Genomic DNA, 66,242 nt, shown 5'->3' with positions numbered 1-66,242 from the left:
AAAATAAAAACGTTTTTAAATAATACAGTTGAAAAACAAGAGTTTTATTGTGTTTTTTTAGCTCGGCTGTTTTTCGGAGAAAACCGAAGTATTGTCATAGCCAGCTTGTCATCTCCGCTGTGCTAAAACCATGACATTTTCCTCGATCATCAAAGTGCTTTCCACCTACAACCTTGAAACTTCATATGTCAGTACAGCTAACGCGGCACAAAACATAATCCGCGGCTACGCCACGGCCAGATTATATGACGCGGCGGCCCGAATCATGTGTTCACGCGGCGTATCGTCGTGGCACTCGGCATCGATCCGGGCAACGACGCCGAGTCTGTGTGTAACCTCGCGTACTTTCGCGGAGTAAATCCGCCGCATACGTACGCGGCGGATTGAGTGAAATTAAGATAATCCACCTACATGCCATACATGATGTGTAGTGTAAATTAATTACGCGCAACTGTTAATGTTTCGTTCGACTGTCATTTTTTAATTTGAAATCCGAAACACACTTCCGAATTTAAATGCTACGCGCATCTTTGACAAATTCTAGCGTCAAATAAACAGTGCTAAAATATCCTTTGTTTCATAAAAAGCGCGCGAAAATTATGCAGACCTGTAGAACGTCGTTGGAAAGTTTGGGTGTATTTTGTGTTGTATAAATACATGAACATCACGTCAGGCGTAATCGCGTGTTCAGTGGAAAAAAACCGCCCCGATTAGACATTATTTCATCATCTCTTTAAATAGTACACAAATGCCAAAATGTATTTGATACTAAAGGAAATTCGAGATGTTTGTGTATCGTAAATATTCACCAGCATTTGCTTTAAAACTGGAATATATTACGGATTTCGGGTAAATAGTAGCGATATTAACTGTATAATATGAACAAATTAAACGTGTTTATATACGCATATTCAACAATAGTTTTAATAAGCTGATAATTATCAAAACAACAAATGCGTCGTCACCGGTCTTGATTATTGATGTGCTTCAAAACTGCTAATTTTCTCAGCTAAATTTAATAGCAAAATCAACATGCAATTAATTTTAAATCCCACCATATCTGGAGCCTTGACCACTTTATGTGCGAAAACATAATTACGTGACCTTGTTTATGTGTGAAATACATACACTACGGGCGGGAAACAAAAACTTAATTGGCCAGACACATTAACTATGCTTACATGTATATGCTAATACAATCCGCGCACATAAATTTATTATGATTTTAATTATTATTATAATTGTTCTTTCAAAATTTGTTAACTACATGTAACTGATAATTTTAAAAAGATTTTTTATTTCATGTGGCTCATTCGACTTGGCATCATGTCGCGGATAGCGGCATGCCTCGGCGGACAATGCGAAGTTTCGCGGCGAAATGCGATTGCCGCCGCATACTGACGCGGCTTCAACCGACTGACGCGGCATCGACTCGTTCGCCTTGCCGCCGAGGATCGCGAAATACATTTGTCCGCTTTGGGCTGTACTGTAGATGCACCTTGATGAGTTCTACACGCCACACCCATTTTGGGGTTCACTGTGTAACCTCAAAAAAAGAAAGAAAGCGAGTGCGGAACCCGTTATGCGTGCTCTTGTTAGTTTATTTTGTTTTAGTTTTATTTCACTTTATCAATGGTGTTAAATATTTGTTATGTTTTGTATAGTACACTTACACTTGAATTCCAGTTATAATAAAAAAATACATAGCTATATACATAATCATTTCCAAAGTGCCTTTTATAAACTTATATGATGCTTTCATTTGCAGAACATAAGACATTAGAAAATATCTATTCCAATATAATAGGTACACCTTATATTCTAACTGCGCACTATAGTAACATAGATATTAATGTCACCCTCATCATCAGATCATGATTTGAGTTCTGAGAAAACTGGGAATAATGCCCGTGTGTAAAGTGTTGTACCAGATTAGCCTGTGCAGTCCGCTCAGGCTTATCAGGAATGACACTGTCGCTTTTATGACATTTTTCGTTAAAATGAAGTCTCTTTTTAGCAAAAATCCAATTTAGGCGGCGGAAAGTGTCTCCGTGATTAGCCTGTGCAGACTGCACAGGCTAATCTGGGACAAACCTTCTACACACATGCATTAAGCCCAGTTTTCTCAGAACAATGCTCATATTATATGTGTCTTCACATGTCATATTAAATATTTAACATAAGTTTGGTCAGCACGATTGGAATGCGTAGTAATTTGTAAGTACTTCATTAAGACGCAGATTTCTTATAAATAGCAAAGGCAGCTAATTCCAGTAAAAATAAGTGCACAGTGTTTGTGCTGGAATTGCGCTGGCTTATGGAAATGACATTTATTCTTAAATGTCGATGTAAAACTATATAACTTGTTGTGAATATATCAGGAAGGGGAATAAAAAGGAAAAGCAATAATTACATGATATTAAACATGTTAGTGCTCATAATATATAAGACAACGATCGTTAATGTAAGAACACAGCTATGCAGTATACTTTCTCCAGCTAATATAGAGGGACACTCTGTATTACGTTGGAGGAACGAGTGTTACACTCGGTCCTCCAACGCAATACAGAATGTAATACTGCTATACACACCCATTACTTCTAATGCTTGCAGTCTGGTCAGGAGCTACCCTGTCTGCTTTAAAACCCTTTCCACTCAGAGGCAAAGTGAAAATGGCTATGTGCAAACAGCATAAAACCAGAACAGCCTGCGAGTAATTCACAGTCTATTAAGGTTTAATGCTGTTTGCTGCTCATCAGTATCTGAGGGTTGGAAAAGAAGCCTTTAAAACTTGAATCTAGTATGGAAGGTCTTCAATTTAATATAACTTTCTAAGGGACTATAAACACTACATACGTATCTTTGTGGTAAAGGGTTAGTCATTCAAGGTTTCTGGTCTAGTACTAAGCTTTTTTGAAACATCATATTAGACCCATTTTTAGCTCGGCTGTTTTCGGAGAACAAACCTAAGGTATTGTCATAGCCAGATTGTCGTCCGCCGTCTGCCGTCCACTGTTTGCGTCGTGCTAAAACCATAACATAGTCTCTAAATCAAAGTGCTTCCACATACAACTTTGAAACTTCATGTGTAGATGCACCTTAATGAGTTTTACACGCCACACCCATTTGTGGTCACTAGGTCAAATGTCAAGGTCACTTCTGACCAGCTTTCATCTATTCAAAACTGCTCACACAGCCGAGTGTTGGCACCCGCTATGCGGTGCTCTTGTTGGGGTTTTAGTATTTTTATTGTGTTAGATTTGCCAAGATATTTTCTTTTCATAATTTTAGAATAAGTAGTGCTTATGTGGAATTTTATACATACATTGCAATGTATTGTAGGTGATGGACATCAGTTTTAAGAAATTCTACTGAAGTGCCATGAAAATAATGGTTGAATTTAAGCACCTTTCACCACAATTATTTATCTATTCATCAAAGATTTAGAGCTTTTCTTATGCTTCATTTGTTGGCCTTTGCAGAAGCATTTCAGTATGCTATGGTTAAGGTTTGTGTGAAACAACTCCATATCTGTAACTACTGCAAAACTTGTATGTATTGAAAATGCACACATTTATTCGGATCATGTGTTAGGTCACAGACCAAAGTACATAACTCTGCATGCAGTTACACCTCTTTTGTACTTAGAAATTGCTTTCAACAATCTATATCTTTATGTTTAAAAAAATATTCATGTCATACTTAACAATATCTTCGTGATCTTATTTAACCTTTTGCCACTTACATATGTTTTTTGATGCATTTGTAGTCCTTCAGAAATTTACATTTAATTCAAGGCCTTTCTTACAAGATTCAAGTTTTTAAGGGTTCTTTCCAAACCTAAGATACTGATGAGCAGCAAACAGCATAAAACCAGAACAACTGCGAGTGACTCGCAGGTTGTTCTGGTTTTATGCTGTTTGCACATAGACATTGTCACTTTGCTTCTAAGTGGGAAAGGGTTGAGGTGAAACCTCAGAGCTGCTAACTGCGACCAGTATTTTTAGTTGAGTCTGGCTCAGGGAAAATGGGGCTTAATTTATGTGCGTTACGTGTCGTCTCAGATTAGCCTGCGCAGTCCAGACAGGCTAATCGGGAAAAATATTTTCCGCTTTTATCGAATTTTTCATTTATCTGTCGTCTCTTCTTAGCAAACGTTCAGTTTAAGTGGAAAGTGTTATCCCCTTATTAGTCTGTGCAATAATTTTGATTTTGATAAGAATTAAGTCAGATATTTTTTTTTATAAAAAAAAACCACTAAAAAGATTGTTATAAAATGTGATATAAGCACCATATTATTTTTTCTTCATACAAAGAAGTGTTTTTAACATGGTAAATTGTAAAAAATGCGTTTTAAATGCAAGTATATAGTTACATATGAGAATGTTGTTCTTTTACTCTGATTAATATTGGCAAATGTTTAATGATTATATGATATAATAATGGTTGTCCATGTATACACAAAAAATCTGACTTTCATTTTTATCAAAAGTCAATATCATTGTTTAATTTCTAATTCACTTGCGATCTTGAATATAAGTTATGTCTCAAAATATTTTGCCTACATTTATGAATTTAAAAACATTTTTTATGACAATGTTTTGAATGTTTGATATATATAGAGGATATTTGTTGGAATCGGTGGATTATCGATTTTAATTCACGAGTGATAATAGAAAATGATATTTTCACAAATGGCGCAGCCATGAGTGAAAATATATATTTTCTATGATCACGAGTGAATTAAAATCGATATTCAACCGAATCCAACAAATTTTCTTTTTATTTATGATTTTTTCACGGTTTATATACATCGTTAAAGAGTTTAACTAAAGAATTTCGCTCGGATAATGACGTCATTTCGTCACAAAAATGACGTCATTTCACAGTAAACAGTGAAAATTATCGATAATTTTCACTGATAATTTCTACTGTTTGTAACAGTGAAATTATCAGTTTTAATTCACTGATATTTCTCTATAACCACTGGAAAGCATACATAAAAGATAATACATACTTTTTGTGTGTTACAATTTTCTTGAGCTTAAATGGTATTTGTGTGCACATTTTTGTATAGATCCCCAAGTTTATTAACTAGAATTAATAACATAAAATTATTGTGCCATTTTCATTTAATTTGAAGGAAAATTACAAAGTTTATGAAGTTTACAATCTCCTACTTATAAAGCTACACGATTGTTTTTTTTCTTCTTCATAAAGTAATGGAAACTGGAATTGGGAAAAACTACTTATTATCCAATTTTTTTTAAAATCAATTTCATATGCAGCTCTATGACTTGAACCAAAGTTAATATGAAATTGACAACTTGACAACATTAGGTAATCAATTTCAAAGTATTTGTTAGCAAAGATCAAATTCACAAATATCTTAATCTGAATACTTCACAGCGTGAATTTCCTCAATTTCAGGATTTTGTGCGGTAATTTTTCCCATTGGGTTGGTACAGGTACTTTCCCAATTGGATAAAAAAATTGCTGTATACTGATTGCCTTTTCTTTGTGTCAGATTTATATCAGACTCTTTAGGAAACTCAACACCCAGCCCGGTTGTGTTCCCCATGGTCTGGCATATAGCAAAAGCCTGATTGAAAACCTTGCTGTGCATGGCTTACACAATTATATTCTTTACAATGGCCGCCATTCCATGTGGTTGTATCTATTACAGCGAGGCGGACATGGCCACAGATCAATGGCAGCAGACTTACGGGCGTCACTCAGGCAACGAGATCTATCACATACAGCTTGGTCGCAGCATGTTCTTCTCCCCCTACGAGGGCAAATCTTTCACCGAGGCCTCCGCTGATGCACATCAGAGGTGAGACACGATGGTGTTACTAGGACTCTGGATGCTTTGAGGCTTGTTCACTGAAAACCATGCTCAATATATTTGTTAAAGTGTCATCCAAGATTAGATTGTGCACTACGCAAAGGCTAATCAGGGACGACACTTTCAGCTTTTATGGTATTTTACTTTTAAATGAAATCTAGTTTAGACAGAAAGTTTCATCCCAGTTAAGTCTGTACAAACCCACTTTCTACACATGCATTAACCCTTTCCTGCTTAGAAGCAAAGTGAAAATGGCTATAAGCAAACAGCATAAACCAGGAAAGCCTTGCAGGTAACTTGCAGCCTTTTCAGGTTTTATACTGTTTGCTGCTCATCAGTATATAAGGTTTGGAATGAAGCCTTAAGAACTTGAATCTAGTAAGAAAGGTCTTAAATGTTACTTTCTAAGGGACTACAAATGCGTGAAAATATGTATTTAAGTGGCAAAGGGTTAAGCCCTGTTGTCCTTTATTCCTGTCAGGTTTGGTATCTCGCTGGTGGCAGTGTTGGACAGCACTGTCGATGACCCCCACCTACAACTCAACCCCGGCCCCAGCCATATCCTCAAGGCCTCGGATTTCTGTTTCTACATGAGCATAACCAAGGAGGAATACTCCAAGATACAGCCTGACGCGTTGAAACATGATGAGTCCAAGACAGCTGTACGGACAAAAAATATGGGTAAGTGAAGGTTACTGGTTAAATGTGAATTACGGGACTTGACTTGTTTAGCATAAGCTACAAAATGACTGCAAGAGTTATGGAACTTGATTTGTTTAATGTGAATTTTGAGACTGTACTTATTTAACATGAACTACAAAATGACTGTAAGAGTTATGGAACTTGATTTGTTTATTCCGAATTATAAGACTTAAAAAAGAACTTTTTTAACATGAACTACAAAATGACTGAAAGAGTAATGGAACTTGACTTGTTAATCATGAGCTATGGGACTTAACATGTTTAGTGTCATGAGTTACAGGACTTGACTGTATGATTGTTAGTTATGGGACTTGCATTGTTTAACCCTTTACGGCTTAAATACTCATTTTTACCTGTCTTTAATCCCTAAGAAAATGTATAAAATTAAAAAACCTTTCTAATAGGATTAAATTTGTAGAGCTTCATTTCCAACCCTAAGATACTGATGAGAAAAAACAGCATAAATCCTGAACAGCCTGCGAGTTAGTCCCATAAAGCCATTTTCACTGTGATTATGAGTGGGAGAGAGATATCATGAGTTATTGGACTTGACTGCATTATTTTAAGTTATGGGACTTTTTTTATCATGAGTTAAGGGACTTGACTGGTTTGTTTTGAGTCCTGGGCCTTTAGTGGTTGATCCTGAGTTACATGACTTGACTGATTGATATTCAGTTTCACTGGTTGGCAATAATTTAGCTGTCTTGACTAGCTGCTCTAGTGATCAGGGGCTAAAATTTGACTTGCTGATGTTGAGTAATGGTAGAGGAATTGCTGATCATGAGTTATGGGCCATTACTATTTATCCTGAGTTGTTGGACTTGACTGATTGTTGTTGATATTAAGGGGACTGATGTCTGAAGTGTTTGTGCTTCAATTTTGTTTGGGGTAAGAATGTTTGTAATCACATGCTACCACCTAGTGTTTACTAGTTGATTGTGAGTGTTTGTACTTTATTGGTGCATTGAACATATTTAAAATGTATTTGAAAGAGCAATAATTAATACTATAAATAGTCAATAAACGGGACAGAACAAAATACATTGATATAGGCAATTTAACCTGTGAGCATCATAGTTGTTTGAATTTTGTAGTTTTCTCGACAGGTTTAAGGCAATTTAAAAAAGGTAAGTAACTGGGCTTGATTATTTTGATTCTTATCAATAATCAAGAATAAATCCATACAAAACGAAGGTTTCTAACTGTTACATTTGTAAGTTCACTCATGTTAAGTTCACTTAACCAGTTTAGTATAAGCAGAATGCCTGTTGACAGAAACATAATCTGTGTAATGCTTTTTTGCTTTATTAAATCCAGTAAAATGATCATTACACAGCCCTCTTTACTGAGTCAACTATCATAATATTCTGTATAAAATGTATTACACAACCCAATTGACTGAAACATACTTTTGTACCAGTTAACTATCAAAATATTAATGTAACAATAATGTCACAATCAACTTGACCTATATACATACTTTTGGGTCAGTCAACAATCATAATATTCTGTATAACAATCATTACACTACCCAGTCAACTATCCTTATATTCTCTATAACAATCACTATGCTACCCAGTCAACAATCATTATATTTTGTATGACAATCATTACACTACCCTGTAAACTATCATAATATTCCGTATAACAATCATTAGGCTACCAAGTCAACTGCCATAATATTCTGAATAACAATCATTACACTACCCAGTCAACAGTCATTATATTTTGTATAACAATCATTACACTACCCAGTCAACAGTCATTATATTTTGTATAACAATCATTACACTACCCTGTCAACTATCCTTATATTCTCTATAACAATCATTACACAACCAAGTCAATCGCCATAATATGCCGTATAATAATCATTATAAGGCTACCAAGTCAATGGCCATAATAATAATAATAATAATAATAATAATAATAATAATAATAATAAAATCTTTATTTAAAGAAGATAGACTTGTTAAGAAATACATCAGATGAAATTACATAATATGCAATTTATATAATGCATTTCTTATTTTCAACAAGGTCTTCTAACATAATATTATTTACAACAAATACATAATATTTCATCTTTAGCTATAAGAACAAAACATAAATAATCATATGCATGTACACTTACAATGATATATATCATAATTGAAAACAAATGACAGACATAAAACTACAATTACCATTTATTCAAGAACAGTATTTAAACATCAAACTTAGGTTATTTACTATACAAAAACATGAAGGATGTTCAGTTTATTTCATAAAGTGTGGTAGAAAGATAAGCTTTTAATTTTTTCTTAAATGTCATTAAATTGTTTGTTTGACGTATAGATTGCGGTAATGAACTCCAAATTTTTGTGCTTGGAAATTCAAACGATCGTTTGAAATAGTTTGTTTTGGGTATTCGCATAAGCTTTAAATCCCCCTTTTCGCAAGATCGCAAGTTAAAGTGATTATTTTGTGAAGGTGTCAAAAGGTCAGGTATGTTTGTTGGGGTTTGATTGTGAAATGCTTTAAATACAATAACTGACGTAAAATAGTGATTACGCTGTTCGAAATTCCAACCATTTTAGATCTTTAAATAGGATTTTTGGGTTGTACTTTTTATTTAAAATATGTGCACCACAACGCTTTTGTAGTTTGACTATTCTATTAATTTCCATTTTGGCTGCTGAACTCCAGGTAATGCATGCGCAGTCGGATATAGGCGAGACATAACCATTATAGAAGAGTTTACGCATTTCAAGGGTTAAATATGGTTTTATTTTTTGCAGAAGAAAAATTTGAGACAACATTTTTGAACAAACGCTGTTAATGTGTAGTTTCCAGGATAGAGTATTGTCACTATAAAGGCCAAAAAGTTTTTGACAATTTACTGTTTTGATCACCGTATCTGAAATTTTAAGTTTTAGATTTGTTAATTTTTTAGCTTTCCGTTTTGACCCTAATACCATACAAGTAGTTTTTAGTGGATTAATAATCATGTTATTAGTTTTGCACCATTCATTTACAATGGAAAGATTTGTTTGTAGCTTATTTTGAACTGTTTGAATATTTGTTCCCGCAGTGTGCAATGTTGTATCATCAGCATACATTGCAGAAATACATGTAAGATTTAGTGAAAGATCATTAACGTAAATAAGAAATAGAAGAGGTCCCAAAAAAGATCCTTGGGGAACACCAGCAATGACAAGTAGAGGAAGCCTTTTCTGCTTTGATATACATGTACTGAAATCGATTTCGGAGATATGAAGAAAATAGGTTGCATGACCTATCATTAAAATGATAAAGTTTTAATTTGTATAAAAGAACCCTATGGTCCACAAGATCAAATGCTTTTTTTAAATCCAAGAAAATTGTACCTACCAGATTTCCATTATCAATTTGTTTAAGCATATATTAATCAATGCTGTTTGACAAGAATGATATTTGCGAAAACCTGACTGAGTTTTGTTTAATAGACTTGTAAATTCTAGATAAATATGCAATTGTTTAGCTATATGCTTTTCAAATATTTTAGATATAGTAGGTAAAAGTGATATTGGTCTATAATTATTAGGATCTTCTACCGATCCCCCCTTGTATAATGTATAACGTTTGCAATTTTAAGCATGTCTGGAAAGGTTCTATGTGATATACAGTTATTTATAAGAGCAGTGATTGGTTGTATTATGAATTTTTTGCAAAGTTTAATAATGCTGAGCCCTATACCATCAGCCCCGGCAGATTTGTTTGAATGTAATTGATGAATTTAAGTCATAACTTCTAATGAAGTAATAAACTGAACAGAGAAATGCTTAGAATCTAGCTTAGCAGCTAAATATGTTTTTAGTGAGATGAAATCGTGTTCAGTAAATTCAGTCTTTTTAATAAGATTCGAGATGTCAACAAAGTGGTCATTAAGTGCATTAGCTACATTTGTTTTACCAGATATTATCTGATCATCCTTCTTTATTACGTTTGGCAAAATGGAGGATTCTTTGTTTTTATTTGAGGCTAATTTAATAGTTTTCCAGAGCGATTAAGCACTTGTTTTGTTTTGTCCCGCATTTGAATAATATTATTTTTTAGCCTTTTTGATTGCACTGTTACACTTATTACGCCACAACTTATATTGTGGCCAGTTAGATTCACGTTTATATTTATCCCTTAAAGACCTGGCTTGTTTCACGTTTTCGTTGTACAACCAGGTTGTTGTAATCTTTTTATGCTCCCCCAAAATTTATTTTGGGGAGAGCATATAGTCCCCGCTTCGTCTCTCTGTGTGCCCGTCCGTCTGTCCGTGCTTAATTTTTGTCCGGGCTATTTCTCAGCAACTAATGACCGGAATTCAATGAAACTTTATGGGAAGCTTCACTACCAAGAGGAGATGTGCATATTATCAGCGAGTTCTGGTCGATTAATTTTTCACAGAATTGTGGCCCTTTGAAATTTTCTATTAACTGTACATATAGTGCAATTCATGTCCGGGCTATTTCTCAGCAACTAATGACCGTAATTCAATGAAACTTTATGGGAAGCTTCACTACCAAGAGGAGATGTGCATATTATCAGAGGGTTCTGGTCGGATGATTTTTTACAGAGTTATAACCCTTTGAAATTTTCCATTAACTGTACATATAGTGCAATTCTTGTCCGGGCTATTTCTCAGCAACTAATGACCGGAATTCAATGAAACTTTATGGGAAGCTTCACTACCAAGAGGAGATGTGCATATTATCAGCTGGTTCTGGTCGGATCATTTTTCACATAGTTATGGCCCTTTGAAATTTTCTATAAAAAATTCTTGTCCCCCCAACTACTGTGCCCTCAAGACGTTAGCTTTTATCTGAATATATAGTGCAATATTGTGACAAAAAAAATTTTTTGGGAGCATCACCCGTCTCCGACGCTTTCTTGTTTATATTTGATAGGGGCATTATTATTAAGGACTGAGTTTAATATGTTATAAAATACTTCAAATGCCTCATTAGCATCCTCAATTGATTCAACTATATCAAAATAAGCATTTGCTAAGTCATTTTGAAAATTTATTTCATTAATTTTGTTAAAACATCTGTACTTAATAATTTTATGATCGTCTGTGTTAACAATTTTACCTTTGACACTCAATGTGAAAACTACTGGGAAATGGTCACTTATGCCTATTTTTGGTATGATTACCTTAGTAATGTTGTCATAATTTGAATACAAATGGTCTAATATTGATGATGAACGTTCAGTAACTCTTGTTGGAAAACACACATGTTGTTTTAAATTAAAATCAGTGATAAATTTTTCCCCATTTCTTATTGTTAAATACGTTTTGGCTTAAACATTGAAAATTTAAATCCCCGTTTGAATACAAATTACAATCTTCCATGTCTGCTTTATTTAATTGTAATTCAAATGAGTCAATCCAAGATTGAGGGCTTTTTGGTGGGCGATCATAAACAACGTTAATTAGATATGGTTTGTACTTTAAATTGTTGATTTGTAGCCAAATAGATTCAATATCGTCACTTTCTATATCTTGTCTACGTACAAAAGAGATGGTATCTTTAATAAAAAATTAGATTATACGGCCTCCAGCAGAAATAGCCCTATCACGTCTTACAATGCTGTAACCGGAAATGGATATTGTAATAATCTCCGTTTTATCATTTAAAAATGTTTCACAAAAGCCTACTATATATAAAGAACTATTTTCGTGTAAGTTAACACGAATTTCATCAATTTTAGGTAATAAATGTTGGATATTCAAATGCATAATATGCAAACCTTTATATGTAAATGGAATATAATAATCATTATTTATGTTACATTTAGAAGTAGAATTTATGTCAGATTCCATAAGAACGTTACTATCCAGGGATGATAAATCAAGTGTCTAAAGTATTTATTGTGCTACATGTAACATTATTCAATCTTAAGCAATGTTGTTTATGTTGATTTTCATTAGCAATAATTGAAATACACTAACATTTGTGCGAGTCACATTGGCTACATACCGACTAAAGAATGTCAAATTTATTTTTGCTATATAACGATGTAGTACGTCTGTCATCAGTAACCTATTGTCTTTTGGGTAGTCTGCAGTCACGCATAACATGACTTTGATGACCACAGTTCGTGCAGTGTCGACCGTTTTCATGATTGACGTATCAACGAATGTACCGAAAGTCACGATTTTTATTCTGACAATCATGATGCTCGCTCCGGGTGTCCAGGTGTGCGTTCCTTAGATCATGATGCCTGATGAAGTCATGATGCCCTTTCCGGAAGTCATGATAACTGTTCGGGAAGTCATGATGCTTGTTCCTAAAGCCATGAAGCCCGTACTGGAATTTCGGTACAGCTCTCCGGTATTGACGATGCCTGTTTTTGAAGCCTCCGTTAGAAGTACGCCTCTGCTGATTTGGATGATGTTGACGATGTTGTTGTTGTTGCTGCTGCATTCTTTTCTTAGTAATATGCAATACTTCGTTGATTGCTGCCACAAGTGAACTTGATCCATAACTATTTGGGTGAATTCCATCAGGTCTGAATAGCCAATTTGCCAATTGTCCATTTCCGTACACAAAACAATTATAACAATATCAGTTTCACCGGAAGTTCACTCCATACATCTTCTAGTATGGAGTTGAAATCGCATACATCAACATCACATCGAGGACTTATTTTACAAATAAATATCTCACAATTTGTTTGCTCTTGAATTCTTTGCACTGTCTTGAAGATTACATCTTTGATTAGTGAAATCGACTGGCCATTGGAGACATCATTTACACCAGCAAATATTATTATTTTCGATATTTCTGAGATATTCATTTTACTCAGCTTCTAACAGATATCTAGCATTGTCTTCCCTGGCAAACTGCATATGTCCACAGATTCGCATAATCCTCGCTTATTGATGCCTCTCAATTGAATCTCCAATCAGTAATGTCTTCGATATTTGTGGCGTAATGTTCGATATATGCTCCTCTTTATTGGTTTCTTCTTCAAAATGCACTGTATTATCTTGTATGTCGGAGATCGCTTGTGGGCAAGGCTCAAGTGTCACTTGTAAGGTTTCTCGTATCGTGTCATTTTGTACGGGATCATCGGACATCCGTCTACATGTTGCTTCTACAGAGCTATTCATATCACCTTTGGAAGGAACACTTGATAGGGAGTTTGCTTAAAGTATATCTCGGTGTGATTGTAATTTTTTCTGTACAGATATATTTAATTGGTCGTGTGTTTGCTTCAGGTCTTGAACATTTTCCTGAAAGCAATCGTATTTTTCGTCCGTAGCTCGGGAATTTGTTGTACTTTTTACTTTTATACTATGGAGAATGTCTTTCATCTCATTTAATCCGCGATTGGTGTTTAAGATGTGCTCACACACATCTTTGCGCACATCACTTACTGACTTTTGAATTGTTTGAATCAAACAAAAAAGTGCTTCAAAATCCTATTCAATCCCTGTGCTCTCCGTTTGAGTACTTGCGACAATGTTCATGCATTGAACTTTTTACACCGATTCAAAGTTTTCAAGTTGCTTGGTATTTACCATGAAATTGGAATCATTTATTTCCGGTCTCAAACCATATACATCTTTTTCTGCAGTTTGTCTATTCGTTAACACCAGCATGCATTCCTGAAGAATTTTTTTTGCATTCACTTCATCGATGGTCAAGTTGTCTGGTATTAATTTATTTGTAGTGAGTTGTAGGATTTCTGATAAGTCACTTTCCGCAAACTGATTCACCATTTTTCCATTTTGAACATGAACATTTTGTGTGATATAAGTTAATTGTATACACACCATTTCTTCCGGATGATAGCCTGTATTTAGTTTCCACTAAACTACCAATATTATCATACACTTGTGTTTTTTGACATTAAAATTTCAAAATTTCAGACTGGTAAAACTCATCAGCACAGCTTTTGAAAAGTTCATACATACCAGTACTAAATTCGATTTTCAGCCCCCCACCAGTCACCTTGACAATCGTGTGGTCCCGTGTGGTCGCATAGAGTTTCTTTTTCATTGCCTTTTCACTATTTAACTCGTAGTCTCTTGTTTCCATCGGTCCACTTGTTGTTTGAAGTCCGGAGTTTTTTGTAGCGATCAACTCGAAATTCTGTATCCGTTTTGCCATGTTCAATTGGTATCAAAATGACCGCTGTCAAAAAATCTATTATTTACATTAAATTTCACATTTATATCATTGTTATTTTCTGTAAAATCTTAGATAAAGTGCATAATTTAACGGAGCTTTTTAAAACTTGTTATGCCGGAAGTAACGTCATGAATATATTCTGTATAATAATCATTACACTTCCCAGTCAACAATCATAATATTCTGTATAACAATAATTACACTACCCAGCCAACTGTCATAATATTATGTTTAACATTCATTACACTACCCAGTCAATTGCAATAATATTCTGTATAACAATCATTACACTACCCAATCAACTGGCATAATATTATGTATAACAATCATTACCTTACCTAGTCAAAATATCATAATATTCTAAGCCTTTTCCCCAGGTGTTTTCAGCACAGCGGGCCTGTTGTGACTCAGTGCTTGTTTTTACAATCATGTCTTTTTGTTTGTTATTTAACATTATAATTAATGACTTTAATGAAATAAATTGAGTAAAAACAAATGAAAAATTAATAAAAATATCTTTTAATAGCACTAAACTAATGTTGATTTAAATTTAAAACATGAAGCAAATAACAAGAATCTACATGAAATGACCCCCACCACCACCTTCATCGGCATCAATTCCCTTCCATGCTGCCTTTCCGCTGTGCCTGCCCAAAATCCTGGGGTTATGCCTGATATTCTGTATAACAATCATTACAATACCCAGTCAACTATTATTATATTCTGTATAACAATCATCACAATAACAAGTCAACAATAATCATATTCTGTATAACAATCATTACACTACCCAGTAAACAAGCATAATATTCTCTATAACAATCATTACACTGCATACCCAGTCAACTTTCATAATACTCTGTTAAACAATCATTACACACACACCCCTTGACTGAAACATACTTTTAGATCAGTCAGCTATCATACTATTCTGTATAACAATCATAACATATCCAGTCAACAAGAATACTATTCTCTGTAACAATCATTACATTACTCACTTAAATGATACATTCTTGTGGGTCAGTCATCCATCATAATATAATCACGTTCTGGGAATATGAGTTTTAAGTGTCATCCCAGTTTTTACCGTGCACAATCCATATAGGGACAACACTTTCTGCCTAAAATGGTTGTTTGTTAAGAAAATTCTTTAAGAGAAGAAAGTGTCATAACTGATAAGCCTATGCAGACTGCACAGGCTAATCTGGGACGACACTTTTTGCACATTCATTTAACCCGGTTTTTAAGGAGCACATGTTTTATGTATTGAGCATGTGTTCCCATGGTTACAGAGCGTATGGCGGCTGAGCTACAGCGGATGTTGGACTCTGAAGACGAGGAGGAGGATTACGGGGAGGAGGAGAGTGTCTTCAACACCATCACACTGCAGCAGGGGTATGGGATCAAAGTGCATTTAAACCTGTTACTTTATTAAGTAATAGCTTAATTTCATCGAGATAACTTATCACAAAACTTTATTCTGTTGCTATTTACATTAATACAAATACATTACTGATTGGCAGTACAAGACTCCATTAATGGTCCTGGAACTATAAGAAAGAATAGACTTTCTGCCTCTCTTTTTACACACGATTTCTGTTTGTTATCCATATCAAAATGTTTGTTTACTTGCGAAAAATCATTGACAGGTTAACAAATCTACAATGTGTTATAAATAATACTTGTTCAAAACTATAAATATGCTATGGCCGCATGTTAAGAACAATGGGCCATAACTTACATAAGTTCATGAAGAGAATCCATGAATATGCAATATGACAATATGGAAGCTATGCTTACATTTTTAGCTCACCTGTCACAAAGTGACATGGTGAGCTTATGTGACCATGTGTTGTCCGGCGTCCGTATGCGTGTGCGTGTGTGCGTCCGTCAACAATTTGTTTGTGTAGACAGTAGAAGGTCACAGTTTTCATCCAATCTTTATGAAATTTGGTCAGAATGTTTATCTTGATGAAATCTGAGTTGGGATTGTATTTGGATCATCTGGGGTCAAAAACTAGGTCACTAGGTCAAAAACTAGGTCACATAATAGGTCAAATAAGAGAAAAACCTTGTGTAGACAATAGAGGTCGCAGTTTTCATCCAATCTTTTTATGAAATTTGGTCAGAATGTTTATCTTGATGAAATCTGGGTTGGGATTGTATTTGGGTCATCTGGGGGTCAAAAACTAGGTCACTAGGTAAAAAACTAGGTCAAATAATAGAAAAACCTTGTGTAGACAGTAGAGGTCACAGTTTTCATCCAATCTTTATGAAATTTGGTCAGAATGTTTATCTTGATGAAATCTGGGTTGGGATTGTATTTGGGTCATCTGGGGTCAAAAACTAGGTAACTAGGTCAAAAACTAGGTCAAATAATAGAAAAACCTTGTGTAGACAATAGAGGTTGCAGTTTTCATCCAATCTTTATGAAAGTTGGTCAGAATGTTTATCTTGATGAAATCTGGGTTGGGATTGTATTTGGGCCATCTGGGGGTCAAAAACTTGGTCACTAGGTCAAATAATAATAGAAAAACCGTCAACAATTTGTTTGTGTAGACAGTAGAGGTCACAGTTTTCATCCAATCTTTATGAAAGTTGGTCAGAATGTTTATCTTGATAAAATCTGGGTTGGGATTGTATTTGGGTCATCTGGGGTAAAACACTAGGTCACTAGGTCAAAAACTCGGTCACTAGGTCAAATATTAGAAAAACCTTGTATAGATAATAGAGGTCACAGTTTTCATTAAATCTTTATGAAATTTGGTCAGAATGTTTATCTTGATGAAATCTGGGTTTGGATTGTATTTGGGTCATCTGGGGTCAAAAACTAGGTCACTAGGTCAAATAATAGAATAACCTTGTGTAGACAATAGAGGTCACAGTTTTTATCCAATCTTTATAAAATTTGATCAGAATGTTTATCTTGATGAAATCTTGGTTGGGATTGTATTTTGGGCACCAGGGGTCAAAAACTAGGTCACTAGGTCAAATAATAGAAAAACCTTGTGTAGACAATAGAGGTCACAGTTTTCATCTAATCTTTATGAAATTTGGTCAGAATGTTTATCTTGATGAAATCTGGGTTGGGATTGTATTTGGTTAGTCAGGTGAGCGATTCAGGGCCATCATGGCCCTCTTGTTTAAGTTTTTTTTTTGTTACAGGTTACTAGACGGGTAACTGCAATAGGTTAATTGTTAAATGTTTTAGTAACCTGTTCCATTCCTAGTTTTTACTGTTTCTTCCTTAAGAAACATTGCTACCCGTGCAGTTTGAACTTAAGTTTTGTACTGTTTTCCTAATAAACTTCTTCCCAATTACAGGGAGGATGAAGAGACCGTCCAGTGATGGATGTAGTTGGAAATCATATACCATAATATTTCCCTATAAATGCAAACTCAATGTGTTGTTCAATCATCGAGCCTATGTTATTAGAACGTATATGACAAATTTAGTTATAATTTTGGAAGATAAAACCAGGGCACAATCACCATGTTTAGTTTATTTAAGTTGGTCTAATTTAAGTTGTAGTGTTTTTCTTTTTGATTTACTTTCAGTCTTGCTAAAGATCTTTATTTGCTTTAGGAATTTATTGATCATAAATGTCTCTGTTTTGCTAGCAAAGAATTCTGTTTTAACTTTCATCTGTTGAAAGATCTTCAAGACCATAGGGCCCTGGCCGGGGATAAGTTCCTATGTTGTTAAAATTAGTTAATTGTACCATATAGTCATAAATAACCAACTTCGTATATGTGATTATCAAAATGAGATCTATTAATGTAAGATTTATCTTCGCTGTGTCTACTATTGGCTTATTTGGAATGCATACACAATTTACTCGTCATAACTGAACCCTGCCATGCAAAAATGGGGCTTATGTCAGACTTGCATTAGACCAGCCAGTGTATGCACTTCGACTGGACCGGCTATAAAGTCAGGCAAGGTTTCTTGGTGTGATTTGTGGATATGATAGCTCAAGACCAGTCAGTGCATCTGTGCAGGCTGGTCGTGAGCTACCCTGACGGCATATGGCAGAGTACCCATTTTCCCATGATGCTGGGCAACTAATTTGGTCACTTCATTATTTTTAGCTATAAACTTCGTGTTTTTTTCTAGCTATGACCTTGCCAATCGTGTGAAGCGTGCCACATACTCGACGGGAGAGAAGCCCATGTCTCCACAGGAAATGCAACAAAAAGCTGCCCTCAACAGCTTCAACAGCACCCGATCTAGGTAGGGTAGTTTGTGTTGTTGTTATCTGGAGGGAGAAGTGTTTGTTGTTGAGATTGGGATAGGGAAGTGTGTATTGTTGAGATCTGGGTAGGGAAGTGTGTACTGTTGAGATCTGGGTAGGGAAGTGTGTATTGTTGAGATCTGGGAAGGGAAGTGTGTTTTTTTGAGATCTTGAAAGGGAAGTGTGTATTGTTGAGATCTGGGAAGGGAAGTGTGTATTGTTGAGATCTGGGTAGGGAAGTGTGTATTGTTGAGATCTGGGTAGGGAAGTGTGTATTGTTGAGATCTGGTTAGGGAAGTGTGTATTGTTGTGATCTGGGTAGGGAAGTGTGTATTGTTGAGATCTGGGTAGGGAAGTGTGTGTTGCTGAGATCTGGGTAGGGAAGTGTGTTGTTGAGATCTGGGTATGGAAGTGTGTTGTTGAGATCTGGGTAGGGAAGAACATGTTGTTGAGATCTGGGTAAGGATGTGTGTATTGTTGAGATCTGGGTAGGGAAGTGTTTATTGTTGAGAACTGGGTAGGGAAGTGTGTATTGTTGAGATCTGGGTAGGGAAATGTGTTGTTGAGATCTGGGTATGGAAGTGTGTTGTTGAGATCTGGGTATGGAAGTGTGTATTGTTGAGATCTTGGTAGGGAAGTGTGTATTGTTGAGATCTGGGTATGGAATTGTGTATTGTTGAGATCTGGGTAGGGAAGTGTATTGTTGAGATCTGGGTAGGGAAGTGTGTTGTTGAGATCTGGGTATGGAAGTGTGTATTGTTGAGATCTCGGTTTGGAAGTGTGTATTGTTGAGATCTGGGTATGGAAGTGTGTATTGTTGAGATCAGGGTAGGGATGTGTGTATTGTTGAAATCTGGGTAGGGAAGTATGTATTGTTGAGATCTGGGAAGGGAAGTGTGTGTTGTTAAGATCTGGGTAGGGAAGTGTGTTGTTGAGATCTGGGTAGAGAAGTGTGTGCTGTTGGATCTGGGTATGGAAGTGTGTATTTTTGAGATCTTGGTAGGGATGTGTGTATTGTTGAGGTCTGGGTAGTTAAGTGTGTATTGTTGAGATCTGGGTAGGGAAGTGTGTATTGTTGTGATCTGGGTAGGGAAGTGTGTATTGTTGAGATCTGGGTAGGGAAGTGTGTATCGTTGAGATCTGGGTAGGGAAGTGTGTTGTTGAGATCTGGGTATGGAAGTGTGTATTGTTGAGATCTGGATAGGGAAGTGTGTATTGTTGAGTTCTGGGTATGGAAGTGTGTTGTTGAGATCTAGGTATGGAAGTGTTTATTGTTGAGATCTGGGTAGGGAAAAGTGTATTTTTGAGATTTGGGTATGAAAAAAAGTGCGTATTGTTGAGATCTGGTTAGGGAAGTGTGTTGTTGAGATCTAGGTATGGAAAGTGTGTATTGTTGAGATCTGGGTAGGGAAGTGTGTATTGTTGAGATCTGGGTATGGAAGCTTGTTGTTGAGATCTGGGTAGGGAAGTGTGTATTGTTGAGATCTGGGAAGGGAAGTGTGTAATGTTGAGATCTGGGAAGGGAAGTGTGTATTGTTGAGATCTGGGTAGGGAAGTGTGTGGTTGAGATCTAGGTATGGAAGTGTGTATTGTTGAGATCTGGGTAGGGAAGTGTGTATTGTTGAGATCTGGGTATGGAAGTTTGTTGTTGAGATCTGGGTAGGGAAGTGTGTATTGTTGAGATCTGGGTAGGGATGTGTGTTGTTGAGGTCTGGGTATGGAAGTGTGTATTGTTGAGATCTGGGAAGGGAAGTGTGTTGTTGAGATTGGGGTAGGGAAGTGTGTTGTTGAGATCTCTGTATGGAAGTGAGTATTGTTGAGATCTGGGTAGGGAAGTGTGTATTGTTGAGATCTGGGTATGGAAGTGTTTATTGTTGAGATCTGGGATGGGAAGTGTGTTGTTGAGATTGGGTTAGGGAAGTGTGTTGTTGAGACCTGGGTATGGAAGTGTGTTGTTGAGATCTGGGTAGGGAAGTGTTTATTGTTGAGATCTGGGAAGGGAAGTGTCTGTTGTTGAGATCTGGGTAGGGAAGTGTGTTGTTGAGATCTAGGTATAGAAGTGTGTATTGTTGAGATCTGGGTATGGAAGTGAGTATTGTTGAGATCTCTGTATGGAAGTGAGTATTGTTGAGATCTGGGTAGGGAAGTGTGTATTGTTGAGATCTGGGTATGGAAGTGTTTATTGTTGAGATCTGGGATGGGAAGTGTGTTGTTGAGATTGGGTTAGGGAAGTGTGTTGTTGAGACCTGGGTATGGAAGTGTGTTGTTGAGATCTGGGTAGGGAAGTGTTTATTGTTGAGATCTGGGAAGGGAAGTGTCTGTTGTTGAGATCTGGGTAGGGAAGTGTGTTGTTGAGATCTAGGTATAGAAGTGTGTATTGTTGAGATCTGGGTATGGAAGTGAGTATTGTTGAGATCTGGGCAGGGAAGTGTGTTTTGTTGAGATCTGGGTATGAAAGTGTGTATTGTTGAGATCTGTGTAGGGAAGTGTGTATTGTTGAGATCTGGGAAGGGAAGTGTGTATTGTTGAGATCTGGGTAGGGAAGTGTGTATTGTTGAGATCTAGGTAGGGAAGTGTGTATTGTTGAGATCTGGGTAGGGAAGTGTGTTGTTGAGATCTGGGTAGGGAAGTGTGTGGTTGAGATCTGGGTAGGGAAGTACATGTTGTTGAGATCTGTGTAAGGATGTGTGTGTTGTTGATTTGTGTGGCCTATTTACGTTGAGTGTTCAAGGGCCTTGTGTAACCGCTCTGAGGCCATATTAGTTACTCAATCTAGATGAAACTTGCTTACAATGTTTATTTTGACTATATGTAGGCCAGAATTGTTTCAATGGATGCATTGAAATTCTCTTGAGGCCATATTTGTGGCTAGAATCTACCTTTACAGTAAATAATTATAGGCTATGTTTTAATCTGGTTTAAGTGTGGTCAGTTCTCCCAGAATGTGGCAAGGTTTAATGATGTTGTTGCTTGAATACATGATTACACTTTCTGTTTTGCAGTAAACCTGTCTCACAGAGTGAGGGCATGGATAAGTTGAAGTTCAAGGTGGGTCATGTGGACGGGCTGGATGACTCCCCAATACAGAGAATAGACACACCCGCGGACACGTTTGACCACGTGGACGGGACCAATCCGTCCAATCACAGCCAAGTGCTCGACAAGTACCTTGATATGGACCAAGACGAGTAGGTTTATGCTATGTGTTTAAAACGCCTTGTTTTTTTGTTTTATTTTTCTGTTGTGAAAATAGGCAAACATTTGCAGTATTTTTTCCTTAAAGGACAAATGTACAATTATTTGAACTCCTTTCTTGGTAAATGGGGCTTAATGCATTTGCATTAAGTGTTGTATCAGATTGCAGTCTGCACAGGCTAATCAGGGACGACTCTTATCGCCTAAACTGGATTTTTGTTTAAAAATTCAATAAAAGCAGAAAGTGTGGTCCCTGATTAGCCTGTGCAATCGGCACAGGCTAATCATGGATGATACTTGACACACATGCATTAAACACCCAGTTCCCGGAGTGTGTCTATATATATTTATAGGCTTTTATTTTATAGATTGTTTTCTGGTGTTGAAGTAGGCAAACATTTACAGTTTTGCTTTCCTTTAAGGGTGTATGAACATTATTTTTAGCTAGTATCTTTAAAAACAAGCATTGCCTATAAGACGTGCAAAGTAGTATAGTTTGAATGTTAGTGGACCATAATAGCATATTATACACATTGTAGTAACTAGTAAGTTAGTAACTATGGTTTGAGCTACATTTAGTCTATGTGGATGGTGACATCATTTGTAATGCATGTTTCACTGTTTTATACTAGGCTCTTCCCATGGTTTTGTGACTGGATGTATGTACACTGATAAATGTATAAGAATCAAGACAATCCAGAAAATAATGAAGACATAAATGCTTACTAACACTCGCTTATCTTTTAGTAAAGGCAAGTGATATATTCTAATATAATAAAGGCCAATAATGACACACACAAAAAATAAAACAGGAAATCTTACAATATGCCAGCTTTTAGACATTGTATTGTAAGTATGTTGTATGTTTATTACCTCAATACAACAGTCATAAATAATATGTATTCACATAGGTATAAAAGAGAAAAAAAAATACATGTATGTATTGATTACTACTACTGAAAGCATATCATGTATTGCATTTGCGAAAATATCTTTCTATCCACTACAAATTCACTTTTTGTGATTATAATATAGTGACCAACTCAGAACTGGTTTAAAAGAAGGTCGTCCAAAATGTGTCACATCAAAGTCACATACATGTATCAGTATCGTCATGGTAAAACGCGTCAAATGTCATGGTATTAAATAAACAATTAATATTTAAGTTTTCATTAAAAAAAAACATCCACCGATATGCATTTTCTAAGCAGATTTCAGGTATTCCAAATTGCTTCATGTATTCCGAATCGCAACAATGGCAGTATTTGGTTACATCAACCTTATACTAGTATCAAACCGGCTTTACCCTTTTCTGTTTTTCATTACACTTTTATTGCACGTATATGTGATTGTTTGGCATGGTACTTCGACGTTATCTTTTTTGTTTGATTGGTGGGTTTTCATGTACCTATCGCTTTCTAGAGCGGTACACACTTCGTTACGCCGTCTTTTTTAATCTTGGCATCCTCAACATATATAACTGGCGTCTTGATATCTGGAAATAGTTAGCATAGTATTCCGTTTAGTAGGCATAGTATTCCGTTTGATGCATATTAAAACATAAGTATGTCCATATGTGTTAAAATAAACAGGTAAGAATTACACTGTGTTAATAATACCGTCGAATGTTACAACAAACACTCAATGTTAGCGTTAAGTACGCGATAAAACATATAATAATAAAAATTAATAATATAACAATTAATAGAAAAAAGATAACTCTTGTTTTCCTCAAGTGAAAATGTTTTCCAAAACATTCGCACCAATGCGGAATTCATTCACGAAAGTTATTTCGCATAAAACCTTCTAACCTAGGAAAGAGCTGTTTATCATTTGGAAGTCAGGTCCCAAAATGTGCTTTAAAGGAAGTTTAGTTCCAAAAATGGGGGTTAACCTGTTATAATTAGGCATTAAATGAATTAATAGACATAAAAACGCATCGAGATAATAAAATAATCGTGATTTTTGTTATATTTTACTGTAAACATGCACAAATACTGTTTATTATGAGAGAAAATGATATTCAAACATCCAACATCTCGAAGGTCAAGAAATTAAACAACAAATTACTAATTAATTAGTCAACGGTTTTGCTTCAATAACTTTTTTATTCCAACGTCTACGGTATTGAAACGAAAAAAAACAGAGGGGAGCACAAACATCGTAGAGCCGTAGAGCCGAAGGGGGTTATTCATTTAAAAGAAATGTAAACATAAACTGGCTTACCGGGTGAAAATATCCGCTACTCCTTCACGAAAAACACCTGAACGACGCCATCTTTGAAGTTTTGCAACAACTTTCTCACTTAAACGCGGTAAGCTCCCGTATACGCATGCCCTGCTGATAAATGTTTGTCATAAAAATTCAAATAAGATATGGTAACATCACAATCATTGTCTACACCTTTTTAACTTAGTTTCTAAGATAGCTGGAAGTTACAATTTGCAAGTTATAGCCTTGTACACTATAATTAATACTAAAAAGATTTGCTAAAACAACTTTTTTTTTAGTTTTAATAATATATAGCCAGGAAAATGATATTTATAAAAACAAATTTTTCTACATGCTTGTTTTATAAATAATGTGCTTTGTGTTAATCACTAATCTAATACTTGTATTTAACATGATTAAGCTGTGATCAAAAGATTGCTTTCGGACACACCCAAGTACTTAGTGAAAGTGAATTTCAGAATTAACATTGATTTTTTGTGTCGTGTTCTGAGAAAATGGGCTTAATGCACCTGCATAAAGTGTCATCCCAGATTAGCCTGTGCAGTCCCCACAGGCAAATCAGGGACAACACTTTCCGCTTTTATGACATTTTTATTTTAAATGAAGTCTCTTCTTAGCAAAAATCCAATTAACACGGAAAGTGTCATCCCTGATTTGCCTGTGAAGACTGCATAGGCTAATCTGGGACGACACTACGCACAGGCATTAAACCCAGTTTTCTCAGAACGCGACTCATTTTATAAATTTCATGTGGGAAACAGATATCTTTGAGAGACTTGTAATTGATATTGCATCAAATTAAATACAAAATGTCTAAGAAAAGTGACACTAAATAATATTTAGCTCGGCTGTTTTCTGAGAAAACCCGAGGTTTTGTCATAGCCAACTCCGCCGTCCACGTCGTGCTAAAACCTTAACATTGGCTCTAAATCAAAGTGCTTCCATCTAAAGCTTTGAAACTTCATATGTAGCTGCACCTTGATGAGTTCTACCCATCATACCCATTTTTGGGTCACAAGGTCAAAGGTCAAGGTCACTGTAACCTCTAATATTCTTCTTATGAGCTTTCATTTATTCAAAACGCGTTGGCACCTGCTATGTGGTGCTCTTGTTGTTTATAAATTTTAAGTGTTTTAAATTCAGACTGAGTTGAAATTGATTGGTTTATCATGTTGTATATTGTTTTCTCGCAAACTGTACCCTTTTGAACTATATTAATGTATCTTTGGTTTTTCTTTCAGTAAAAATTCTAGCACTTGCAACTAAAAAATATATAGTATCTCATAACTAGTAATAGAAAAGAGCCACATGATATGAATTGTGTCTTATGCAAAATCAGCCTATGTAGCTCAAACCAGCCTACACAGGCTCGCTGATGAGATCACAAAACTTGTGTGAATGTATAGAGGACAACGTTTGTCCATACCAGACTGAGAATTTGCACAGGCTGGTTTGGAGTTGGCTGATTTGGCATAAGACCTATTTTTGCATCATGCAGCTTACACTAAGTTTTTGGACACTTTGACAAAATATATTTGTTCCTGTCCAAAAATTTAGATACAATTTTTTTTTTTATATACAGGTGTCCGAAAATTTAGAGACAGATATGTTATGTTTGTTTGTTTTTTAATTATCATATCAAAATAAAAACAACAAATTAATGTGCAATAAGTGTATTGTGTCATACTCTTCTTTCTCTGCTTTTTAATAAATTCAATTTCACATCTTTGCAATCTCTTACCTGAAATTTTATATAAAAATAAAAAAAGCTTAAACATATTGCTTTCTTAATACATGTACAATATCATTTCAAATGCTGTTGGGTAAAACATTGTTATACCCCCACAAACGAAGTTTAGGGGTGTAAATAGGAGTGAACTTGTCTGTCTGTCTGTCTGTGGGTCCGTCTGTATTAAGTGTCCGCTCTCCAATTCAAGTTGTTTTTATCCTATCTTCACCAAACTTGGTCAGAAGTTTTATCAAGATGATCTTTAGGCCAAGTTCGAACATGGGCCTTGCCGGGTCAAAAACTAGGTCAATGGGTCACTTAGTGCGTTTTAAACATTGAGCATGGTGTCTGCTGTTTTATTGAAGTAGTTTACTTCCAATCTTCACCAAACTTGGTCAGATGTTTTATATAGATGATGTCTAGGCCATGTTCGAACATGGGCCATGCCGAGCCAAAAACTAGGTCACGGGGTCACTTAATGCGTTTTACTTATTCAGCATAGTGTTCCATATTTCAAGTACTCATCATCCGCTCTTCACCAAACTTAGAAGTTTTATCTAGATGATCTCTAGGCCATATGGAACATTGGCCATTCCGGTCCAAAAACTAGGTCACATGGTCACTTAGTGCGTTTTACTCATTCAGCATAGTGTTCCATATTTCAAGTACTTTTCATCCGCTCTTCATGTGGGGGTATTTGTCAAGTCTGTGACAAAGCTCTAGTTTATTACCAGTAAACATAGTAGTTTACACAATTTCAGTTTAAAAAAGGTGTGTCCGAAAAATATTAGAATGACCAAAGAGTAATTATGGTATATCTTACATTTATATTGAACATACGCAACTTTGATTTTGGATCTTTGTTAGTCTACTGGTTGACACTTTATCACAACTTGAGATCTACAAAACTGAAAGTACAATAAAAAAAATCTGCAATTCAAAGATTTTTGCTATCAGAAATTCAATTTAGTGCATTGAATCTATTTTTAAAGGGGCCTTTTCACAGATTTTGGTATATTTTGAAGTTTGTAATTAAATGCTTTATATTGATAATTGTAAACATTGGATCTAAGAAGCTCCAGTAAAAAATCAATAATAAAATATAAAAAAATAAAAAAAATAACCTCAGGAGGGCTTGAACCAGTGACCCCTGGAGTCCTGGAGTAAAAATCAATTAGACCACTTGGCCATCCTGCCAAGTATGTATGACTAACGTATTTTATACTTAATATAAGCAATCTTCGTAGTTTCACAAAATTAAACAACAACAACAGAACTGTCCAAATTATTCAATCGTTTCGCGTTGTAACGCTTTATAATTTTCAGGTTTTTAAATCGCATATAATGAATATATTAGAGCATGGTTAATGTTCAGTTTTACTGTTTCCTCACAAATATCATAACTACACAAAAATCATAACTAAAACGAAAATTTGCAAATCTGAAACAACTTTTTTCAATTTTGTCAATTTGCCAAAACGTGAAAAGGCCCCTTTAATCAAAATAATATTAAGATGATATAATATAAAGTTATTCAATTGGAATATTTAAAACCAGGTTTTGAAATGAGCTGAAAAAAATTAAAATTCTAGAATACTTTTTAAATTTATCTTTTTGAAAAAAAATCATGCGTGTATTTTTTGCTTGTTTAAATATCGTTAGTTTATACATTCTGTTTGGAATATAAAAAGTTTTTGGACTGATCATTTTGCCATCAGTGAAAGGTCCCTTAAAATAAACCCTAAGGTTCTTTGTGAACCACAGATCAGATTAATTATTTGAATGATTATTTGAATGATTAATTGAATGCCAAATGATTGAAACACAATCTGTTTACCTCCTTCTAGGTTTATCACTGGTCCACCCCCAGTGACCTTGTATGTGGGGTCAAAGAGGGCCATCTGTCACCTGATGAGGGAACAGCGACCGCTTTGCTGCCTGGAATGGGGATTGGTGAGTTTGATACATGGGTGATTGAAGTGGAAAACATGGGTGATTGAAGTGGAATAAAGTGTGATTAAAGTGGGATAAACATGTGAATCAAGTGGAATAAAAGTGTGATTGATGAGGGATAGAGGTGTGATTGAAGTGGAGTACATGTGCAATCCATGAGTGATTGAAATTCGATAAAAATGTGATTAGAATGGGATAAATGTGTGATTGAATATATAAAAAAGTGTGATTGAAGAGGGATGCAATTAATTGTTATTGAAGTGGGATACATGTATGGTAGAAGAGATATACATGTGTAATTGAAGAGGGATACAAGTGTGATTGAAGTGGGATAGAAGTGTCTATTGAAGTGGGATACAAGTGTAATTGAAGTGGGATACATGTGTTATTGAAGTGGGATACAATTGTGATTGAAGAGGGATACAAGTGTTATTTAAGTGGGATTCATGTGTGATTGAAGTGGGATAAAAGTGTGATTGAAGCGGGATACATGTGGGATTGAAGTGGGATACAATTGTGTGATTGAAGTGGGATACAAATGTTCTTGAAGTGGCATACAAGTGGTATACATGTGGGATAGAAGTTGGCAAGAAATTGGATTGAATTAGGATAGAAGTGGCATTTAAGCTGGGTAGAAGTGAGATAGAAGTCATAATGAAGAGTTATTGAAGTATGATTGAAATGATCTATTCGTGTCAATAGTTTATTTGCTTTACGGCCACAGGCCCTTGCATATACATAAACATATACAAAATACAAACAGGTATAATATCAATGAAACATATAGTATTCAATAGTGGTACAGCAAAACAAGTTTTGAAGTTAACAACACTTTACATCTTTCAAATGCATTGTAAATGTAAATGGCAATATTTTGTAAAATGTTTTAATCACAATAGGCCATGGTGTTATTAAATTTGTTTTTTTTTGCTGATTTTTTAACCAGACAAAATAGTAGTATAATCTGGTATCAGTGGACAAAAACATGACGCTTAATTTGTCATGTTCACAACTGAAATAAGACTATCACCCAGAAAAACCCCGTCTTTTTCTCATAATAATATTAGAAATTCTCCCAGAAGTTATCATTTCAATCATAACTTTTTATAAAAAGAATGTCATTCCTTTGTCTCTGATAAACCTGGAAAAGGTTATTGAATGAATCAGATTGTCCAAAGTATTAGCCTCCACTTAAAAAATCCCATTAAGTAAAATATCTTGTGAGTCTATACCTCATCCAAAACAGAGTAGTGTCTTTACAATTCATGTCACTTACTTCAATTAATCAAATCCAGTGAAAGTTATTTATATGAATTCATATTTTTAGAACTTTAAATTTTCTGAATTATTCCTATTTTTAGAAGTATTCCATGATTAGAACTATTTCTATTAAGTGAATTATTCCTATTTTTAGAACTATTCATAGTTTAAGAACTGCTGCTATTTTTATAAATATTCCTATTTTTTAGCACTGCTCCCACTGCACGTATAAGAACACAAATGATGAGCGCTGGACAAATCAGCTGATCATTCTCTCAGCGGAGAAAGCCTGTAACGGAATCTACAACTTTATCGTTCCGCTGCGCTCCCAGTTTATTGGCATGAAATCACTGTGCCCCATCATTCTGCTGCTTGGAGAAACGTAAGTGATGTCAGCTTATAAACATAAAAATTGTTGTCTATCTGGGGCAACATAATGTAACTTCAACTTGAATAGTCACATTCAGTAAAGGTCATCATTATTATTGTTGTTTATTATTATGAATCATATATCTGAACGTTAAACAGGCGTATCTGGATAGCTCTTCTTAACAAACGATGAAACAACTACAGCAGGAAAGCCGACATTGATGCCTTGACTAAATGAATGTACTAAAACAAATTGTTCAGGGTTGGCATTGAGGCCTTTAAAATTTGAATCTGATAAGAAAGGTCTTTTTTAAATATAGCTTTTTAAGGGATTAAACATGCGTAAAAAAAATCTTAAGTGGTAAAGGGTTAAAACTTATGAGGGGATGTAAGGTGTACATTATACACAACATGTTAGGGTATGCCCTACCTACTGTGTATTTGTTTCACTCTGTATCATTCATGTGTTGTCTTCACTGTTTGTTTGCAGGCCAGACACTATGTTCCTGGAGACAATTCATACTGTATCATTCATGTGATGTCTTTACTGTTTGTTTGCAGGCCAGACACAATGTTCCTGGAGACGGTTTCATACTTCCCACTGGTGTACTGGATGTTGGGGTCCATTACCAGGTTTGTTTCATACTTCCCATTGGTCTACTGGATGTTGGGGTCCATTTCCAGGTTTGTTTCATACTTCCCACTGGTCTACTGGATGTTGGGGTCCATTACCAGGTTTGTTTCATACTTCCCACTGGTCTACTGGATGTTGGGGTCCATTACTAGGTTTGTTTCATACTTCCCACTGGTCTACTGGATGTTGGGGTCCATTACCAGGTTTGTTTCATACTTTCCACTGGTCTACTGGATGTTGGGGTCCATTGCCAGGTTTGTTTCATACATCCCACTGGTCTACTGGATGTTGGGGTCCATTACCAGGTTTGTTTCATACTTCCCACTGGTCTACTGGATGTTGGGGTCCATTACCAGGTTTGTTTCATACTTCCCACTTGTCTACTGGATGTTGGGGTCCATTACCAGGTTTGGGTCAAGAATGACAATGTATTAGTTGAGCCTTGTTCTGGGAAAACTGGTCTAAATACATGTTCTTAAAGTTCTGTTCCATATTACCCTGTGCAGTCCACATGCTTATCTGGGACAAAACTTTATGCGCTCATTACCTAAAGTCAGTTTTTCCAGAATAAGGCTCATGTACGAGGCTGACTAGCTCAGCTTTGTTTTTGTGGGGAAAAAATGTATTTTCACCATGGAATATTACTAAGTTGCATGTTATACACAGTTCAGGTGTAAGCATGTTTATCTGCTATCTATATAATAATGGACATAAGATGACCGAGTCTTAATAAATTAGGGGTGTGGTCAACATCAGTTGGTAGGGCTGTGGACTACAAATCTTATGATCACCTTTTTTCCCTGACCAGCAGCAGGACTTTTGTTGAGGTGGTTATACAATGAGCTCTAGAAATGGTTTGCTTTCTGTTTCCGCCAGATGTATTGTGTGGGGGATTGGTTAAAATTCTCCTCTTTCCTCTGATTCAAGAAGTGCAGTTTCCAGTTACTGATCAATTAGTGCAGTCGTCAGATACTAGTCAAGTAGTGCAGTTGTCAGTTACTGATCAAGTAGGTCGGTTGTCTGTTACATGTCAAGTATTGCAGTTGTCAGTTACAGGTCAAGTATTGAATTTGTAAGTTACTGGTCAAGTAGTGCAGTTGTTAGTTAATTATCAAGTAGTGCAGTTGTCAGTTACTGGTCAATTAGTACAGTTGTCAGTTACTGGTAAAAAGTGCAGTGGTCAGTTACTGGTCAAGTAGTGAAGTTGTCTGTTACTGGTCAAAAAGTGCAGTTGTCAGTTACTGGTCATGTAGTAAAGTTGTCTGTTACTAGTCAAGTAGTGAAGTTGTCTGTTACTAGTCAAGTAGTGAAGTTGTCTGTTACTAGTCAAGTAGTGCAGTTTTCAGTCAATGGTCAATTACTGCACATGTCAGTTTCTGGTCAAGTAGTGCAGTTGACAGTTACTGATCAAGTAGTGCAATTGTCAGTTACTGATCAACTAGTGCAGTTGTCTGTTACTGCTATAAGCCTTGTCATAAGTTACTGGTTAACCTGAGCTGACCCTTAAAGTGATAGTAGTTTAGCTCATCTCATTGGTGTCTCTTAAATAATGTTAACAGCTATAAAATATAAAATAAAAATCAACAAGATATTAATCAAACAATAGACTGTCTGGATGATTAACCCTCTAAATAGATATGCTTCCATGAATTGTCATTGTCACTTCCATATGCAGCGTAATACAATTACAAATACTAGTTTGCAGTACTAATGAGCCTAACATTTACCCAAGCCTTTTAGAGCAGTTTTGGCCCCTGCTTTGTGTCCCTTGTTGCGGCCTTATAATAGTCTTTGTTTGATGGCCCCAGCATTGTCTCCCATGTTGTGGCACCTAAATTGTTTACCCTGTTATAACCCCTGGATTGTTTATTTTATTATGGCCCCTGAATTGTTTTCCTTATGGTGGCCCTTAAATTGTTTCCCTTGTTGTCACCCATGAATTGTCTCCCTTGTTTTGGCAGATGAATTTTCTCCCTTGTTGTTTCTCCTGCATTGTCTCCCTTGTTATGGCCAATGAGTTGTCTCCCTTCTTATGGCTGATGAATTGTCCACTTCTTATGACCCATTAATTGTCTCTTTTGTTGTGACCCCTTAATTGTCTCCCTTATTTTTGAATTGTATCCCTTGTTTTTGCACTGAATTAACTCCCTCGTTTATGAATGGTCTCTCTTGTTTTTGCAGTGTTGATGACCTTCTCAAGGCAGGCATCAACAAAGCCTCACATCTTGTGGTTGTCAACAAAGAAATGGTCCAATCAGATTGCGAGGACACGCTGGCAGACTCAGAGACCATTGTAGCAGTTCAGACCATATTCAAGTATGTGAGGACCCTCAATAGCTATAGTAAATGGCTCAAATTAGAGAACAATCTAAATCAAGTTAAAACAACAAAAAGTTGTATATGTATGTATCGTGCTGCTTATTATAATATTAATAAAATTTATAAAAAAAATGGAAAAGAAAATACATTGAAATAACAAGGAATAAGTATGTTCAGTGTTTAGAAATAGGATTTACAGTGTTTAGAAATATCAGTGAAAGTAAATATTTTCATTATATTATTGCATTATATTATCCTCCAAAAATAACTTATCCAGAACAAAGAGAGATATTTCAAGCTTACTTTTCAATGATGCATATCCAACTCCTATCAAGACCTCAGTTCATATAGTAAATGGGTGGGAAGGGTCAAGGTCAGGTAAACCCTACACAAATCAGAGAAATGTAAAAATTCTCAATAACTCCTTAATTGGTTTGGAATTGTAAGTAAATTTCATATATAGTTTTATTATAAAGACCTCACTTTTTGACAGCATATGGGGACACATTGGGTCACCATTATAAAAGATATCCTTCACATTTATTTTATTTATGAATATTTTAAAACACTGTAACACTTAGTATGTATACCATTTGTTATTGACACTTTCCACTAAAGCAAATAAGAGACTTTCTTTAAATGAAAAATATAATAAAAGATGAAAGTGTCATCCCTGATAAGGGGACTGCGTTTTAATGTCATAAATACTGACCTGTTATCGTATGCTTATACTTTCCAAGGGGAAATAACTCATCCGGAATTTTAACTGGGAATCCGCCACCTCAATACCGTAATACAGGCCAGGTTAAACATAGTGCAATGCAACCTAGCCAAAAATCGGTAACCAACCCTCAATATTCTTTCCGGATCAACCAGGTGTATACGTGTCTTTTACGGCTCTGAATTAAAATATTGTTTTTCACTTGGTTGATTGGGGTTTTGAATAGATAAATTGTTTTATTTATCTTTTTATTTCTCATTCGGATTAATTTGTGTGGATTTAATGGATTTTGTTTCATTTGTAAAAGGTAAGCCATGCTTGTTTTTATCGAACAATGGTTTATTTCTACCATGCTGGGTGTTTTCAGGCGCGAACGACCACGTGCAAAACGTGCTCTTCTAATACATTGCTAGAACGTGCAAAGCATGTTCTTCTAATGTGTTACGAGATCGTGCAAAGCGTGTTCTTCTATTGACAGATTGTTTATCATTTGCCATTGTGTGCAATAATGATTTTAACGTTCCGTATGACAATCTAATTGATCGTCATTTTATTTTTCATCTGTTTTGAATTAAACTTTTGTTTAATTTATGATCTACGGCAGTATTATTATAATTTTCATTATGGTCAAATAATGATTTTATGTGCCGTATGATAATCTGGTCTGTGACCAGTTTATGGTTGAATATGCTTTGCTCTTGTTTTTCATATATTCGACTACATGATGGTCGCAGAAACAAGAGTGGATAAATACCCGGTGACTTCGCAGATCATGGATGATAGTTGCAGTATCAGTCACCGGGTATCGGGCACGATCGCGACCGTACTATGCTAAGTCTCTTAGACAGTCGGTCAACATCAGACCATATGGCGACACCCGTCAGCCGGTCTTTGCCCGATGGCATTGGTCAAGGACATCGACCAATGCCGGACCATTTGGCATCCGCCATACGGTCATTATCCGGTGACAACACTGGTCATGATATGACCGGTACGTCACCGGGGACGTTGATCACGGACCATTGATCGACGTCTGACCGGCCGGTCCGGTCACCGGTCATGTCACCGGTCCGGTCCGGTCATTGATCACCGGTCACCGGTCCGGTCACCGGTCATGTCACCGGTCCGGTCCGGTCACCGGTCCAGTCCGGTCACCGGTCCGGTCACCGGTCCGGTCATTGATCACCGGTCCGGTCACCGGTCCGGTCCGGTCACCGGTCATGTCACCGGTCATGTCACCGGTCCGGTCCGGTCACCGGTCCGGTCATTGATCACCGGTCCGGTCCGGTCACCGGTCATGTCACCGGTCCGGTCACCGGTCATGTCACCGGTCCGGTCACCGGTCATGTCACCGGTCCGGTCCGGTCACCGGTCATGTCACCGGTCCGGTCATGTCACCGGTCCGGTCATGTCAACGGTCCGGTCCGGTCACCGGTCCGGTCATTGATCACCGCTCCGGTCACCGGTCAACAGTCATCAGTTAGGCCTGCCACCGATAACACCAGTCACCGGTCAAGAAGAAGAACTCGGTCTTCTTCATTGAATTATTCTCCTATTCTTCGTTGAATACATCGTCTTCATCAAGGATTAGACATCGGACACGCTCTTCTTCGTCGAGCAGTTCTCATTGTCGCGGCTCTCGTAAGCGATCACGTTGTCACTCACGGAGACGTTATTCTAGAAGATCTCGGTCTCATCACAGCCGATCCACATCTCGCCCGATCCAGATCTCGACATCGCAGGAAACGAGGACGTCGTCAACCTTCACGTAGACATCAGCGGACTGCATTGAGCACCACTGGATATTTATCGAACATACCTCTCCTTCATTGAGCAGTTCTCGGCGTTGATACGCTCGTAAGCGATCATGTCAATGCTCACGGAGACAATATTGTAGAAGACAATATTTCCAGCGTAGCCGAACAATATTTCGGCATCGAAGTTATATGGATGTCGCCACTTCTCACGTAGGCGTTAATGAACCTACTGGTCATATCGACGTTCTCCATTTTATTCCTTTAGGAATATCATGTCTCCATTCCACGTGTGATGGTTCTTCTTATGGCATCCACACATGTTGCAGTCACCGAGCCGTAGTTGTATACGAACACTAGTTCGTTTAACATTCAGGCTTCGGGATAAGCTGTTCTTTTCTCCACTACGACTACAAGGACACTTATGCCTATTAATACTGATAATCTACCGTTGTTTTCCGGTTAACATTATCAGATGACTTCGTGGATGGTCATTCTTCTGCACCAGATATTTCCATTCTGACGCAGTTATATTATACCGGTCCCGATCACCGGACATCGGTCACCATTCATCGGTCATATCACCGATCACTGATCACCGGTCAGAATAAGTGATGTCTCATCGCCATCGGATTGGATTTTTTTGGCATGATCTTCTTTTCCGAGCAGTGCTTGACATTGATAACAGACCATTTGGATTCCACCATTTTTTCGGTCTTTAACTGGTAACGTCACCGGTCATATTATGACTGGTCCGTTCACCGGGCTACAGTTACCGGTCATTGACCGGTCCGGTTCGGTCACCACTTACCAATTACCGGTATTCCACTGTGTTTTCATCGGTCAATTTTTAGTATCACGGGTATCGTCTACATTACATAGTTGTATACCCCTGGCTATGATTGTATTGAATACTATATTTTATGGATTCAACAATCTACATGACTTTTTGTGTTTTTCAATACTGATTTTCTACTGGCGACGGTCACCAAATCATGCTATATCTGTTATTTGTACTTCTATCTCAACCGGCTACATGCAGACTACTGGTCTTGCAGATAGATCGGCTGAAGTGGGCTCGGAGATTAGCATTGAGGTCGAACATTACTATTTGACCTCTATTAATTTATGTTCGAGACCCGAAGGATGAATTGTTTTAACCGCCTTTACCTGTCGGCTACAGACTTTGCAGTCAGTGTCACGGAACAGTTGGGACACATTAATGACGCTAGCAGGATTAGCAAGACGACATTTGTATCGACTTCTGCTTTTCTATTGCTCCTACGGCAGTGCATATTTTCAAGCTACTGGAATCAACAAGAGTTCTGATACATAGGATTGCCTATCAGATTGACCGCATAGCGGCTACAGTCTTGTAGATGGCTTAGGACCTATTGAACTCAGATCTTAGATCCTAGGATCTGGAGGGACCTCATCTTAAAGTTATTCTTCTATTACACTTCTGGCCATAACAGGCCGTCTTCCTATAACTGGTCGTATTCCTTTCGGAATTCGTCCAGGTTAGAAGTCTTGAAGTAAATGGATTAATCAAGTCAGAATTTAAGACTTCCATGCATTCTACCGGCAAGCGTGGACCCGCTTAAGGTTACCCCTAGGGTTTTCACCTTTTTCTGCCATCACACATCCGATTCCGGAGGTACCACTATCAATCATATTTCCGTACTTCGCAAATCGATGACTTCGCGACCTGTATTATCCAGGATTTTAAAGGCGCCTGTTATTGGTTCAAGAAGAGGCTATATTCTGTAGATAGGTCATTTACTTATAAGTGTTAAACACTGTCCTATTCTACCAATTTTCAAGTGTGTTTGGAGTGGGAAAGTTCGGCTTGCCGTGGTTTCTTTGCCCACCCATCCTTGACAAATGGTTCCGGTCACCGGTCGGTATTTACCGGTCCGGTCACCGGTCCTTCTGCTGAGACGTCTTTTCTTACGTCCGTTTCAGCTTTATTTTTAAGATAATTGTATTAATCTCGGGATTATTTAATGACACAGATTTCCATCTTTTTGTCATTATTTACCACTATTCAGTGGTGTCTAGACTAGAAGATTATCTTGGCAAGAATATAGTTTATTCTACCACAACCTTCCTTACATCTTATACAGATGTGAGCAGATAAGGTTATGGACGATCACATAGAACAACGTATCTTGATTTTCTCAATTATGTGGTATCCTAACGAATATCACCTGCACATATACATCTTGAAAAGCAAAAATTCTTTTTAGCTGTTTTTCATTTACAACACATTTTCACGATTCCTTTGTGATGGTTTCAACTATCACACATCGGTCGTGGTTTACTTACAGACACGGAGGTGATCATATTATCACTCCTTGTAACTGGAAATCAGGAACTTATTCGTTCTTTGCAAGAACAACAAATTTTCTCTATCGTCTTTCTCATACCAGTTCGTCTCAACGCCCTGTTGGACCTTTTGTCCTGCAGTTCTTTCTTTCGAATTATTTTTCCGTTGGGTTCAATAATGTAATCGCGCATGCGCGCCAGTGAAGTTGCAGACGAGTTGCATGGTGTACATAGTATATCAAAGAATGTTGTTTATCATCAAACGCTAGTTATTAGCGTTATGCGATCGTATATCGCAGTGTATACCGGTATGCTGAACAACGTCAACAATGCAGTTCACAGAAATCGATCCAGCAGGGTGTGCGATTGTTATACATTCGTCCATTGACATAAACTGGAATATCTTGCTTTCTTGGTGAGTTTTTGCAATAACTGAGTTTTTGCCATAATTTCATGAAATATACGTAATGAACCATGGGATTATGGTTCTACGACCTTTTAAGTCTCCTGTACAATTATTTTCAGGAAACTTCTTCACAGGTCAAATATCATGTCTCACTGAGACATATTTTTACTGATCCAAACATGTGCCACTTCATGTCTGGCCATTAATAACTTTTAGTTATCTCTACAGAAGAACGTTTTTCTGTTTCTGTAACGTTGTTAGAGTTTCAATCCTTGTTACTTGTGCAAGGATAATTCCATCAGAACTGTATAAAGGTTCTATGGAAATTCATTTTTTTTTTACTGGGTAATTGAGAGCATAGTTATTACCTTAATCACTCTGCTAGATACATAGAGGTTTTTCTCATCTTTTTCTTGATGATAAGAAATTTGTTCTTTTCTTCATTAAAGGATAGAGATTATGCTCTCGTATACCTTGTTTTGTGTAAGTCATCGCAACTCTGTGCTGTCTTACCTATTTTGGAACTGATCCAAACTATGGAACGTCAACACTATGTTTTTCGTTCCTTTACCTTCTTAAGCGGTTTTGACTTGTGTAACATGTTGGGATGCTTAATGAGCTCCCTATGAACCTTTTTCATCAGGCTTATTAACAGTTCCAATATAATTTTAAGACGGTTTTCCTTCTTATTATGGCTTTTACCATACGGAGAAGTGAAATTCATGCTTTTTCTGTTGAATACGACCAATTCCAGTTGGATCTATTGTCGTTTTCACTTTGTTGTGTCAGCCAGGATTCCTTGCTTAATATCAAGTCCTCTATATGGCTTCTACCTTCAAGTTTCCAAGTTTTCTTAAACTGGTAGTCATGAAGATGAGGATAAACTTCTTTGGGCAATCAGGGCTTTGAAGTTCTATCTCAGAAGTGTTAGTCAGAAGTCCATTCGAGGTTCTCAAAGACACTCTTCATTTCCCCCAAAAAAGGGGGGGGGAGATGTGTCTGCGGCTTCTATTTCTCGGGGTTAGACCTCGACTAAGGAAAGTTAATCTTATCCTATCTAAGGATTCATTCCTTTTTAGGATCTGACCGCATGAATTAAGAGCTCTGTCTGTTTTGTGGGCATATATTAATCACACCCCACTTTTTGACGTGCTCTAAGCTGTTTACTGAAGGAATCCGACCACCTTGTCATCTTTTTATCTTCGTTTTCTGAAGTGCCAACATACAATTTGTATACGTTTGGGCTTGTTGTGGTTTCACTAACGGTAGTGTCTTCTTTACGACATAGACATATTACTCTGTCCGAGAAGTCATAATTAATACCGTTTTAACGAAGATTACTTGATATCATTAGCTGATAACCCTGTTTATGGGTTCTACTGTGTTGGGAAAATATATACGAACCTTCCCACCGCAGCTGCAAAATCAGCATACGATAACAGGTCAGTATTTATGACATTAAAACAAATTTTTTAAATAAAATTCATTTTAATTATTAAATACTTACCTGTTATCGGTAAGTCCCACCTCCCACCCCGCTATTCGATTAATATTTTTGTATATATATTGAAAGAATATTGAGGGTTGGTTACCGATTTTTGGCTAGGTTGCATTGCACTATGTTTAACCTGGCCTGTATTACGGTATTGAGGTGGCGGATTCCCAGTTAAAATTCCGGATGAGTTATTTCCCCTTGGAAAGTATAAGCATACGATAACAGGTAAGTATTTAATAATTAAAATGAATTTTATTTAAAAAATTTGTTTTAGGCACATGCATTAAACCCCATTTACTCAGATCACGTCTCATATTTGTTTCCCAGATTGTTTCCGAACGTGAACATCCTCACAGAGCTGAAGCAAGCCTCCAACATGCGGTTCATGCACTTCCGGGCACATGATGAGTACTCCCAAAAAATATCAGACCTGGAGAGGGTAGGTTGCCATGTCAAAGTGGATTATCAACAAGTGATTATATCTGTTTTTTGTCACGTTTGCAGCTGTTCTTTTTAACTCTTTTTGTAAAACCAGTGTAAATTATTTATTATCATATCAAGGTGATTTTTATTTTTGAGTTGATCATTTTAACATCTGTCTGCAAAAACTGGGCTAAATGCATGTGCAGTTTGCACAGGCTTATCTGAGTCAACACTTCACCTAGAAAAGATTTTCTTTAAGTAAAGACTATCTTTAACATAAAAATTTAGTTAAAATGGAAAGTGTTCACAAGCTTATCAAGGGCGACATTTTCTGCTTGTTTTTTTGTTAGCTAATCTGACCGGTCTTTGTCCGTCGTATGTCCGTCCGTCTGTCCGTAAACATTTGCTCGTAAACACTCTAGAGGCCACATTTCTTGTCCCATCTTCATGAAACTTGGTCAGAAGCTTTATCCCAATGATATCTCGACCGAGTTCGTAACTGGGTTGTGCCGGGTCAAAAACTAGGTAAAAAAAAAGAAAAACCTTGTAAACACTGTAGAAGTCACATTTTATGTTCAATCTTCATGTAACTTTGTCAAAATGTTTGTCTTAATGATATCTTGATTGAGTTCAAAAGTGGTTCCTGTGTGTTGAAAAACATGGCCACCAGTGGGCGGGGCAGTTTTCCTTATTTGGCTATAGAGAAACCTTGTTAACACTCTAGAAGTCACAATTTTTGCCCAATCATCATGAAAGTTGGTTAAAACATTGGTTTTATTCATTCTTGGACAAGTTCGAAAATGGTCCAGATCGGTGAAAAAACATGGCCACCAGGGGGCGGGGCAGTTTTCTCTATATGTAAAACATGGGAACACTAGAAGTCACATTTTTGGTCCAATGGTAATGAAATTTGGTCAGAACATGTGTATTTTGGATATGACAGTTGAGTTCGAAAATGGTTCGGATCGGTAAAAAAGCATGGCCGCTGTGGGGGGGGGGGGTCATTTTCCTTATATTTATATAGTAATAACAGCTATTGAACACTATTTAGTTTATCATGTCAAGGGAAGTAACTGCAAATGAAAAATTATGTTGAATTGACAGAGTTGTCTCCCTTTTTAAAATATTTGTTTTAAGCATAAGAAGATTAAGTGGAATTAATTATAAATGATAGTTTTACATTCTGGAAGATGCATGTAGCAAACTTTTGAATATGTTTTTTATTGTTTGATGATTCTGTACAATATGGCATTCTTTTGTCAAACAATTAAAGCAAGACTTTACAATTTTTATATGTGTTAATTTGTAATATATTGATAAATACATGTTACAATATCACAAAATAGGCAAGATATTGAAGATAAATTTCATAAAATGCAGCAAAGACAAATTAGCGCCCCGAGCTGATGGTGACGAAGATATTTCGTACATATTTTCCTACAATAACCGAAGAGTTCGTCTTTTTATCAGGATCGGAGGTAGTGTTGGGTGTCGAATGAATAGACATCAGGAATTTAAAAACAACCATTAAACTAAATTAAGATTCACATCGTACATGCATGATATACATTCCGGCGAATTCGACTGTGCAGACATTTTCGATTTCAGAATTAAATATCTCGCTTATTTCGCATTTTTCGACACGTTCTTCTTAAGTTTTATTTTAAATTATATTGAAGTGTATGACCTTGTTAACACTCTAGAGGTCTCATTATTTTCCGATCATCATGAAACTTGGTCTGAAGATTTGTTCCAATGATATCTTGGAACATGGCTGCTGGGAGGGGGGCAGTTTTCTCATTATGCCCCCCCCCCCCTTTCGAAGAAGAGGGGTTATAACCGTTATATTGTTTAGCTAATGTCGGTCCGTCAGTCCACCAGATGGTTTCCGGATGATAACTCAAGAGCGCTTATGCCAAGGATCATGAAACTTTATAGTTACATTGATCATGACTCGCAGATGACCCCTATTGGTTTTCAGGTCACTAGGTCAAAGGTCAAGGTCATGATGACCCGAAATAGTAAAATGGTTTCCGGATGATTACTCAAGAAAGCTTATGCCTAGGATCATGTCACTTCATAGATACATTGATCATGACTCGCAGATGACCCCTATTGATCTTCAGGTCACTAGGTCAAAGGTCAAGACCTTGGTGACCCGAAATAGTAAAATGGTTTCTAGATGATAACTCAAGAACGCTTATGCCTAGGATCATGAAACTTCATAGGTACATTGATCATGACTCGAAGTTGACCCATATTGATTATCAGGTCACTAGGTCAAAGGTCAAGGTCACAGTGCCAAAAACTTATTCACACAATGGCTGTCAAGATCATGGTGACTCGACTTAAAAAAATGGTTTCCGGATGATAACTCAAGAATGCTTATGCCTAGGGTCATGAAATTCATAGGTACATTGATGACTCGCAGATGAAATAGTGATGAAACTTGACCAGGATGTTTGTCTGGACAATATCTAGGTCAAGTTTGACATTTGGTAAATATTGAATGAACCGACTCCTCTCAGGTGAGCGAACTAGGGCCATCTTGGTCCTCTTATTTAAAGGAAGTCTCTTCTTAGCAGTGTTGACTGCACAGGCTAATCTGGAACAACAATTTACCCACATGCATTAAGCCCCCTTTTCCCAGAGTGAGGCTCATAATACCTATCCTTGTTTCCATAGAAACTGAAGTCAAGCATGACATCCAACCTGAGTCACATCTTCCGACTACCGTTCGCTGCCGGTCAGGTGTTCAGTGCCAGTATGCTGGACACGCTGCTATATCAGGTGAGCATATCTGTGAAAAATCTGAACATAAATGCCTTAAATGGCATTGATGTTGGAAACAGTGGACATATGCGCAGAAAACCACTGGAAAATATCAGGAATTTTAAACTTGAAAAATTCAGCACATTGGAAAGATTACACAATCAGAGGAAAAGGTGAATTTGAAAAGGCCTTGGAAAACAGGGAAATGAGTAAACACAATTTTTTGTAGGAAGAACAACATGGAATTTTTGAAGTTTGTGAAACTCTAGAAAACCACTGAGATTTGTTAAAACTTGTGATGATCAAGCAAACTTCAACTAAATTGACAATGGACAAAATATAGTAATATATTGGAATAAGTGAATTATTTACATTAGCAAATTCGTAAAAATTCGTAAATTTCCAGTACTTTCTCAAGTATGAATTCAACTTAAAATACTGATGAAGCAGCTGAAAACAAAACTGTGGTCATTCATTCAGATTGACTAACCCTATGTTGGTATTTTATATGGTTATTTGACAACAAATGTCAAACTAAAAAAAACACCTCCTAGTCTTAATGTTTTGAGATCAACAAATTTATTTTCTTTTTAATGTCAATGATTGATTTACAAATAATGTTTAGGAACGCCTTGTGTTGATGTGTGTTTTTATGCCCCCGTTAGGGTGGCATATAGCAGTTGAACTGTCCATCAGTCTGTCTGTATGTCCGTCCGTCCGAAAACTTTAACATTGGCCATAACTTTTGCAATGTTGAAGATAGAAACTTGATATTTGGCATGCATGTGTATCTCATGAAGCTGCACATTTTGAGTGGTGAAAGGTCAAGGTCATCCTTCAAGGTCAAAAGTCAAACAATACAATCCAAGGGAAGTAATAAGCCTTAAAAGGGAGATAATTTCTAAACCTGCCGAATGATATATTGAAATTTTATTTCAAAACGGCGCAATAGGGGCATTGTGTTTCTGACAAACACATCTCTTGTTTTTAATATTAAAACAAACTTGCCAAGATTTGATTATTTGAACATCTTGGCCTTGTTTGCTCAAAACTTTAACAACCTGTTTAAGCTAAACGTCAGTAGATTTTGGATCAAGTAATTTTAGTGATTTTTTTGTTAACCATTTAGTGTATGTGTTTATGGTCAACAAATTTGCATTCTCTAATAATTTTTACATGTTTGATGATGATTTGCTTTGAAAATTATATTTATTTGGATCTTTAGTTAAAAGATTGTTACCTTAATTGGCAGTTAAAAGTTTTGAGTAAAAGGGCACAGGAAAAGAAATAGAGGATATTTGTTGGATTTGGTGGGATATTGATTTGAATTCACGAGTCAGATCATAGAAAATAATATTTTCACAAGTGGTGATTATTTTTATATTTAAACTGGAAATATATATTAAAATAATGATGTCATTATGTATAAAACAATGTCATTTTAAAATAAAACAGTGAAAATTATAGATAATTTTCACAGTTACTTTTCACGGTTTGAAACAGTTTATGATCAGTTTTACTTCACTTATATTTCTCTTTAAATGGCCATTTAATAAATTTAAATGGAGAGCATTTAATAAATATTGATACACCTTTTGGAAAATTATGAAATATTATATTTAAGTGTCATCCTCCTGTATGTATTAAATATTTGTTCCAGACGTATGTGAAAGGTTACCTTATCACCTTTGTGAGACTGCTGCTTGGAATTGACGCAGAACACAACTCCGGGCATCTCTCAAGTGTAAGCACACATTGTTGTATACATGTAGTGTCTTTATTGCAATCTATTTATAGTAACTTTATTGCAGTCTATTTATAGTACTTTTTTGTTTGAATCTTTTTATAGTTTGTTTATTGCAAACTTGACCCTTTACCTCTTAGATACATATTTTTACGAATATGTAGTCCCTTTAAAGTTACATTTTATTAAAAACCTGTCTTACTGTATTACTGTAAGTGTTTAAGGCTTCATTTCCAACCATTCAATACTGATGAGCACTTAACAGCATAAAACCTGAACAGACTGCGAGTAACTCGCAGGCTGTTCTGGTTTTATGCTGTTTGCACATAGCCATTTTCACTTTGCTTCTTAGTGGGAAAGGGTTAAACAATCTGTAGGGAATAGTGGCTGGGTGTAAAACCAACATGTGTATGTACTCCTTTTCCCCTCAAAGGTCAGAAAGAAACCGTTCAACAAACAGTGTTTTACACAATACATCACAGTAAATATTCCCACTCAGAAGCAAAGTGAAAATGAGAAGTAAGGTCAATACAAGGAAAATGTTTATATGGCTTAAAAGACATGGCCCAGGATTAAACAAAAAAACACACATTTCTGTGTCATTTCTTTATTTGAGCCTCATTCTGGGAAAATAGGGTTAAATGCATGTGCATAGTATTATTGTACAGTCAGCACAGGCCAGTCTGTGATGCACTTGCCATCTAAATTGAATTCACACTTTAAAGGGACTTCCCTCAATAAAAAAATTCCATCAAAACGGAAAGTGTCCTCCTTGATTATTCTGTGTGGACTGCACAGGTAAATCTGGAATAGCGCTATACACTCATACATGAAACCCCATTTACAGAGTTAAGCTCTTTTTTGTATTCATGAGGTAAATAAGGGATGAAGCAGGCAGAGTGCTCAATTTATTGTCCTTTCCACCTACAGATCCGTATAAAGCGTACGACCCTGGCACGATACAAGACGTATGGGGAGCTCTACCACGCTCTCTGCTCCACTACCGGGGAGATCCCTATAGCCCTGTACCGCACTGACAACCAGTCCAATGTGACATCGACTCCTACACCCACCACTACAACCCCAGCGGTATGTTACTGTAGTGTAGACTTGTTCAATATTGGAAATTTTGATGATTTGCAAGTGTCATTTTTACTGCTTTTAAGCAAGTCAATTGTTAATGGTGTTTTTATGTATCCCAAAATTGTGCTACTTGTCATATTAAAGTAAAATGTATTTTATATAAGTAACTTATTATATGATTTAGCTAATATTGACAATTTTATATTTATACATCATACCATTGCCACAAAAAATGTTGTAAAAGAAAAGTTTGTTTATTTTTTACAAAAAAAATCCTACCTGGTTGGTAGATATTGAAAATTCCATTTAATGCTAAACATGGGATCCAATATGTAAAGTATAAATTATCTGATAAAATGGATGAACATTGTTTAAATAAGCAGTGAAAAAAACAACAAGAATTGCACCTTAGATGTTTTTCAAAATTGTCTCGTATGCCTTGTTATTTAACAAATGAGTCTTTATGACTAAACGGGGATTAATGAATGTGTTTTAAGTGTCTTCACAGATTAGCCTTTGCAGTCTTCACAGGCTAATCTGGGATGAAACTTTCCACCTTTTCTCTTATGCGAGATGCCTTGGTGTATGACACACGTGCCCATAAATGAGTCAGATTGTTAATCAAGTGTTTTAAAATTAAGGATGTAGGATGTTAATACCACAAAATCATTTCAGAACAACAACAACCCGTACGAATCTTTGACGCCTAACGGCAAGAAAGGTCACCGTGGCAAACACAACGACATTCTCAGCCGTAAGGCAAGCAGTCATGTGATCATACAGAAGAACTGGAACAACCAGAACCCGGAGCGCGAGGACATCACGGACCTGATACGCAACCGCATGAAGAGCCTTGACCTCTCTGTCAACGACTACTGTGAGTTAAACCTTGGGGTTAAATATATTTGAGCCGTGATCTGTGAGAAAGGGGGTTAAATGTATGAGTGTTAAGTGTCGTCCCAGTGATCTGTGAGAAAGGGGGTTAAATGCATGAGTGTTAAGTGTCGTCCCAGTGATCTGTGAGAAAGGGGGTTACATGCATGAGTGTTAAGTGTCGTCCCAGTGCAGCCCACTCAGGCATATCAGGGATGGCACTTTCCACTTTTATGATATTTTTTCTTAAAAAAGTCTCAAAGTGTTGCCCCTGATTAGCCTGTGCACAGACATTGAACCTCCTTTTCACAGAGCGCGGCCTATTTTGTTTCACAAACAAACATGGTATACATTTGCATAGCATATACAGTTAAAACTGAATCATGTTGTTTAAAAAAGGATTAGAAGAAAAGATCAAGGCAAGATCTTATAGGGTTTGTCTCTAATATGAAGTCATTGCAAGTTTGTGTTTTACATTTCTTTAGGTAGCAGGCATGTATTTGAACAATACAATATATCAAATATAGTTTAACAATTGACGTAAATGAACACTACATGTATCTAGTAGAAGGGAGTTGATTCCTCAAGGTTGATGAAATACATGTGAAGACATGTAGGACAAAAAAATACAAATCCATTCTGTTGGAAAATAATAAGACAAGGAAGTTGTTTGCCTTGAAAGACAGCAAGATATCAAAACGTTTACTACATGTAATGTATGTAATGAACTTCATCGAACATAAGTTTGTTTTTCTCCAAGTCAAGTCTTTAATCATCAAAAAATATAGTTTGTATGGTTGGAGAGGTAGATGGAGCAATTCTGCTGAAAAGAACTACTCTTTAGTGTGTAAATTGTTGACATTCTAAGAAATAATAAGAAATGTGAGTAGCCTTTGTTGAATTTCCCCTACTTTCTGTCACTTTGATTGGTACTGCAACTGGTAATTATCCCCACGCTTTTCCAATTATTATGTGGTTATCTCCACCGTCTGTCAGTTTGTGCGTCGATCTCCTCCTGCATAATTAGCACTAGAACCTTGAAACTTACACATATGGTACCTGTAAGCATATATGGACAGTGCACTATTTGGAATTTTGATCTGACCCCTGGGTCAAAAGTTATGGGGGTTAGGGTGGGGCCGGATCAGAGATTTTCACTCATTTTACTAACAAACATGTGGCGTGGGGATACGCGTCAGCCTTTGTCGCGCCATTTCTAGTTATATCTATATCCCTTCTGTTTATGTTTTCTTCTTTATGTCCTACTGTGATGCAAACAATCTGATGATTATTGGAAATGTTTGCATTGAGCACTTGGACATGTCTGTCAATGACTGCTCTTACAGGTGTTCTGGAATAGGAAGACCTTTCATGCTAAATATAAATATAAATGCTCCATTTCCAACCCTTAGATATTGAGGCACAGCAAAAAATGTATAACCTGATCTGCCTTCGAGTTACTCCCAGGTTGTCTGGTTTTATTCTGGTAGCATATAGCTATTTTCACTTTAGAAAAGGGTTAAGCCTTCTATCAGTGTGTGAACTTTTGGGAGAATTAGGCCAAAGCTGCCTTCATTACAGATGTTAAATATAGGTTACATTAACCAATCAGAATGCAACAGTTATTCACTTCATTGCACTTTGAGATAATATGGCATTACTCATTTAAAGGAAGTCTCATTTATATGAAAATAGCTCAAAGGTGGAAAGTGTTGTACCTGATCTGTGTGTGCGTACAGCAGAGACTAAACTGGGATAATGCCTTCCCGCAGGCTCATTTGGTTTGATCAATGCAGTTTGCACAGGCCGATATGGGACATACTTAATCTGGGATGAAACCAAGAGTTGATGTTCCAAGAGTGTGGCTCATTAACCCTTTGCATGCTGGGAAATATGTCGTCTGCTAAAATGTCATCTGCTGAATTTGTAAAATAAGCATTTTCTTCATTTTTTTCAAAGAATACTATGACAATAGCAAACAGTTTGGATCCAGATGAGACGCCACATTCTGTGATGTCTCATCTGGATCCAAACTGTTTGCAAAGGCCTTTAAAATTTGATTCCGCACTGAAAGGGTTAAGTGTGATCATTGGTCTGAAATACGAAGAAAATTAACAATTTTCGTAACCCTTTCCCTCTCAAAAGCAAACTGACTGGCTTTTGCAAATAGCATAAAACCAGAACAGCCTATGAGTAAATCGCAGTCATCGCAGTCTGTTCAGGTTTTATGCTATTTGCTGCTCATCAGTGTATAAGGGTTGGAAAATGAAGCCTTTAAAACTTGAATCTAGTAAGAATGGTCTTTAATTGAATTAAACTTTTTAAGGGGCCAACATTAGTATCTAAGTGATAACGGGTTAAGGAACATGATTAATACAAGCCTTTGGTTTATTCCTCAACAGGTGATGCGGAGTACAAGAAGAACGACATCTGCTACATGATCCTCAACCCGTCACCGAAGAGAAAGTTAAGAGCTGGGGACCTTGTGTAAGTGGTGTGGCTTTTTTTGAATGCAGCTGTAATTTAATGTGAATTTTTGGATACAAACGATTGGCATTCTGTAAAAAAAGGGGTTTAATTCTTGTGTGTAAAGCGTCGTCCCAGATTAGCCTGTGCAAATCAGGGACGACCCTTTCTGCCTAAACTTGATTTTTGCTGAGATGAAACTTTCTTTAAACAAAAATATCATAAGAGCAGAAAGTGTTGTCCCTGATTAGCCTGTGCGGACTTCACAGGCTATACTGGGACGACACTTTATGCAAATGCATTTAACCCCATTTTCACAGAGCAAGGCTTCAATGAAAACTGTTGTTTGTTGTACAGTAAACATTTACTCATCAATAATCAAATACATGTGTATCCACCATTCCCCCTCAGGTATGTGATCCAGCCGAGCTCCATGTTTGCCATCCCCAGTCGTCTCAACCGCACAAAGCAGAAACGTGCAAATATGCAGCGCTCTGGCTCTGACACAGATCTCAACAAGCCCAAGAACAAGGACAGCGCCTTCTCAAGGGACAGAACTCACTCACTGTCGTCACAGGAACGTAGCACAAGGAGTAGATTTACTGTGGGCTCTGTGGAAATTTAGTAGAGTGACTACCCTTGTGAGTTCTGTAGAAAAGAGTGACTTCCCTTTTGATATATGTGGAAAAGAGTGACATCCTTTGAGTGTTCCTGAGTAGAGTGACTTTCTTTGATTGTTCTGTGGAAAAGACCAACTTCCCTTGATTTTTGCAGAATAATGTGACTTCCCTTGAATATTCTGTGGCATAGAGTGACTTCCCTTGAATATTATGATGCATAGAGTGACTTTCCCTGAATATTCTGTGGAATAGAGTGACTTCCCTGGATTTTTGCAGAATAATGTGACTTGCCTTGAATATTATGTGGCAAACCCCTCGAATATTCTGTGGAAAAGAGTGACTTTCCTTATTTTTTGCAGAATAACATGACTTCCTTTGAATATTATGGCATAGAGTGACTTTCCTCAAATAATCTGTGGAATAGAGTAGACTTTCCTTGAATAATTTGTGGAATAGAGAGACTTCCCTTAAGTAATTTGTAGAAAAGGCTGACTTCCCTTGCAAGGTTTTCATTGCAGAATAGGGACATTCTTTGCAGGGCATTGGCTTGGGTAAATTTTCTCATAGTTTTTGTGACTGTTTTTGAAAATTGTAGTTATGTAATTCCAACAATGTTAGTACATTGTATATACAAGTTGAAGGTCAGGTGTAATTTCTAAGTGTAATACACTTAGGGAATACATTTGCGTTTAAGTTTCATTTGAAAAAGAACAAAAACATCAGCAGACCTTGAATCATGTTCTTTATTTCTGAAATGACTTTTATGATGTTCTTTGAAGTTTAAACAAACATTAAACACATTTTAATAGCAATATTTCTGAGGTCATTTTCCTTGATTTATAACTTCCAGTTTTCCAACTTAAATGAAAGTTGTGACATTTGTTTCTCAGGGGACTTTACTCAGAGAGCTATGGGGAACAGATTTACTGAGGTTTCTGTAGGGTGAATTCACTTGAATAAGTCTTATTGGCAATTATAAGTAGAAAATTAAACTTTTCTGAGAGACATTTTAATAAATGTACATGTTAAGTGTGTTTCCAATGTAAGTGTGATTTTGTACATAGCACAATGTCCTATGCAAAATGCTAAGATGAATTAGTTTGAAGAATGAACATACTATTTTGTTACATTTTTTATTTTATGTAAAAACAAATATGTAAAAGGAGTTGTTTTTATAATGCTACTGCTGATATAATTGTAGTTTGTCACTGTCTGGTGAAGATGCTGTACAGCTAGGTTGTTGTTGTTTTGTTTCAAATTATCTCATTTGGTTATACTGCTGCTTTTATAATGGCACTGTACAGATTTTCATTTCATATATAAATTGTTATGCCCCCCTTTGAAGAAAAGGGGGTTTATTGTTTTGCTTGATGTTGGTCGGTCTGTCGGCAGACCAGTTCGTTTCCGATCAATAACTTGTGAACGGATTGACCAATCGGCTTGATACTTCTCATGTGCATTGGACTTTGCCAGTAGAAGACCCCTATTGAAATTGGGGTCATAAGGTCAAGTTCACTATCACACTAGTGAAAATTGTTTCCTATCAATTACTTGTGAACGGAGGAGTATTATTGGCATAATACTTCCCATGTACATTGGCGTTGGACAGTAGATGGCTCCTATCAATTTTGGGGTCACTAGGTCAAAGGTCAAAGTCACTGTCACAATAAGTGTAAAAATCATTTCCGATTGGTAACTTCACATGTGCTTTGGACAGTGTTGGTATGTGGGTCTGCCTACATAACCTACAGATAAAGTGAAATTCACTTCTGTCCGTTCATTTTTGGCAAAGTTGGACTTTCTTTTAAATAGCTGCTGTGTGTCCTCAAAATGCAGTAGGGGGCATTGTGTTTCACAAACGCAGGTCTTGTTTGTATATATATGTATATGAGCCTAATTCTGTGAAAATGGGGCTTAATGCATGTGCCGTTAGCCTCATCTCAGATTAGCCTGTTAAGTCCACTTTACACACATACATTAAGCCACGTTTTACCAGAGCAAGGCTTGTTTTTATTAACACTCTAGTAGTTGTTGTTGTTGTTCAGCACCCTCAATAACACTCTAGTAGTTGTTGTTGTTGTTCAGCACCCTAGATAACACTCTAGTAGTTGTTGTTGTTGTTCAGCACCCTAGATAACACTCAAGTAGTTGTTGTTGTTCAGCACCCTAGATAACACTAGTTGTTGTTGTTGTTATTAGCACCCTCGATAACACTCTGGTTGTTGTTGTGTTTTTTTTCACTAGTTTTACTAATGTTAGTGCATCATTTGTGGCATTAAACAAAATAATTAAGATATGTGTTTAAGTCTGTAATAAGTAAAAACTAGGCATTGTTTTTTTCAAATTTGTTCATAAATGCATACAAGATAACACTGCATTTCAAGACATTCTGGAAAGAATTATACTGGTTTGATTTTTAATGCAATTATGTTATTTCAAAAAGTGATAATAGTTAACATTACTATCATTTGTTGTATTCAAAACCATTTAATTGTTTTTGGGGACCAGTGTATTCATGTTGCTCATTTTAAATGCTTTACATTCCGTTTATACCCCCACTTTTTTGGGGGGGGGGGTATAGAATCACTCTGGTACGTACATTCTTTAGTTCGTCACACTTTTCATTTGTCAAAACTTTTTCGTGTTGCACTAAACTAAAACAATGAAATTATGCATGCAAATGTTTTTAACTTGCCTGTCACGAAGTGACATGGTGAGCTTATGTGACCGTGTGATGTCCGGCGTCCGTTGTGTGTGCGTGCGTCCGTCCATCAACAATTTGTTTGTGTAGACAGTAGAGGTCACAGTTTTCATCCAATCTTTATGAAATTTGGTCAGAATGTTAATCTTGATGAAATCTGGGTTGGGATTGTATTTGGGTAATCTAGGATCAAAAACTAGGTCACCAGGTCAAAAACTAGGTCACATAATAGGTCAAATAATAGAAAAACCTTGTGTAGACAATAGAGGTCGCAGTTTTCATCCAATCTTTATAAATTTGGTCAGAATGTTTATCTTGATGAAATCTGGGTTGGAATTGTATTTGGGTCATCTGGGGTCAAAAACTAGGTCACTAGGTCAAATAATTGAAAAATCATCATCAATTTGTTTGTGTAGACAGTAGAGGTCACAAGTTTCATCTTATGTTTATGAAATTTGGTCTGAATGTTTATCTTGATGAAATCTGGGTTGGGATTGTATTTGGGTCATCTGGGGTCAAAAACTAGGTCAAATAATAGAAAAACCCTGTGTAGACAATAGAGGTTTCAGTTTTCATCCAATCTTTATGAAATTTGGTCAGAATGTTTATCTTGATTAAATCTGGGTTGGGATTGTATTTGGGTCATCTGGGGTCAAAAACTAGGTCACTAGGTCAAATATTAGAAAAACATTGTGTAGACAATGGAGGTCGCAGTTTTCATCCAATCTTTATGAAATTTGGTCAGAAAGTTTATCTTGATGAAATCTGGGTTGGGATTGTATTTGGGTCATCTGGGGTAAAAAACTAGGTCACTAGGTCAAATAATAGAAAAACCGTCAACAATTTGTTTGTGTAGACAGTAGAGGTCACAGTTTTCATCCAATCTTTATGAAATTTGGTCAGAATGTTTATCTTGTGAAATCTGGGTTTGGATTGTATTTGGGTCATCTGGGGTCAAAAACTAGGTCACTATGTGAAATAAAAGAAAAACCTTGTATAGACAATAGAAGTTGCAGTTTTCATCCAATCTTTATGAAATTTGGTCAGAATGTTTATCTTGATAAAATCTGGGTTGGGAATGTATTTGGGTCATCTTGGGTCAAAAACTAGGTCACTAGGTCAAATAATAGAAAAACCTTGTGTAGACAATAGAGGTCACAGTTTTCATCCAACCTTCATGAAATTAGGTCAGAATGTTCGTCTTGATGAAATCTGTGTTGGGATTGTATTTGGATCACCTGGGGTCAAAAACTAGGTCAATAGGTCAAATATTAGAAAAACCTTGTGTAGACAATAGAGGTCACTGGTTTTTACCCAATCTTTATGAAATTTGGTCAGAATGTTTATCTTGATAAAAACTGGGTTGGGATTGTATTTGGTTAGTCAGGTGAGCGATTCAGGGCCATCATGGCCCTCTTGTTGTTGAGATGTTTTTACATAACTGGAGGTTTGGCCCCCTTTCAGAGAAAAAAGCTTTTGTTAACTCATTTCGCCTGTTACAATAAAAAAACAAATCGCTACTTTAGGGCTGAAACTTTACTAACATACTGACTACAAAGTTTTGACCCTTCTGCAGTTATGGCTTTTTTATAGGAAAAAAATGAACATACTTTACTAACATATTGACTACAAAGTTTTGACCTTTCTGCAGTTATGGCTTTTTTATAGGAAAAAAATGCACATTTTTTAAAGATGTGTAGCGCATAACTCAAAAAATATTGCTGCTAAAGTGCTGAAAATATACAAATATATCAAACAGCTTTTAAAGTTGAATACCTCCATAATGGGTTTAGTTTTTTCCCCACATAAGAGGAGTTTCCTGACTAAAGGGGGAATATGGGGTCATTAGTGTCATAATAAGGACACAGTCAAGGTTATGGCTGTTTTGAGACATTGTTATTTTAGGACAGCTTCACAATACTGAGATATAGTGGATTATTAAAGTTATTGTAGCTTGTATGAGGCATCATGTACATATTGGCAGGGAATTTATTGTTTGAACAAATTTATTTGTCAAAAATAATATTTTTAAAAAGCATGGTGAAATCTTACATTTGCTGTGCTGAAAACCCATCTCTTGCTTATCAGACATTTTAAAGTAAATTTGGGCCATGCTGTATTGCATCGTTGTGAGGTAGGAGTTGCACCCTCGACAAGCAGGCTTCATGCATGTGCCTGAAGTTTTGTGCCAGATTAGCTATGCAGGCTTCATGCATGTGCCTGAAGTGTCGTACCAGATTAGCTATGCAGGCTTCATGCATGTGCCTGAAGTGTCGTACCAGATTAGCTATGCAGGCTTTATGCATGTGCCTGAAGTGTCGTGCCAGATTAGCTATGCAGGCTTCATGCATGTGCCTGAAGTGTCGTACCAGATTAGCTATGCAGGCTTTATGCATGTGCCTGAAGTGTCGTGCTAGATTAGCTATGCAGGCTTCATGCATGTGCCTGAAGTGTCGTACCAGATTAGCTATGCAGGCTTTATGCATGTGCCTGAAGTGTCGTGCCAGATTAGCTATGCAGGCTTTATGCATGTGCCTGAAGTGTCGTACCAGATTAGCTTTGCAGGCTTCATGCATGTGCCTGAAGTGTCGTGCCAGATTAGCTATGCAGGCTTCATGCATGTGCCTGAAGTGTCGTACCAGATTAGCTATGCAGGCTTCATGCATGTGCCTGAAGTGTCGTACCAGATTAGCTATGCAGGCTTTATGCATGTGCCTGAAGTGTCGTGCCAGATTAGCTATGCAGGCTTTATGCATGTGCCTGAAGTGTCGTGCCAGATTAGCTATGCAGGCTTCATGCATGTGCCTGAAGTGTCGTGCCAGATTAGCTATGCAGGCTTTATGCATGTGCCTGAAGTGTCGTACCAGATTAGCTATGCAGGCTTCATGCATGTGCCTGAAGTGTCGTACCAGATTAGCTATGCAGGCTTTATGCATGTGCCTGAAGTGTCGTACCAGATTAGCTATGCAGGCTTTATGCATGTGCCTGAAGTGTCGTGCCAGATTAGCTATGCAGGCTTTATGCATGTGCCTGAAGTGTCGTACCAGATTAGCTATGCAGGCTTTATGCATGTGCCTGAAGTGTCGTGCCAGATTAGCTATGCAGGCTTTATGCATGTGCCTGAAGTGTCGTACCAGATTAGCTATGCAGGCTTTATGCATGTGCCTGAAGTGTCGTGCCAGATTAGCTATGCAGGCTTTATGCATGTGCCTGAAGTGTCGTGCCAGATTAGCTATGCAGGCTTCATGCATGTGCCTGAAGTGTCGTACCAGATTAGCTATGCAGGCTTTATGCATGTGCCTGAAGTGTCGTACCAGATTAGCTATGCAGGCTTCATGCATGTGCCTGAAGTGTCGTGCCAGATGGCACACGGTAATCATTAGCACCATTTTCCACTGGAATTTTTCGTAAAAAGGAAGTTTCTTCTTAACAAAAATCCAGTCTATGCGAAAAACCCTGATTGGCCTGTTTGGACTGCAACGGCTAATCTAAGAAGATATTAAAGCTTATTGATCTAAGCCAGGTTCTCCCCGCTACTTGCTAAAATATAACTATATGTTGGTTATTCAACAGTGTTCAGATATATGCAAGTTTTATTTCTCATTTTCAAACTCCTTTGTTAACCTTGTTAAAAAAATTGCTGACAGTGTTTTACTTTTTGATGTGCTGTTTTTGTGAATGTATTTAAAATTAAATATTATTTTCGTATCAGATTTAATGTTTAATTATTGGCGTGGCATTATTTGTGTATGACAATGAATAATGATTCAACACCAACACTTAACATAATCCATTTCATTTTTTGCCGCAACATTTGTGTCAGATATGGCATTAATGTTCAACTGGGTGTGCGAGTTTCAGATATATCATATTTTGAAGTGTTTACATCAATTGAGTTCTTATTCCCAGCCATAGTTGGAGCAATATAGAATAGGCATTGTCTGTCAGTCAGTCTGTCACAAACTTCTCCATTCTATATCTCAGATAGTATACAAGATTTCAACATTAAACATTGCATATAAAGGTTGCGTACATGAAGACCTTTCAGTTTAGGTTTTTTAAGCTGTTCACCAAAAGTCATTTTCAGCTCAAAGCTTTTAAGAAAATTAATTTTCATGCAACATTTTCTCTGATTAAAAGAAAACAAAACTTATTAAAATCTATTTTAGATTTATCTTGTTAAGTTGGAATTAATTGTTTGTGTATTATTTATGCACAAATGAGTTCAAATTTTTCTTTGGCAATTAATAATGTCTGCCAGTCTTGCCTTTCATCAACTCACAAATGTATGCACACCATCACTGTCTTGTCCCTAAATATTGTCTACCATTTTGTGTACATAAAATATACATATTTTCTTTTAACTTTTTTTTTATAATTATTTTGTGTATACAATTGCAATAAACATTTTGAACTTTTCACAATGTTGATTACCGCATTGTAAACAACTTATTAAACCATTATTATTGTAACAAACTTGGTTAATGTAAAGTAACCTGTGTAGTTTACGTTCACTTTGATATATTGGCCGCAGTGGATGCAAATAATGAAGCTTACAAAAGAATCTCAGACGTAAATTATTAGAAGTTCTGTATATATCAAAAACCATATGTGATTGCAAATTGACTAATTGTATAAGCGAACCTGTGTTAATAACATAGTTCTAATTAAATGTATTAGTTTACGTCACATTTTGCCTTATCTTCACCATTTACTACTCAGAACATGTGTATGAAAATTATTGTGTTCATATAAACTGAACATTATTTCAAATGCTGATTTTTGTTGCAACATTTATGTAAATTGTACATTTTCCAATCCTTTTTCATGTTGTGTTATTTCTCAACTGCACATCAGACCACTTGCCTGTTGGAATCAAGATTTTAATTGGTGTGTACTTTTCAGTTTCTTCTGTGTCCAGGGGTTCTGAAATATTTAAAGAGACTACTTGTCCACGGACAAGTTGGACCCACAAATTCACTTGTCCGTACCAAGGAAGTACTTGTCCGTACTTTTAAGATAGATAAAGGAAAAGGTCATTACTAATTAAGCAAATAATACAAGCATACACTTTTGTTAACTTCTATCTTAAATTATAAACATAGTTAACTAGAAAATTCACATGAACAAAAAATACAAGCAAGATGTGAATATAATAAGATCACGTTTAAGTCACACATGATACCATCTCGGATATTTAATAATCTCAACATGACTAGACAATTCACTTGAAATAAAATAATCTCTGTTAATTATAATTATATAAGTATCCGCTAATAAAGGAAACTCTTTATAAAGTTTACATTTACACACATCGGCAACGTTTTCAAGCCAATGAAAATCAATTAGCCAAGACTCAACAAATTCTCGTTTCCGCTTGGCGTCGTATGTTTATCATATTCATACTTGGCTTTTCTCTTCTTTTCCGACGCCGAACTGATTTTATCATTGGTCTGATTAGCGTCATGGCATGACGTTGAAGTGATTGTATTATATAAAAATCCAATGCAGGTCGTTAGAACATTTATGTGGCCATTTGCAATGTACGAAAAGTGTTATCTAATGTGTGATTGGCTGTTGCTATACACATGTGTGCTGGTTTCTCTATTAAAATTGTTTTCTCATGCGTGATTGGCTGTTGCTATATATACTCGTGGACTGGTTTACTACATTAAATAATTATTATCGGAAAATAACCTACCTCCAGTTTAAAAAGTGTGCCAGTCCGCAGATTAATCACAAGCTATTTATATAAGCTTTCGTTTTGATTTTCGGAAAATAAAGTAGTTTCGTTCTCGAAAAAAAATTACCACAGAAATTTTACTTGTCCCCGGACTGTTCAGCTTTCAAAAACTGCTTGTCCGGAAGGGGAAATTGACGACTCGGACAACTCGAACAGCATATTTCAGAACCCCTGGTGTCCCTTTTGTAACTTGTTAAAAGTTATACCTAAATGCATCTATATTTTGTGTGTATCTCATTACCTTGCTTTGAAATACGAAAAAAATAATACAGGTTTTAAGCTTAGCACATGCCACTTTTTATTGAAAATAATTTATTTGCGTATATTAATTTGGCTTTGATCATTATTTAAGTATTAGTTGCAGCTTACTTTGATTTGAAATTATAGGTTTTCATATGCAAGATGAGAAGGTGCTGGTTTGGGTTGTATCTGTCTTCCATATTTAAACCATTAAATATTATTGAAGCTTTTTTTATAACCTATATCTGCCTGACCATATATCATATGTCCAGCAAAGTGTGAAAATGGGTCCGAAACTAAGCTGTCAGCTACAAAGTGACGCACAGATTGATGGTTTCATAAGCGGAGAGCGTGGCTCCTGACCTGACTGTACGTCTTCAAGGGCAGGTGTAAAGCTTCACGGGCAGTATCTGGCAAATGATTTGTTCATGACACAACTCGTATATATCTACTGTTTTGACTTTGCAAATTTAAACACTACTTCTTCAACTATTGTTTATCTTGATAAAAGCAGCTTGAAGAGTACTTTCTTAGCTCAAATTTTGCGACATTTTATGTACGTACAGTCAAGCTCCGTATTGGCAAAATTTATCATTTTCCTTTGGGAATCAAATACTATCATAGAAAATAATTATTTTGGTATGTAAAACTGATTGTTTGCCAAAACATGTGTTCATTGTTATGTCAACTTGTTTTCTTCATGATCACAAATACTTTGTATTAAGGTGTATAATAATATTGGAATAGCTCTATATTGTTTTAATAATTGCGCATGATTGTATTTAATTTTACATCAGCCAAATATATCCACCAGAAGGAAGTATTTATTTTTGTTGTTGTTAATCCTTACATTAGTTTTGCTTTTGACTTCAATGTGCACACTAATATCCAGACGGCACAATCAGGCTCGCCAAGGTGAGAAGGGCATGTATAAACCACTGAGTTAACCTGACAGTTCAGTTATGAAGCACAATCAGGCTTGCCAAGGTGAGAAGGGCATGTATCAACCACTGAGTTAACCTGACAGTTCAGTTATGAAGCACAATCAGGCTTGCCAAGGTGAGAAGGGCATGTATAAACCACTGAGTTAACCTGACAGTTCAGTTATGAAGCACAATCAGGCTTGCCAAGGTGAGAAGGGCATGTATCAACCACTGAGTTAACCTGACAGTTCAGTTATGAAGCACAATCAGGCTTGCCAAGGTGAGAAGGGCATGTATAAACCACTGAGTTAACCTGACAGTTCAGTTATGAAGCACAATTAGGCTTGCCAAGGTGAGAAGGGCATGTATCAACCACTGAGTTAACCTGACAGTTCAGTTATGAAGCACAATCAGGCTTGCCAAGGTGAGAAGGGCATGTATCAACCACTGAGTTAACCTGACAGTTCAGTTATGAAGCACAATCAGGCTTGCCAAGGTGAGAAGGGCATGTATCAACCACTGAGTTAACCTGACAGTTCAGTTATGAAGCACAATCAGGCTTGCCAAGGTGAGAAGGGCATGTATAAACCACTGAGTTAACCTGACAGTTCAGTTATGAAGCACAATCAGGCTTGCCAAGGTGAGAAGGGCATGTATAAACCACTGAGTTAACCTGACAGTTCAGTTATGAAGCACAATCAGGCTTGCCAAGGTGAGAAGGGCATGTATCAACCACTGAGTTAACCTGACAGTTCAGTTATGAAGCACAATCAGGCTTGCCAAGGTGAGAAGGGCATGTATCAACCACTGAGTTAACCTGACAGTTCAGTTATGAAGCACAATCAGGCTTGCCAAGGTGAGAAGGGCATGTATCAACCACTGAGTTAACCTGACAGTTCAGTTATGAAGCACAATCAGGCTTGCCAAGGTGAGAAGGGCATGTATCAACCACTGAGTTAACCTGACAGTTCAGTTATGAAGCACAATCAGGCTTGCCAAGGTGAGAAGGGCATGTATAAACCACTGAGTTAACCTGACAGTTCAGTTATGAAGCACAATCAGGCTTGCCAAGGTGAGAAGGGCATGTATCAACCACTGAGTTAACCTGACAGTTCAGTTATGAAGCACAATCAGGCTTGCCAAGGTGAGAAGGGCATGTATCAACCACTGAGTTAACCTGACAGTTCAGTTATGAAGCACAATCAGGCTTGCCAAGGTGAGAAGGGCATGTATAAACCACTGAGTTAACCTGACAGTTCAGTTATGAAGCACAATCAGGCTTGCCAAGGTGAGAAGGGCATGTATCAACCACTGAGTTAACCTGACAGTTCAGTTATGAAGCACAATCAGGCTTGCCAAGGTGAGAAGGGCATGTATCAACCACTGAGTTAACCTGACAGTTCAGTTATGAAGCACAATCAGGCTTGCCAAGGTGAGAAGGGCATGTATAAACCACTGAGTTAACCTGACAGTTCAGTTATGAAGCACACTCAGGCTTGCCAAGGTGAGAAGGGCATGTATAAACCACTGAGTTAACCTGACAGTTCAGTTATGAAGCACAATCAGGCTTGCCAAGGTGAGAAGGGCATGTATAAACCACTGAGTTAACCTGACAGTTCAGTTATGAAGCACAATCAGGCTTGCCAAGGTGAGAAGGGCATGTATCAACCACTGAGTTAACCTGACAGTTCAGTTATGAAGCACAATCAGGCTTGCCAAGGTGAGAAGGGCATGTATCAACCACTGAGTTAACCTGACAGTTCAGTTATGAAGCACCATCAGGCTTGCTAAGGTGAGAAGGGCATGTATCAACCACTGAGTTAACCTGACAGTTCAGTTATGAAGCACAATCAGGCTTGCCAAGGTGAGAAGGGCATGTATCAACCACTGAGTTAGCCTGACAGTTCAGTTATGAAGCACAATCAGGCTTGCCAAGGTGAGAAGGGCATGTATCAACCACTGAGTTAACCTGACAGTTCAGTTATGAAGCACAATCAGGCTTGCCAAGGTGAGAAGGGCATGTATCAACCACTGAGTTAACCTGACAGTTCAGTTATGAAGCACAATCAGGCTTGCCAAGGTGAGAAGTGCATGTATCAACCACTGAGTTAACCTGACAGTTCAGTTATGAAGCACAATCAGGCTTGCCAAGGTGAGAAGGGCATGTATCAACCACTGAGTTAACCTGACAGTTCAGTTATGAAGCACAATCAGGCTTGCCAAGGTGAGAAGGGCATGTATCAACCACTGAGTTAACCTGACAGTTCAGTTATGAAGCACAATCAGGCTTGCCAAGGTGAGAAGGGCATGTATCAACCACTGAGTTAACCTGACAGTTCAGTTATGAAGCACAATCAGGCTTGCCAAGGTGAGAAGGGCATGTATCAACCACTGAGTTAACCTGACAGTTCAGTTATGAAGCACAATCAGGCTTGCCAAGGTGAGAAGGGCATGTATCAACCACTGAGTTAACCTGACAGTTCAGTTATGAAGCACAATCAGGCTTGCCAAGGTGAGAAGGGCATGTATCAACCACTGAGTTAACCTGACAGTTCAGTTATGAAGCACAATCAGGCTTGCCAAGGTGAGAAGGGCATGTATCAACCACTGAGTTAACCTGACAGTTCAGTTATGAAGCACAATCAGGCTTGCCAAGGTGAGAAGGGCATGTATCAACCACTGAGTTAACCTGACAGTTCAGTTATGAAGCACAATCAGGCTTGCCAAGGTGGGAAGGGCATGTATCAACCACTGAGTTAACCTGACAGTTCAGTTATGAAGCACAATCAGGCTTGCCAAGGTGAGAAGGGCATGTATCAAACACTGAGTTAACCTTACAGTTCAGTTATGAAGCACAATCAGGCTTGCCAAGGTGAGAAGGGCATGTATCAACCACTGAGTTAACCTGACAGTTCAGTTATGAAGCACAATCAGGCTTGCCAAGGTGAGAAGGGCATGTATAAACCACTGAGTTAACCTGACAGTTCAGTTATGAAGCACAATCAGGCTTGCCAAGGTGAGAAGGGCATGTATAAACCACTGAGTTAACCTGACAGTTCAGTTATGAAGCACAATCAGGCTTGCCAAGGTGAGAAGGGCATGTATAAACCACTGAGTTAACCTGACAGTTCAGTTATGAAGCACAATCAGGCTTGCCAAGGTGAGAAGGGCATGTATAAACCACTGAGTTAACCTGACAGTTCAGTTATGAAGCACAATCAGGCTTGCCAAGGTGAGAAGGGCATGTATAAACCACTGAGTTAACCTGACAGTTCAGTTATGAAGCACAATCAGGCTTGCCAAGGTGAGAAGGGCATGTATAAACCACTGAGTTAACCTGACAGTTCAGTTATGAAGCCGCTGTCATGCCACATGCACATACATGTATGGGCTATGCTTTGTGAAAAGGGGGTTTAATGCATGTGCGTAAAGTGTCATCCCAGATAAGCCTGTGCAGTCTGCACATGGAAGAAACTTTCTGTCTAAACTAGATTTTTTCTTTCTTTAAATAGAAAAGCGGAAAGTGTCATCCCTGATTAGCCTGCCCCGACAGAACAGGCTAATATGGAAATTCATTTTATGTTCATGCATTAAACCCCCTTTTCACATGCATATATATTTATCCCACTTTTACAGCGAAATCGGTTGATTAAAGCCCCGTTTATTAAATTTCATCTATAATCAACGGCAAGGCTATAATCAATGGCACGAAATGACGTCATCAACTGCCGAACCGGGGCTACTTTTTCCCACGCACCTCGTCACCTGTGTTTGCCAAGTGCATCAATAATAAAAACAATCTCAAATGTTTGTCAATCTTAATGACCTTAAAACAAAGGAAAGTAGAACAAAAAAAACGTGTTTTTTTGTCATTTATTTTTATTAAAACCTCAAGTATTAGGTAAATTTAACACTATGCAAATAGGTTCTGTTGTTGTTGCTCCCCTTTGAAGAAGTCAGTGCGAGTTGCTCCCCTTTGACCGTAGAAAACAATCGTCTGGACCAAGAAATTCTGTGTTAATTTACAAGCTGTACTCGGATATGCATCCATCTGATTTTTCTTCAAAGCATCTTTTCTACCTGGCAATACGCACAAATGACACTGCATCCCGGTGATTCTTGCGTCAACAATTGGGTGTCAACAAGTTAGGTATGCTGAAGGCCATGGCAAAAGACTCCGGCTTTCTCAAGCACAAGAGAATAACGAACCACTCAGTTCGCAAATTCCTGGTCCAAAAATTTCGAAATACAAATATCCACCCACTGAAACCATGGCAATAACAGGGCACAAAAATGTCCAGTCCTTAACCAATTATTCCAACATATCTGTTGAACAGCTGCAAAAGTGTTCATTCTTGCTCAGTCCAGTAAATGTAACAATCCAACAGTTCCTCTTGTACACCTTCACGCACCGAAACTATGGCCGAAATGCAGCCTAGACAACCACTGTCTACCGTCGAACAAGTTGATCTTGATGTTCGCCCCACCCATTCACTTCACGGTTCACCAGCGTTCGAACAACTTTGCCTCACAATTCTTTGGTGCCACTTTAAACATTCAAAATGTTAATGTATATAATTAGCTTAAATCCAAGTAATCTTTGTTATTTCGTCACGAAATAACCACATATTATAACACAGAAGCAAATAATGTGCACCTCGTGATCGACTCGATAGTTTGATATCGAAAGTGAATTGTGTGTGGTGTTAGGCTACGTTGTAAACAAATGTAGTTCCTTGTATATAACAACTTAATGTCATATTGATATCATAAAACGATATTCTGATTTAAAAAAATGATTATTTGATCAGCGGTTATTTTTGGAACGCGGAGTAATACACTGACCTTGGTTACACTACAGTCATTATCAAAGTACGACACTCGTGAAAACTTATTTTGTTTAAATAAAAAAAGTTTACTGAATAAAAAGTGGGATAAATAGAATAATAGGTCAGTGTTGATTATAGATCAGGTTTATCATGCTCGGCACGAAAACGAAAAAGCACTCGCCAAGGCTCGTGCTTTTTGTTTTCTAAGCCTCGCATGATAAACCTGATCTATAATCAACACTAACCTATTATTCTCTATATATCTCATTGGTCCACTTTAGTAAAGGTATCATCTGGGACAGAGACCCAGTATGTCCCGGCATTACTCGTGAAATAAAGTGAATGTGCCTGGAATAGGTAACTCTAGGTGTCGCCTGGTCAATGAGGTTTTTTTTCCCAGCATTTTTGGAAAAGGACCTCTTCCTGTGATTTTTTTAGTGGAGAGCATGTCTCCAGACCTGACTGTACGTCATCAAAGCTTCACTGGCAGGATGTGGCCCATATACCTACTGTTTTGACCTTGCAAATGTAAACACTACTTCTTCAACTATTGTTTACCTTGATAAAAAATGAAATAATTAATTAGGCAGGCACCTTACTCCCAGCACAATAATATGTTCATTATTATCTCAACTTGTTTTGTTCACAAATACTGTGTTTAAAGGTATATAATCATTTTTGAATATATTCATACTGCTTCTTTAATGAACCATAATTGTATTGCATTACACATCAGCCAAATACATTCCCCGAAAGGATAGTATTTATTTGTGTTGTTATATTCCTTGCATTATTTTTGTTTTAGAGTTCCATGTGACAATTTTAATCCAGGCCACAAATTGAGGCTCTCAGCTGACTCACTTTTCTTTGAGTGAATGTAGCTGAAAACAAGGATATTTAGTGAATACTGTATTCAAGCAGAAAATGGGGCTCAATGTATGTGCGTTAAGTGTGCCCTAGCTTTGCCTGTGCAGTTTGCACAGGCTAATCAGGGACAACATTTCCAGGCCAAACTGGATTTTTGCATGGAACAGATTGACTTTAGACAAAAAATTACATAAAAGCATAAAGTGTCTTCCCTGATTAGCCTGTGCTTACTGCACAGGCTCATCTGGGACCACACATTACGCCCATGCATTAAGCCCCATTTGCCCAGAGAGAGTATAAAATATTTCTACTTTATTGTAGTTTAGTTGTAAACAGCAATTTGGAGTTTTTAGTGGTAAGAATAAGCACGTACATTAGTTTATTGATAACTAAATGGTTCTTTATTCACTGTTTGGTAATTATAATTAGAAAAATATTTCATGATTAGATAAATATTTGTGCATTTTGATAACTATGTTTACAATGCTATTATAATGTTTGGCACGTTATTGTGCATGGTTATACTCCCACAGCAATGACGATGGTGGTACACTGGATCCACACAAACTTTAATTAAAAATAAATTCTATGCCGCTTTAAAAAAACAAAATGGGAGTATTTTTGGAAAACCTATTTTGGTAAGGAGGTAGATGACCAGTAAAACGATTTACGCTTAAAAACTGAAAAAATGGATCATAACACTAAGTAAAAATGTTTATGGGCTTAATAAATTGGCAGTTCTAAGTGACACTAAAGATATAGCAGCATTTAATGTAGACCAAGCTTGGGATTGTATTTAGGAACAATCATGTCAAGGTCAATGGTAGTACAAAATAGAAAAACAGATTTGGCTTAACCCATTTATGCCTAGTGGACTCTCCCATCCTTCTTAATTCGATCAATTTATTTCCAAAATTAGGGATGTCTAGTATATTTATTTCAATATTTAGAATATTTCTTACAGAAATTTCTTTAAGCAAACAGCGCAGATCCTTATGAGACGCCGCATCATGCGGCGTCTCATCTGGGTCTACGCTGTTTGCCAAGGCCTTTTTTCTAGATGCTAGGCATAAATGGCTTAATATTTTCCGTTTGGTTTGATGTATTGCATACACATTTTAAGTGTAGGTAGTTTCCACAGAGACCTAGCTGTTGGTTGCTGTTTGGCCCATTGGCCAAACGTAACTGTTACTAACAAATAGAAAACAAGAAATATCTTTTAAAAAGATATACGGCGTTGATTGTGGTCGATGTTTATGAACGATCAAAAGTTATCTCTATGAGATAAAAAGTAGCGGATGCCTTTTTTCTGCGCAGTTCTTAGCTACATCATAAGCAAATCAATTACGGGGTGTTGCGCCAGATTTCGTGGCTTATTTTGCTTTATGTGATATTATTACTCAGATATCTATATTTACAGAATAGAAAAACACAAGAAACATGAAAATAAACGATTGCATATAGGTCAGCCGGCAATACTCGAATCTTATTTAATTGCATAATTATAGTATAGTGAATTATTGTGCTCATGCTTAATAAACTGGTCTAAATGGATCAATATTTCTAATTATTTTTATCAAAATTGGTCCATATCATGTAAATGTTGAAACCATATTAAA

At 36.9% G+C, this 66,242-nt stretch overlaps 2 protein-coding genes across 2 annotated transcripts; both read left to right on the top strand.

Moving 5' to 3' along the window:
- The first annotated feature begins 5,690 nt into the window (after positions 1-5,690).
- Positions 5,691-49,328, top strand: LOC127857036 (potassium channel subfamily T member 1-like). Its single transcript, XM_052393313.1, has 16 exons — positions 5,691-5,836; positions 6,330-6,529; positions 16,002-16,104; positions 18,827-18,943; positions 21,947-22,132; positions 27,948-28,053; positions 29,523-29,695; positions 30,244-30,315; positions 32,498-32,632; positions 39,667-39,778; positions 42,448-42,552; positions 44,195-44,278; positions 45,209-45,367; positions 46,037-46,238; positions 48,637-48,721; positions 49,112-49,328. Exons 1-16 carry the CDS (start codon positions 5,697-5,699, stop codon positions 49,323-49,325), a joined length of 2,193 nt encoding a protein of 730 aa, XP_052249273.1. The 5' UTR covers positions 5,691-5,696; the 3' UTR covers positions 49,326-49,328.
- A 4,733-nt stretch (positions 49,329-54,061) lies between these two features.
- LOC127857045 (uncharacterized) lies at positions 54,062-58,829 on the top strand. The gene is made up of 2 exons (XM_052393336.1): positions 54,062-54,196; positions 54,512-58,829. The coding sequence occupies exons 1-2, from the start codon at positions 54,187-54,189 to the stop codon at positions 55,402-55,404; spliced, it is 903 nt and encodes a 300-aa protein (XP_052249296.1). The 5' UTR covers positions 54,062-54,186; the 3' UTR covers positions 55,405-58,829.
- Positions 58,830-66,242: the final 7,413 nt, after the last annotated feature.

Source organism: Dreissena polymorpha, chromosome 14, assembly GCF_020536995.1.
Source record: "Dreissena polymorpha isolate Duluth1 chromosome 14, UMN_Dpol_1.0, whole genome shotgun sequence".
Taxonomy (NCBI): domain Eukaryota; kingdom Metazoa; phylum Mollusca; class Bivalvia; order Myida; family Dreissenidae; genus Dreissena; species Dreissena polymorpha.
This window is presented reverse-complemented; position numbering and strand designations above follow the sequence as displayed.

Bases quoted from the DNA above. Each gene is read 5' to 3' on its own strand.
- LOC127857036 (XM_052393313.1), top strand. From the start codon at position 5,697: ATGGCCACAGATCAATGGCAGCAGACTTACGGGCGTCACTCAGGCAAC. The intron at 22,133-27,947 runs GTAGGTTTATGC...ACCTCCTTCTAG, and splicing joins CTTGATATGGACCAAGACGA to GTTTATCACTGGTCCACCCC. The intron at 30,316-32,497 runs GTTTGTTTCATA...TTGTTTTTGCAG, and splicing joins ATGTTGGGGTCCATTACCAG to TGTTGATGACCTTCTCAAGG.